We start from the raw sequence: 72,089 nt of genomic DNA, 5'->3' as shown, positions 1-72,089 counted from the left end.
CTTAATCAAAAGGCCTTTGAGCAACTGAATGAAATTTAATTGTGAATCACAATCTGACCATGCATTTCTAGATCCAGTAAAGTTATAGAGATTATTCCCTATTACATTCTGTAGGTTTTATAAGCAGATCACTTAAGATATACTGCATTAGTGCAGAGTTTCATTCTTTTTAATTTCTTTGCAAATCTTATAAGTTTTTCAMTGAACTGTGGGCAATAACAACATTTCTACCCGAATGCAGGAAGCCATCAACTGATTTGTACACTGAAAATTAAGATTTTTTTCTTTATCATGAGCTTATAGCCTAGATAGAGTAACTGCATATACCGTTGTATTTTTTGTGTAAATATGTAATAATAAAATTTTGTAAGCTTTTTGCATAAGATCATGTGACATTAGAATGCTCAATAAGTTAAATATATCAAGTTTGGATTTCCTTTCACATTTCTGGAGTGTTAGTTCAGATTTTCTTTGGTGTAAGTGCAAATTGGGTTCTCACTTTAAAATTTTCATGTTCAAAATTAATTTGTGACAGTTTCTGTGCTATAAGGATATGCAAATTATTTGTGTTTACATTAATGCATATGAATACCAAACTAGAAACCTGCAACACAAAGAGGAAAACAAGGTGGTCCTTGACACAAATTGTCTTTATGCAAGTCTGCCTTGCTCTTCCTCACCTGCATCTGAAGAAAAACCTCTTGCAAACCCTTTAACTCCCACTTCAACTTTAACCGAGAAGTTCTGAGAAGTATGTTTCTGCTAACACACTTTTTAAAGACAGTGCAAGCCAAAATGAATACAATTTACAGTAATAAATTATATTTCAGCATAGCAAACACCACTCTCTATCCTGTTTTCCACATGAGAGCAAGATGTGTTTTGTAGGGAGATGATCTCTACTCCACCGCTGGTCTGTGTCTGGTGTCCTTGAGACCTGGCTGTACATTGGATTTTCCATTCTTTCTGTACATGGAATCAATAGCACATGTGAAGAATCGAATGGCTAATTCCAATAGGTGATTTTTTTTAATGTTTCTCATTTGTCTACCCTGATTTTCAACTTCCCAGATATTGTTACTGCTGCCAATTTAAAACTTAAGCCTGAGAGGRTTGCTTTGGCACTCTGCAGAAACAAAATAAATGTTAGTTTCATGTGCTCAACAAATTCTCTGCATCTTTTGAGATAAAACTTAATTTTCAATCTTCCTGACATTTTATTCAGGACCCAGTAGCCTATTGAAGTTGCTGTTAATGCAAACCACAGTTTCATAACACTGTTTAGAAAAAGCCACATCCTGTTCACCTTCTGAGAGATCTTTGTTTTCCATCATCTGTCATCAGGAAGGTTACCCCCAGTGCCTGAGGATGGGAGTGACCAAATCCCCAYCACATATCTGCAGCCACTGCCTGTACTGCTCCCACCCACCCTCCCTTGAGCTGCTGCAGCACCAGGGTCACAAGCAAAAAACAGCAAGATGGGTTTTGCTCGAATGGGGAATGATGGCATCACAGCCAAAAGGCTTTGGAAGAGTGAAAGGGGAGAACAAGAACTTGTAATCTTGTTATACCCCTGTCCTCACTTTCCTCCCCGATCAAATTTAATTTGATAAAATAATGCATGCAATAACTGCCAAAGCGCAAGCCACACAGGGAATAACTGAGCAAATGCAAAATGATGGATTCAAAGCAGCACATAACAATTCTCARTGCAACATGCTTCCCTTTAAATCAACATGTGAGCCTTTACTCCTGGAGCAACCTCAATATACGCTGCTTGTCTCCTCGGCAGTGCCCTCTGGCAGGAACAGACTCTGTGTGCCGTGTCTTTGTCTAATTGCATTTTAGCACAGCACAGTGAGGAGAAAATAGAGAAAATGAACTAGTTAATTCCACAGTCAAAACCTGTCTGTGTTTGGAAAGCGGAGGAGAGYGAAATCCTTACTCCTTTGCTGCCCTGTCCTGTGTAGGACATCAAACACTGCCATGCTGGCAGCGCTAAGCGAGCGTTGAAGGACAGGTCTCAGCTGCTCACATTTGTGCACGTTCACAGGTAGTGGTTAATGGGACTGTACTTATTGCAGGGATATACTTGATTGGTTTCCCCACATGGGCTGCTTATTGATAGACATAAATTGTGGGGATGAAGGAAACTGTTACAGGGCACAGGTACTTTATGCTGACTAGTTAGAAATATTTCTTACAAGCTGAAGTTTTGCATGAATGCCCTTGGCCAATGCTCGACGAGGCTTTTGTATCTCTGCATTTAAATTGCTTTCCACACAAAAAGACAAACACATTCAAAAYCCATCTTACATCCCATGACATGATCCTGTGCCTTACCTCTCAATTACACTGTCAGCTTCAGTTTTTCTTTGTTTGAGCTTACAAAACCCTCTTGCAAGAGGATAAAACAGGTGGGAGAGCTAGCTGCCCCACTAAACTATGCTCCAGGAGGGGATTTAAGGAAAGGCACAATCTCTTTTAGGACATTGTTGATGCTGCTACTGTTCAGAGGAGGCAAAAGAAGCCTTAGGTAGGTGAAAATCTGCCTTGCCCAGGCAAAGTGCCTGGGCTCTGTATGAGAATAAAACTGTTTTCTGAGACAAGGTTTTGCAGTGRGTACTGTTTAACAAATATGCTTAAYGTTTTAGAAAAACATGGGCTGATGATATTTTCTATGGAGGTGATAAAAAATAACTTTTTCTTCATCTCAGAAAAAAGAACATGCAGGCAGATGACCCTGTACCCTGATTTCAAAAAGTGTCTACCACCCTTTTTTAATCAGTGAGAGCATTCCTGATAAACAAAGGCAGAACATAAAGCTCGCTTTATTTTTCAGTCTCCTATACASCAACCGTGCTAAATCAGAGCCAGAAAATGACAGTCACATCAGGAGTATCCTCACAAGAGTGAAGGAATGGGAAGGTATCCAGCTCAGCATTAATGCAACCCTGAGTCTCACAGCAATGCTCTGCTCTGCAGCAGAGCCTTGAAATCGTCCGAGGAGAAGAGGAAGGGGGAGTGAAGTCCAGAGGGGGAAAGATGGATGATCTTGTAGCTGACCCATTCTTTGTTCATCTCTCTGGTACCACATCCTTTGCCACACAAGTCATAAAATTTCCTACCAGTAGCTATTTTGACAGTGGCATAATAAAGCTCAGAAGGGAATGAAGAAACACTTCCAGAAGTGTCAAAATAATGTAGCATACTGTATTTGCACTAACATTATTATATAGTGGATTATCAGTAGTTATGCCAACACAACAGAAAAGTAACACTGAAGGGTTGKTTTTTTTCAGAGGATCAGACCTATTTTGCCTTTGCAAAGTACCTTCACATAATTTGAGAAAGACCCATTATTGTTAACCTAAGAAGGAATGATTTCCTTGGAAATGAGCATGATTGCTATGAAAATTTCTGGCAGGAAAACAGACAAGAAAAAATACAGTCTGGTATCAAAGTGGTTCTGGAAAGACATGATTGAAATCATGGGTCTAATTTATTTTGAACAATTTCTCATCTGGTAACATTTTTCCATACTATTTTAAAGGCTCTGATACTCTTACTCCATTCTAAAATTAACCTTCACCTTACATGAACTAAAGAAATTGCATAACTGCATCCGTATGCAACATTGCACAGTATTGTTAGCTGCTGGTACTAATGGTATTAATTTCAAATACATTTCAATTTTCTTCGAAAAGCAACATAATGGAAACTGAAATGATATCAAATGCAATAATAATAAAGAYGAAAAAGCATGTATATGTAAATGTAGTAGTCAGAAGCTTCCCTGATATTGGGAGYAGTTGTGTCAGACACTAGGATCACACTGCACCCTGCAATAGGCCATGTGCTGCTGCGTGATGCTGGGAGGAAACAGGAGAGGGATTAAAGGTGACATGAAATGAAGTGACCCGACCAAGGCATGCTCTTAGGCACCAGAGAGAGAAGCAGCAGATAAAACACAGGACCAGTGGGTAATTTAACCATGAATGGTGCTGCTTCTGCCTGTGTTCCATGCAGTCCTTCCTGTAAAGGGGACACAGAGAGGTGTGAGGGTTTGAGCCCCAGCACCACTATAGCCACCCCACTGCAGCTCCTCGTGTGAGACCCATTTTGCTCTCTCCAAGGGGAATCRGTGTCAAGCCTTGCTGGAGCCAGGGGGCAGTCGTGGGAGCAGCAATGGATATTTGCTCCAGTCCCAGGTGAGCACCAGGTACATTTGGTCAACAAAGTAAYAGCCAAGGAATTACACTTGCTGCAATGTCGAGAGAGCAGGACAGGCAGAGTGCTTGTTGTGTCAAGCAGAAGATTGCAAGACCTGTTTTTTCCTGGCCCTCAGTGATGGCAAAATATTTACAAACTGGCTATGCTGCCTTTGAAATGAATGGCATGTTTCAGGATTGAAGGGATCAGGGAAGCTCTGGGAACTTGAGCAAAGAGGAATTATGGAGCCTGGACACAATGGTGTTTGTGGTGGAAAGAAAACAACCTGGTGGCTTTGACCACTTCATCAGGATGTGGAAAAAYAAAGTCTAGAGATAAGCACAGAGGAGCCACTTTAAGGTATGACATTTTTAAAATTAATATACAATTCATCCTCTATGTTCCCCGATACCTGCCACAAGAAAATGATAGTTTCCTTGGATTATTTTTTTTGCTATTTTCTTTGGGGAGTTCAGGTTTTTTGGGAGGGGGAGAGATTTGTTGTTTTTTTTTAATTGGCACTTTTATCTGTTCACTTTTATACACATGGCAGGGAGCCTGAGGGGCAGACAGACRTCTTTCAGATCATCTGTCCTATAAACTCACTGGAAATTACTCGGTCCTCCTTTGCCCAATTATTTAATTTTCCAAATGTTGACACTAAAGGAAGACATGAAATTAGCTCCAGGGCAGGCTTCACCTTTTCAGTCCAAGAGCTCCAAAATGGATTTTTCAAGCCAAATACCCGAGTTTTATTACGAGAGATGCGCACCAGTTTGGGTTTGTCTGTGTGGCTGCTCGGTGCCCGGCTGCTCAGCAGTGGTTTCCAAGGGGAGAGCCAAATGGCACTAATTGCACGGCATTTATGGGTATGTGTGCGTGTCATGCAGACCTCTGTCTCCTCCTCAGACCATCACTCATGTCACACACAACACAGGCCCATCCAACAGCTGTGGAGTGACCTGGAGACGGAAAGCTCGCATCCCAAATCCAATCCCCAGAGCCAGATGGGCCCGKTCCCTAAATGACTTTATAAATTCTAATAACAGCTATAGACAATGTGGGCAGGTCCCACAGGCTTTCCTGCTGACCCCAGGGAACTGCCACAGTGATGCAATACCTCAGCTGGTCCTCTGGAAAACCCCATGGTACAASGTTTGCCTCCACCCTATCCAACTGCAGAGGATGTGCCTCTAGGTGCATGGCAGAACAGTGGCTGGATGGATGGCTCCCCATCCTCTGCTCCCGATGAGCAGGAGACCTTTCTGACAGATCTCTGAGGAAAGGAAAATGGCCCCATTTGCCCAGGCACMCCAGGAAAGTGGCTGCCAGCACCAGTGTGTGGCTGGTGCAGCCCTCAGTGGCAGGACACCAGTATTTCTGGCCCCCTGACATCCCACGGGAGCTGTATTCTTCTGCTCACTCACACCCAGCTCCTCACTGCTCAGCTCTAATAAAAGCAGTTGATGCTCCTCTGTTTGCTTCAGAAGTGTTTAAAACACAGCACCTAGTAAAAACCTGCATCCAGCTAAGCAGGGCATTTGAACCTTGACCCACGTTTCTTAAGGATTTAATCTCTTCTTGGTTCACYAACAATGCCTGCAGTTAACTTGACATGATGGTTTGTCTGCTGCATGTTTCCAAGCACAAACCAGTAGCTGAGCTTTTTTAAGACTAAAACTGAGGGAAGTCACAGTGAGAGCAGACAACTTGCTATTTTCTTACTGTTGTTTCCTAGAACTAGTCAGAAATAAAATTATTTTGAGGAAAGATTTCCTTTCAAAATCATCCTGATATGGTGCGTTTTAAAACATAATACATGATATACTTCCAGGGGTCTCAACACTTTTGCACTATGAAAAAAAATTAACTAAATTATATCATCCTCCTTGCACCAAAATTTTTTAAAGTGCTGCTGGGGAAAATTGTGGCGCAGTATAAATGTTGTCATTGCAAAATATATAAGAGATTGGTTACCACTGTGTCCTGCATGTAATTCATTAAACAGTTGCTGGCTGAAGAAGAGGTAAATAGAATTTCTTTTCTGGAAGGAAGGGAGGACACACATTGAAGAGTTGAGACTTTTGCCTGGGAAAGGTTTGCAGAAAGGTATGCACATTGACTTACACTTTTTAGTAAGGAAACACAAGATCTAGGATGTGATGGCAGAGGCATTTGGGGCCTTTTTCCTATTGCTGTGGTTGATGCTTTTCTGCAAAGCTTGTGAAGCAAAACCTGCACAGCAGTGTACTGTCACTGGCAATGAAGTAGCTCCACCATCTGGGTTTTTCTAGAATTGCCTTCCTTTATCTATTTCACTGGATTGTATATGGGTTTTTTGTTTTGTTTCACTTATTTTTGTYTGCTTGCTTTTAACAGGTAAGGCCACATATTGGAAATAAAAGTAACTATAAGATAAAAGTGTAAATCTGGATAAGTGAGAAAATCCACATGGTCCTTGTGGTACATCCAGCATGAAATTCTGTCTCTGAACTGTTTGCAAAAAGGAGTTTTAAAAATCTTTAGTTTAAAAGTGTCCAATCATGTTYTGTTACAGTTACTAAAATCTTTAAAAGTCACTATCTTAAGTGAAGTGGAAGAARGGATTTATTCCAAAAATATATTTCTGAGACGTATATTATTGTTTACTTCCATTAAGACCAAGAGAATTTATTCCTGAATTACAAGGCAGATCCAAGCAGAAAATTCCAAGACTTTGGTGATACAAYTAATAAAGTCAGTGCCCTCATAGCAAACACTTGTTTTTAATGTTAAGGACCTCAGCCTGAGCTCCTAACATCCTGGTTTCATGWAAAAATCCAGTATGTATGCATAAATGTCAAGCAGAAGGAAATTCAACCCAGCTGAAGTCAGTCTGGCAGCAGAAGAATATAAACAAACCCAAATCTTGCCCCCAGTGTGGCTTTTCCCATTCTCTCCCGCCTTAGTTGGGGCTCATATTCTTATATTATGCCCCCTAAGTCTTTATTTTTTTCACATTTTCCAATCAGGGACAACTGAGTGAAGAGATGAACTTTTCAGAGCTGTTTGAGAGTTCCCAAGGCTCCTGCTGGAACTGCTTTCCCAGGCCTCTTTGCCAGTGCTGCACTGCCTAAGGCCATGACAGAGAACTGAGCAAGGCAGCTCCAAGTGGCAATGCCAATCCCTCTGCCACCTCCCCTCAGTCCTGATATCTGCCTTTGCACTTTTTAGGGTTGAGCAGCTTTTCTCAGTCCCTCCTGCCCTTCAGTCAACATGGGCACTTCTTCACAGGGGACTGCTGTACAAAAGGTCACAAGCAGCCGCTGACAGAAGGGTGGAATGTGTATGAGCAGCCTCAGACCTCTGGGGGCTGTACAGGGAGAGAGGGAGAAAGATGTTGGTGCCCTGAATAGACTGTTTAATTTATTTTTTTTRCACAGAAGTTCTAGTTTTAAGTCCCACTGGACATAGAAAATGTTTATTCCTCCATCACACGTGGCTTTGAAAGAACTCAGCTAGTACCACAGAGAACTGATGTTTGCTTTTCCTTTTTATAAACTTACCAGCAGTGGCTAAAATCCCATGTAGTGCCCAAATCTGTTTTACAAGTGTTTTGCTGGGCTTAGCAGGAGATTTGGCATCAGAACGGTGATGAAAGAGGGCAATAGTCCTTGCTGATATCATGTCACAAACAAACTGTTTCAATCCTTTTCTTATATAGGAGATGTTGGAGAAGCATATGGGCCCTGACAGCTCTGTTATTTTTTTATTTCTGTTCCTCCCCCAGTTTTTTTCACGGGTCTGCTTTCTTCTTCTGTTGCTGTGGTTTTGGTACTCTTCAAGATGTGAAGAAAGCTCTCCCAACAGAAAATAAAATAAAAGTAATCCCTTCATTTATAGACATTGTACAAAAAGCAACAGTATTCTCAGTAAGACAACTCAGGAGTTTTCAGGACTACTAGACCTTTGTTTGCTGGTGAGGAGATGGATTTTTCACTGCAGACTGTAAGCAACTGTCTCATTGCCTGCAGTCATACAAACAAACCGTCACAGAGTCCGTGACCTCGGTGTTGCCGCAATGATCATCTCACCACTTTGATTARCTGAAGGACCAGTAAGTTGATGTCCTGAAATCAATGAAACTCAAGTCGATGAGAGAAAGMAGCAGTCCAATAGCAGAAACACCACTCATTCCTCTCAGACAGCAATGCCCTCAGYACTGCACCTGGTTTGGGTGGAGGAGAGCAGATCCCTGTCTTMATTCAACAGCCACACTTGCTCCACMGAGTGAGCAGGGCTTTTTGGCAGAACAGAAACATGGAGTCTAGGAAACACCTACTTTGTGTACCACTGTATTCTTCCCTAAGTGTTTTTTCTAGTCATAATTGTTCTCAGACTGGTCCTCACCCCAGGTTATATTTAGTCAGCATCCTCCAGAATCCTGGGTTATAATCAGCCCTGTATCCTGTCCCAGAGCATAGGCTGCAGAGGCTCACAGAACCCAAGTCCCAAAGCAGGGGCCAATCATCCCAGCCCACCCTTTCCTGAMCCCTGGCTATCAACCAAGCAGGTCATTGGGTACTTACCCTATCAGAGGTTGCATCCACATCACCTGTATTTAAAAGCCACCATCAGATCTATTCTTCAGACATCCATTTCACTGTGTTTTGTACCTGTCCTGGCCTCCACAACAGCCCAGAGTTAAGAGTTTCATGGTTTAAATATTTGTTGTGTGAAAAGTAGTCATTTTATTTTGTTCTAATTTTTCAGTCTATTGAAGCTTTAAAAACAGGATAGGAAAAAAAAAAAAAAACAAAAACCAACAAACCAGTTCTTAYCCCTGTTTCAAGTCAAAGAAGAGGAAGCAGCTTGATTTGAGACCAGGCTTCCAGAAGGACTCTTTAAACCTTCCAATTTAGTTTATTTAAGCCCAGTGAAATGAGCTATGTAAAAATAAATTAAAAAGTCTCAGCCTTTAAAGAACCAAAATTACCAGAAGCTTCTGCTACTAGAAAATTCCTCTATTACATATTTGGCAGCAAAGCGCCTGCATAGACAGATGACATGCCATTAGAGYCCATATAAGTAACCACTAGGGAAAGCACCTGCTGCAATACAGAAGATGTTGTTAGAAATGCAAAGATCTGATTGAAAAGCAATTTATATTCCAAGCAAATGCATAATAAGAGAAGACACACTACCCAGCGTAGAGCTTCCTGCAGAGGAAAGTGACACACAATAGAAAGTAGTTAATCCAGTGGAAATAATTAAACAAGATCAAGGAGAAAATATATTTTAGAATACACAGTGCTTAGCCAAAACATGGCYGCTTCAGCCTAATGAAAAGGGAGATTTTCCTCTTGGTAACTGAGTCTTGCAATCTAGAAAAATTCTTTAAATTAAAAATACAGAGATGGATACTGAGTCTAATTCAGCAATGAGATCATGCTATTTCACTGGCTGCACCTGCCCATTGTTGAGTTAAATAGGCAAGGACAAGGAAATTCTGATTTTGTTTCAGTCTAAATATTATTGCCTTCCTGTCCTAGATATCCCTGTGAAATGGAAACAGAGAGAGAAATGGAAATAAAGAGAGAAATGGAAACAGAGAGAGAAAAAGCTCTTGCATTCACTTTCTTATACCAGCAAAAACCCCATGAAATTGAAGTCAGCCTGTGTTTTCTGCCCTATTTCTTTGCTCCCCTGGATGTTAACAGAAACAGTTCTATTAAAATTGGCAGGAGACTGAGCCAGACCCTGGAGTTATACACAGAGAAGTGGAACAGTAATGAAGAAAAGAGTTTAAAATTGCCTTATTTGTGCTCCTCAACCTATAGCCAACAGAGGGCCAAACCCAAGCTGGAAAAGGACTGAAAAYCTATGGACTTTGATAAGGTGAGCATCTTCTTTCTCCCAGTAGGAGAGAAATAACTGACAGCTGAGTTTAGAGATAGACCTTAGGGAAAATAAACAACTGAACTGATTCTGGTAAGATTGTGGGACTTCATTGCAAGAAGTGTTGGTTACCAATGGCTTGTTCTTTTTCCTGCTCTGGAACAGTTTGCATCTGTGCTGTATGTCCAGAGCATACATAATGTGGTCACATTAACTCGTGATGAAACTATGTTTAATCTAAGGGGCAGCACTTGGTTGGGGTGGAGGCAGGAACAAACAGATGCAAATACTGAAGCAGAAACAGTTCATTGATAAATTCTGCACCTATGATCTATGGCTTGAAGAAATATCAAGRTAAAGCAAGGAAACTGAGAATTTAATGCACAAATATGTTCACTTTTTGTTCCCACAAATCTGCCTTTCACTTCTTTGTGTGTGTTTATATCATTTGGAARTGGAGTCTCATGGCCAGCATTTTACTTATCTTCTCCTGTCTCTGAGTCCCTGAAGGGTGAAATCACACAGCCTTGTCAGGGTGAAGCTCTGGGCAGACTGCAGATGCTGGCAAGGGGATATGTGATATCTCCGTGGTCTTGGGACCTACAGCTGCACTGTGCCCTGGGAAAGAATGCTGGCATTGGCATATCTCCCTTTGGAACGGGAAAGTCCCAGAGCCAGGGTGCTGGCTGAGTGCAGCAGAACCAAAGGATTTGTCTCATGCTCGGCCTCCTGGCACTGCTCTGCTCTTGTCTGCCAAGGATTCACCTGGGGTTTGGCTGTTTCCAAGGTCTTATGCACAGCTCATTACCSTAATTTTGGTGGTCACTGGTGAGATCCTGAAAATTAGCTCAGAACTGAGTTTCCAATGAATTACTGCAGGTTCTTTACCTCTGAGTGCTTTTGCAAACAGAAGCAAGAAATATGTTTCCAAAGTGGTATCAGCAAGAATCTGACTGCAATCTGCAAGTCAGATAGGAACACAAAGAGCATTTCATCTCCTTTGTGATTAWGAGTGAGCCTGACACATGGAAAACAACCAGACCACACAGACAAAGGAATACTGGAAATAATAACCTTTAAAGAAGCACATCTGAAAAAAATAACTCTTCCAATGTTTAAATTTGCCTAGTGAGTACAGATGCCAAATGCATTTCAGGAATAGCTTGGCAATGACTGAGTACAACATTTAATTAAGTGATTATATAATCAACCCTCTGTTTTATGAAGCAATAATTCAATTCCCAAGTGAGTAAGCGATGAGGCTGAAGGTCGGGCACTTTATCACAATGAAGGAATCTGATTACTGCTGAGGAAAACATAAGGACAATGATGTTATTGTTAAAATACTAGTTTAATTAATATAAAATTAATAACTCTTTTTAATAAGTCTTCATAGCAATGCATAGCCTGCCAGAAAAATAGCTTTCTCCATTTTCCATGTGGAAGTGRTGGTTATTTATGGCCACACAGAATGTGCGGGAAGTTAATGATGTCACRCAGTCAATTTATTGGAAATAAAATTACAAGAGTCATTTTATCAGGGAATTATATAGTTCTTCTCCCAGAGTATAAGTAGACAAGAGTCCACACTTACACAGTAAAAGAGAGATCAGACAAGGCAGCTACATTATTGGAAAGCTTTACACTGGATTATTAAGAACACTTCCACTAAACCAGGGGTCCTAGCCCCACTGAGCTGTGGATTCACATATATCCAATATATGATCAGGGACATCTGATCAGCAGTTGGTGAAAACACACATTTTAACAGTATGTATGAAGTTGTAGTATTTACATGGTACAGAAAGTAAGAAATGCCTTGTACAAACAGGATACCAGAAGAAGGCAGGGTATCAATTGCATTCATCTGTTCATGTTGGGTTTTGTTTACAGTTCTGTTAGATATTTTAGTACAAAAAATCAGCAAATTAGAGTAGGAATTAATGCAAATTACAGTTGGAATTAAAAATAGTTGAATTTTTGAAAAACATTCAGAATGTGGATGGAAATTACTATATATAAAGCATCAAAACCACAGGGAAAGAAAAAAGGAGAGAAGAGCAAAAGGAGCATGAATTTGGGAAATCAGCTGTATGTAGAGATAGGACAAGTTTAAAAGGGAAAGAGATGCAGTGACCAGGATGATTAACATATGCAATTGCAGTCTTCAGAGCTGAGTGAATAATGACTTTAGGAGGGTGTGAAACCTCTTTTTCTTGCTGTTATTGCATTTGCAGAGGGTCAGGAAGCCTGAGTGCAGACTCAGCATTTCTGAGAGGCTCCTCAGAAGATGTCCCACCTGCTATAAGATCTCTGCACATAAAGAAAGAAAACTAAAAATCAAAGGAGTCTGAGCATTGAGTTTAGCCCATTGCAGTGAATTCTACTKTCATTGTGGCACTAGGATATTATGGGCTGTATTACATGCTGGGTTCCCWGGATGGACAATTCAATGGACTGCATAGCATGTAATCACGGATTCGGTGCCTTGAAATAGAGATTATAGGGAAAGCTGCTGGGGAAAATAGCACTAATATAGACTGAGACTGGTTCCTAAAATGAGGAGGAAAACTATTAGGTTGCAATAATTTCATAGGAAAGTGTTCTTAAGTGAGGGAGAAGGAGTTTATGTTCCATGTCGAAGAATCCCTGCAGAACAGTTTCAGCTTATTAGTACTAAATTAACCACAGCAAATGAGTACCACTATTGTCAATGACCTGGCATTTTATAAGCACATTGGGGCTCAGCTTTAAACTATTTCACACACATAAAGCAAGATGGAAGATGAAAGGAAGGAAATCCACCCAGCAGTCGCAGCTTCAGAGATTGCTGCAGAAGGGTATTCTCAAGGGTGTGCACGTATGTACAGTGAGATGTGCTTTGCTTCTGGAGTTTGACCACTGGCACTGAAATATGAGGYTTAAGACGAGACAGCCCTTAATAGGGAAATCATTAGGGCTATGCACAAGTTGCWAAACAAGGGGGAATTTAATGCTGCTGAAAGCAAGGAGTCATGGAAGGCATGCAGAAGTGGGAAAGTAATAACAGGAACTGATGTGGGGGAATAACCTGGTGAATGGGACAGATCCTTTAGAATCATACAAACACAATTGTTAAATTTAGGACAATAAGATCCAGCTGTGTACCTAGCATCATTACCATTATCACCACTAAACCATGTCCTGTTTCAATGCTTCCTTCTGAGAAGAAAGTTATCCTGATATCTAATTTAAACCTCCTCTGCTGCAASTTGAGGCCATGTCCTCACCTCCTGTCACTTTATGTCACAGCATAACCCAGGATTTCTCTGTGTTGTGTCTCAGAGAGGCCCTACAGAGAGCTRATCTCTGCTGTGCATGCTGGGGCTACAGGACAATCCCATGGGCTGGTCAGCTGGACCTTTCTACAGGTCAGGGGCATCCCATCTCCCACCACTCCAGATTTTGAAGCCATGCTGCCACAAAATCACTGTCCTGCAAATTACAGCCTGTGGTGAGTACTCTATCAACTTCTTCCATGCAAGTTGAGCAAACCTGTTGGGTTACCAGTCAGGGTAAAGCCAGTGGGATCTTGTCCCTCCATGTCTGTRATGCCATACCTATGTACCCATCCTCAACAGAGAGGTTACTCAACAGCACGCTTCTTTGTCAGGAGAACAGCTGTCACAAACAGCCTAAAAAAATATGCTAGTTTATTTTCTACATGGTGCCTTGTTGCAGCATTCTCTGGCGAGGTTTTCTGGGTTGTGCCAATAATCACAGCACAATCTCCTTCATCTGARGCCCATTGGCAATGTTGATTAAACTCTGAGTTCAGTGAATCTGGGTCTGAAGTTTTGACATTCATAGGATTTCAGATGTCAAACTGGCAATCAAATAGCCAAAACAGAAATGGTAGAAGGCCACAGGTAATGACACAGTTGATGCTACAAACTGCTGCCTGTTCCCAAGATATATTAACAAGGCAAACATTAACCTACCAAGACAAATATTAACATACCATCCAGACTATCAATCAACAAGCAAAGCTGTTGATACACCAACCTCAGACACCAAAGGGCATCAGATACTTGTATGCTCTGCTTTGAATTTATTACACTTCAGCACTTTCCTTCTCAAAAGTTTTCCAAATGCTCTGAATTTTAACTTAGATTTTAAAATGCACTGAGCTTCCCAGATACGATGTCTAACAATGTTAACGACGGCTGGTTTCAGAAATCCCAGTAGAATTTGCATGCAATTAATGTTCTCCTCCTCTGAACAGAAACCTAGAGGTTTGCAAAACACACCATATGTTTGTCAGTTTGCCAATGAATCAAGATGTTTTTGCAGCCTTCTGAGTTTCAATAATTAATGGTAATGTCTAAAACCTAAATCACAGTCCAGGGGCACAGAACAGAACTTTTGCAATGTCCAGTGTTGTTCAGCATCACCAGAGTGAGACATTTCAGATGAGAAACTAAACATTTGTATTAACTCCCATTTTTCCCTTGCTACCCCATCTCCCACTCTATCACCATTKCTCCTTTCAAGATATCTGATTGGATTCCTTCAAAAGGCTTACTTACTATGAAGAACAATGCTGTTACTGCAGCCCAGGCTTTGGTCTCAAACATCTCAATGCTCAGTGCTCCAGTGTGATCTGCCTAGCTTTGACTTGATCTTGATGACTCAATGCTGTCCAATGGTTTTCAGGTCTGAAATATTTTATTTTCATCAAGTATGCTCTTGTTATTTGCTTTAGCACACTATTAGCAACCATTTAATACAGTGAAGCTAGGCAAACAAAGCAAATCAGTTACATTTTAAAACTGTTTTCACACACAAGAGGGTTGATTTTTATAAGCYATGTTTTTTCAATTATTATTTTTAAATATAACTGCTTAATAGGTTAAATGCTTTTTTCTTTCACTTTTGGGTACCTCTTCTGAGATATCCTCTGCTTCCACACTTGTGCATGAGCATTCCTGCATTGGCTGTGACTTCATGAGTAAGTTTCTTTTCATTGGGTGATGATYTTGGTTTTGCCAAGCTACTAAAACTCTTTTCCTTTATTCTTTCCCAGCTGATCAAACCCATTTCAGTTTTTTTCCCCAGCCAACTGGAAAAATTAGACAAATTTTTGGTTAAAAATGGCCAATAAAGAAGMAGGAAATTCCTTAGCTATCTATAAAATGCTGGACTGCTTCTCCTCTTTTTTGGCCTCCAGAACAGAAGTAATGCAGGAGGTATTCTAATAACAATTATAATGTCACCAGCATGTCTACTTCRAAACTATAAACATCACTTGAACTGSGTTATTCTTAAAYTTGGGTAGTATCATGCTTGTTTTAATATTATTCATAAAATGTCTAATTTGTGCAATTGATRAATTTAATTTATATCTAGTGTGCCATATACATTAGCAGTTCCCAGGATCAGCATATTTTTAATTAATCTGTTGATTTTTCTCRAGTGCCCCACAATAATGTTGGTGTAGTCCTGACAGGAGAGAAGATGTGCTTTAGGAGTTATTAGTTTTAATAATCCTTTCCAACTCTGCTCCTGCACAGAGCATGGAGTACATTAAAAATATGCAGAATAATTCCTTCAAGAATCAACAAATTGCTCCTGCCTGACAGAGATATGGGATACACCAGCGCCATTTGGAACACTTTCATCCTGCTAATTTCTGGGGTAAAACCACTCCCTAACAGCATGCAGCATGACATGCAGAACAATGTCAAATGGAACTGCCAGATCTTTTGGAAAACAGGATTCAAACCCTACCATAAGAACAGGGACACACACTGAGATCACAGGCATTTAATCATRTGATCTCTCTTCCCTTTTAAAGATGACACTGTCATCTGCAGCAWTAAACATTTCTGTCTGAAGCCATCYCTGCATATTTCTGGTTTTCCTATTAAMAGATGGCTTGCTTGCAGTACACCTWTTAATATAGCAGCAATAACTGGAGTCCCCAGTACAAAAAAAAAAGAGTGTTAATGCTAGGCATGGTTTGCACCAATACAGGTTATTTCAGTCTGAAGCTGACAGCAGAAATCCTGGTACAGATAATATATAAATCCTATTAAGCCTTAATGTGAGACAATATTGTTGACATACAACCCTGGCTGTGGCAAACACAAGGGTTTCCTTTAAAGATTCACTCTCTGTTTTTTAAAAGCCATATCTAGTTCACCCCCACATGATCCTTTTAAGCCAATTTTAGCACAAAAAGTTTAGGATTTTTTTTTTCACAGTTCACTTCCAAGTTTCATGAAAATAGTAATGAAAAATACCTCCCTTCCCTTAAGGATTTGGAAAAAAAAACCAAAGAAACAAAAAAAAAAAAAAAACCACTCCAACCAACAGTTACTTCAGAACTGAAAAGCTTTTGTCTTTCACAAAAATGAAACTCATGATCAACATCCCTGTCCAGTACTTAATTATTTTATCTGGAAATGTTGGTGCAGTGATTCCTTAGTACCACAGAATAAATATCCTGTAACCCCAGGYTTCCATTTCCCATTGGAAAACTCTCACTTGGTTGCCCCATTGAAAGATCACCTTCCTGCTCTTCTGCAATGCAGTGGGTCCACCAGAGAGGAGACCTTGCTGTCCATGGGATTCCAGCTGGGTAGGCTGCCAGGCCTGAAGAGAAGGGTAGGAGCATGAAGAATTGGCTTTTAAAACCCACAGGGAAGAGCTGGGTGGAAAAATTCTGACAAAAACCATTTTCCATTGAAAATTGCTTGTTCAGGAAAAGGAATGGTGATTTTCACTCACCCTGCAGGGGCTCCAGTGGAGCACCGTCTGCTTTCCCGTCAGATCACCCCCTCCCCTCCTCTCAGCTAAACTTAGCAGTCATCAAAATCCTGCAGGTTGAAAAATTTTCAGTTTCCCAGACGGGGACCATGAGTTTAAAAACACTTTTGGCTGCAGGTCATCAACCAGGATTCATGGAGTGCAGGCCTGGGTCCCACAGTAGGAAGCAGGGGAAGAGGTACCTTGTGGATATCAGAGCTTGAACTCCCCCACTGATGCTGCCTTCTGAAAGCCTTGAAGTGAGACATTTTTGATAGTTTTATAATTGCTTCCTTTAAGAAAATCCCTGCTGAGGGAATTTAATATGTTGTTTGAGGGTTGGGGTTTTTTTTGTCTGAATTTTCCAGAGAATGGACAGYCTATCTTTAGTCTGAATTCAAACAGGAAAATATTTTTCAAAGTAATTTCTTTTAAGATTTTAAACCTAGTTAAAGTTTATAATGTCAAYGCTATAATAACTCTAAATCACAACTTAAATTTTCCATGAGGGCAGGGAGAGAACAAATACAATTGAACATGAAGACAAGAAGTATAATGATTTCCCCTGTATGGAGAAATATTTGCTTGMCACCATCTGGACTTTTAGGTGATCCTTTTCTCAATCCTCTATGCATGAGAAACACCCAGGTTAAACGAGCAAGAAAACAATATCTACATCAGAATATCTGCCTACCACAACAACCCCTCGAAGCCCTGGCTGTCCATAACAGCTTCAAATGTATACTTAGATCTGACCCAAGCCTGTAGCTAGTTAGAAAAAAAAAAGTGAAAATAAGTGAAAAAATTTGGGAGTGAATTGCAGAAATAACCTGAACATATTTTGGTGGCTGGTTCACAAGATCCTTCCATCCACATAGCCTGAATTCTGCAAACACCCCTCAAAACTTTCCCTTTATATTCCTGTCGATGTTTGAGAGTTATCAGGGCTCAGTAGAACAACTTAGCTATTCAAACAGAAAACAGTGCAGTCTTGAGGGAGAACTGGCAGAATTAAGTATATAACCCTTACTGATTCTCACTGCATGATGAAGACACAAAAACGGGCAAAGACAGGCAGATTTTCACATTGTCACACTGAGAGGAATAGAAAACTTGCTCTCTGCATCTAAAAGACTCAAGGAAATGCCATGACCCTGAAAAATTCTCTTATACATGCTAAGAACAATATATTTGGCAATGACACACACAGGACTGGACCCAGAAACTGGGAAGTACCTCTGCTTSTGGTGCAATGAGAGCAGGCAATTGTGTCACTGTTGTGTGGTGCTGGCAATGGTCAGTAAAATGGCCATGCTGCTGCAGACATTCTCAGGAGAGAGAGGCCAAGCACTCTGCAGGGAAGGCAGTGAAGGAACCTGTCACAGATTCATCCATGGGAGCAGCCTGATGCTCCTAGGGCAATGAGAACAGCAGGTGAGGAGGAGGAGGCCCCCAGAGCATCCTCCAACGGCAATGACTGCTGCCATGGCAACAGCAGCTATGTGCTAGAGGAGGAGACAGGCACCAGCTGTGGCTGGGTGATTGTTTTTTTCCCTTATTTTCAGCAAAGCTGCTCAGCACTGTGTTGCTGGATTTGAAGGACAAAAGGGCAGATGCCCCTCTGCCAGCACTGCCACCCCAGCAGCTCTTCCCAGACTGCAGGTCCCTGTACACCACTCTGAGCACAGGGTGCTCCCAGTCCCCATTAAGCTCCCTTGCACTCTTTTCACTCAATTAACACAATTCCTCCTTGCTTTCTCTAGATGTGTGAGAAAAATAATCACTAAAGTGCCCCCACATTTGTAATCTGCAGATTTACAGGCACAGCATGCTCTCAGCTACACCAGCTCAGACCCTGTAGCTTCATCCCTACTCCAGATTTGGTTCCTTATAACCAAACCATTCTGCCCTGGAGATTCTTAGGTCAAGCTCTGCCCCTGGCATGGCACCTCTGATCCTAGCTGTGATCACCTAAGGAGTTCAGTGGGCAAGGCTAAGCCCACTCTGTCCATTCTTAAAGACACCTGCAGGAGGTGAATTATCCACAGATAAGGAGACTCATCCTCTGGAAATGCAAGGCCTCAGCATCAGATRGGATAAATTGCCCTCTGAGGGCAACAGAGAGACACTACTCAACCAAATTAAAGYGCAATCTTCAAAGCCTAATGTCTGATAAAGTGACTCTCATCTGCAGAGTAATGTTGCCTACAGACCTACCGAGTCTCATTCATCTCACACAATTTACTCCCATTTCTTGCTCCCTGCAGCTGAGTCAATGGCTCACATATTCAGGGCTGTGCTACAGCCTYTCGTCTGAAAGGGCACCCCATGCCAGACACAGCTAAATATGGCTCTGCCTCCTTGTTGCAAGATGCCAGCTTCAAAATACGAGTTTCTCCCAGACAGAAATTATCTGAGCTATGCCATTAGCAATCGTACCTATAGGGCACATTGTGAACTCCAGTTATGGCGTGATTGCCCAGAGAGTCCATTGAAACTCAAATAGCCCATTTCAGTACATTTACCAATTATCATGCAAGGATGAGTAAGAAACAATTTGCTGTTTAAAATCAGCAAATGAAATCAAGACAACTTTCATCTTTATGAGTTTCATTTGATTTTCCTGTACTCCAGATGAACTCCCACCCCCAAAGCAGAAATCATAAGTGATTAATATATATATATATTACTGAAAGCCACCAAGGGCACTAAATTAAATCTGCAGTGCTCTCCCTCACTCAACCACACACATAAATGGTCTGGAAGCCTGTGCAAGACTTCCTATTGGAGTGAGATTGCCAGCCAGCCTAAAAGCTATTAGTGCTGGTTAGAGAGTCGCAGAATGATTTAGCAGAATTTTAAATGATTGCTGCAGCAGCACGCTCCATGCTGGAGACTGGACACTGTTCTTGGAAATACATTTGGAAAAAGCTTTTGATTTTAAAGTTATCTGGCACATCTCTTCGTGTTTTGCATTCCTTTAAGGGTCCTACTCAGRCACAGGCACACTTTCTTTTCATGATTTACCATCAAACTTCCTGTTTTAAATACAATGTGTACTGCAAATGCTGTTTGTTTCAACTCTTCCTGCTGTCTCTCTATGCCAGTAGTTGCTGAGAATGTTTTCAGAAGGGTCACAGGTCTACTAACATACCAAAACCCATTCCAATAATGAGTGATGGTTGTACATCATGTAAATTGCATTGATTTGCAGCCTATGTCTAACAAAAGTGCACACTACTAAAATTCTGTTATACTCAAACAAGCAAACACTGAAGTCCTCCAGATGTCTCAGCACTAGCCTTTCTGATAAAAGGAAAGCTTATAAARTCACATAGATTTTTGTGTTCACATAGATAGTTTTTAAAGGATCACTCTCATCAGCCCTGTGGAAATTATAAATCCTGTCAGCATAGAAACTGGAGCTGCATTTGCATCTTGAAATTCCTAATTTTTTTCCCAGTGAAAACCAAGCAGTGTAAGARTTTGGGGGTCAGAGAGTGAGGATGTGAGAAAAGGGACAGATGGTCATCTTTCAGTTGTCTGCGCAGAATAAAAACCATCTTTAAATGGAATCAAACATTTGTAGTTTCCTGTCCAAAATGGCAGATTGAACTAAAGGGTTATGAAAGAGGAAGATTTTGTCTAATCAATGGGCACACAGTGGTTTTCCTGGGTGTTCCTCCATATCAGTTCTGCCAGACAGTAAGGTCTTATGAAACAAAATCTATAATGAGTAGTGGGGTGGTTACTCAGATGGAAATAGGTATTTTTCTGGTTATTCTGTCCAACATTTGCTTTTGCACCATTCCAACTCCTATCAGGAAATGTCACTGTCAAATGGTGAAGTCCATGTCATGGTCCTCTGCTGGTCCTTCTGGTGTCAGCCCATGYTCAGACTGCCTTCCACTCCTCCCTMCATTGGGACACCCACCTCTGCCYCATTTCTCTACTTTGTCTTTCAATGTTGACACTGTCCTTGCCTGCATGTGTTCCTTCATGGATGATCAAAGACTGGCTGAAAAAATTATATTGGTAGGTTTGTTATGGAAATAATGAGAAGATCAGTTTTTCAAATCTGGGTTGTTTTTTTTTTCCTAGCTTGATACACAGCCCACAGAACCTGGATTGGCAGATGGTTTCCTCACTTTCCAGCATGAAAAACTGTGAGACCTGGTTGCCGAAACAAATGAGCTGGGGGAGCATTTTCCTTGTGAAGTCCAGCCTCAGAGGGATGCTATGAGGTGTCACAACATCATTATGAAGTTCTTGGCAAAAGCCATATAAAAGACAGTGTAAGCTGGAGTCACTGATCATTGCAGTGAACTGTAAGACTTACAAGGGCTTTGGACCTGACCCTTAGAAAACACTGAGCATGGGAATATATTATTTCCTAATAAATCCCCAGTCTCTGAAAGRCATGGGGTGTTTTGTGGGAGGGAAAATTTGGAGAGTGCCATGATGAGCAGTGATGTTATCCAAAGCTTCCCTRTTGGAGGCATCATCTTTCACAGACAGCAAGGTTGTACCAGAGCTTCCCTACGCCAGCTCAGACACAAAGTGCAGTCCCCCTCCTCAGAGACTTTTTCAAGAGCAGAGAAGTCCACCACATCCCAAAATCAAATTTCTGCTATTTACTTCGAATGCACCAAAAGCTCTGGTACCCCATCAGTTGTCAGAATCATTCAAATTCAATCAAAAAATTCCATAAATCCATCATGTTTTTCATTTCCCATTTTGATTTCCAGTCTGGTTTGGGACTCATGTCTGGCATCTCTGCCCTGATCTAGGGGAGGGTCCAGCACTGCTGCACCCACAACAAACAGCAGGCCCACTGCCCCAGGGCTTTTCACAGTCCAAACTGTGTCTCAGGGCTGGCTTTGGCTAAGCTCCAACTTCACATTTTCTGCCTTGGCCAAGTAATTTCTTCATTCTCCTTGTTATTCTCTCCTCCTTTCCTTGATACCATGCCACAGGATTCTTTGTCTCAAGGCCAAAGGCAACTGCACAGACTCTTCTGATCCCTGAGAGAGGGAATGTAACAGCCATCCCAAGGATCTGTCTGACATTAGTCAGAAKAATTCCTTGCTAAAGCACACAAACATGGTTTTAAAGGAGTTGATGTGAATAGAGCTTCATATTTTTTAATCTCATGCAACAGTAAGAGTTTGTTTTTATTCCTGGGACTGTAGAGATATGCCAACTCTAGGGCCTGACCTAACAGTCAAAAAGAGGAAAAAAAAGTGCAGCAAATTTATTTTCAATATGTAAGGATCAAATCACCACAATTAAATTTAGTGACAGATGGAAACAGGGCATAAACAGGGCTACATTGTCTTAAAGGAGAGAAYGTATTATTCTCTTGTGTGCCTGCTATGGCCTAGCAAACTCTATATTTAACATTTTCTGGGTTACATTTCCTCAAAAGTCGAAACAGGTCCAGCAGGCAGATAGATGGATGAAAAAATGTTAAGAGAGGTCCATAACACATAGCACTTGGAGGGGAAAAAAAAAAAGAAATTACAAGAACAAACCACCTCCAAGCTCAGAAGAAGTACTGATTTCATGACTGGTTATAGAGAGACAAATTTCTGCATCTCTTTGCAATTGAGTATATATATATGTATATATACACAGAGACAGATGCCAGAGCACTATCAACTGCAAGGCTGAGGTTTAGTTATCAGATTATTTTTTATGGGCAATGCAGAAGAGCTGTCAACAAGACAGGTGTGTGTGAGGGTGTGAGAGAAAAAAGTGGCCCCACCAGTCCTGAATCTGAAACTCAGCCAATTATCWTGTATGACTGAGTCCTGAGAAAAGAAAGGGAGTGTTAACAGYCTGCATAGAAGAAGAATACCATAACCTTAGCTACTTTTSAGAAAAGGAGATTAGAATGTAGAATTGATAATGCAAGTAGCTGAAAATTATAAACATTACTAATACTGTAACTTTTGCAAACCTACCAATCATATACTGATTGTTAATTAAACAGCAGTCTCTTAACCAATGTATATTTGACACAAATGTATACACTAGTTGCTAAAGTAGATAAAAAAGACTTATCCCACAAAAAGTACTCTCTCTTTCTTTTTTTTTTTTTGTGTATCTTTGTATCTGTTATTATTTGTCGCTGTTTAGCCAACAGCAACATGGGGGAGGGTTGAAGAAAAGGCCAGGCATCTAATGCAAGAAGTATTTAGGCACTTTCCCATGAGCAAAACCTGAAATCTCCTTGATACCTCTCAGGCAATGCTGTTCACAAGAAACCATGTGCATACCAAAGAGAGCAAAAGGCTTCAGAGGGCATCAGAGAATGACACAGCCACAGTAACTGCTTTGCCTGAACTACTTTTGTCTCATGTATGCGTCCACATATTGGGGTGGTGGGATATAGGGCTGGGAAGGATATCTGAAAAACTGTTGCTGCTGCTAGTTTCTAGTTTCATTAGCTAAAACACATCTCCTCTGGAAAAAAAAAAAAAAAAAAAAAAAAAAAAAAAAAGGGAACAGAAATGTGTTTTGCTGACATTGTCATTCCCTGCTGCCCAGTAAATAAATCCAACATCTATTTGTCACCATGGAAACATCTTCCGTGGTTCAAACTATGCAAAGGAGAGGTATTTGAGAAACTCAGAAGTCTGAGGAAATGAGCAAGTATCTAACCTACAGCTTCATGTTGTGTCTCTTTGCACTTAGCTATTTTTTTGTTTTTCTCTCTAAGGTACAGACATACTTATTTTAGAAGAAAGCAGTATGTATCTTGGATACAAAGTTTAAACATTTGCTTAACATGCTGTCCCYACTGTGCTGTGATTCCTCCTCTTCCCTGCCAGGGAGAGATGTGTAAATAACTGCCTTATTTGTACATCTAAAAAGCACTTGCTACTCCAGGGACACTGCATTTGTTCTCCTTATGTTATGCATCAAAGTTAGAAAGACACTGCCATGAGCAAYACGAACAATGTATTGATTTACACCAACAGAGCTCGTCTTCTGCCCACATTGTGTAGGCAGTCAGCTGGAGATGTGACAAACATGTCCCCTTCCTCCTGGGGAACTCTGGTGCCACTGACAAGGGTCTGACCACCCTGCCTGCTCAGGTACAGATGCCACTGGGGTGGCACCATGCTGGCCCCCTAAGTCCCATGGAGACACACCTTGCATTTGCACAATGTGTGAGTTATGTAAATAAAACTGGATATTTCCTTTCACAATTCCCCTATCACCGCTGCTGCAAAATTAAGGTGCAAATAAACTATTCTCCTGGTGTCTTTTATGATAAGAATTCTGGTAAGCTGCAGACATTGGAAGAATATTAAGGTGCATATGAAAAGATATTCTTGTTTCTATGACTCTAAAGAGCTACAAACTTGGGAAGATGTATCCTCCTGATAATCCATACTATCTCCTGAGCAAAGGAAATGAGGAAAGAAAACATTTGCATTTATGAGTACATCTAGGCAAAGCAACTTATTTGCYAGCTATTCTAGACTTGTGCCATGGACAACCCAACATCATACCCAATGACCATGACCTTCACAAAATGTGCATGACATCTTGAACATTTAATTTGGAAGAATTTGTGTTCCCTGGTAAAGGAGACAGTGCAGCTCAGGACGATGGCAGTCAACCAGCAGGCTGACTGCAAGCAGCATTTGCATTTCTACCTACAGTCCAGCTCAGAAGGTAATGGACATGTGAGGTCTGAGCTGCCAAGGGAGCACARGTATGAACAGAAAGTGTGAAAACAGCTTTAAAATGAAAATTGCAAGAATTTTCATTTTGAGACCTAGAGGGGTCATCAGCTCAAATGCCTTTGCYTATTCTTCCCTATGGAAACAGTAGAGGTGTGTATATGCTGTGCATAGAAAACAACATCTTAACTGGATGATTTCAGATCCAAAATTGAGACTTTCTGTTGTATTTGGCTTATTTTGGTGAGAACCATTTTCCTTCARTGGACCAGCTCCTGGTATTCACCAGTGTCATAGAGAGGAAGACTGATTGCCGCAGAACTTCTTTTTAGTTTTGGTTTCTCTTCAGCCAAAGAAATGTCATGAACATTAAAAAGTGAATATGGACCTGTTTCATTCCTGCACCCTTCTTCTCAGCAGCACAGGGACAATATCTATTTTATTCAATTTTTAGAAATTTATTATTTCTCCTTGGGACTTCAAGAACTTCTCTTAAACCTCACACATGCACACATAAGACACCTTTCTCCCCTAGCAAAACTGTTTTTCCACAGGTTCCCTTGGCTTGTCCCTCAGCAGGGGAGTCCCTTGCCTGCCTGAGMTGCAGCCCAACCCACATGACTGCAAACAAAGCAGAGCAAAGCAGGCACAGGTTTTTGAGGGAGTTAGTATGTGGAGTTGGGGTTCATGCTCAGCTTTAGCATTTCTGTGGTTTTATCTTCCGGCATTTCTTTGGGTTTTTAAAGACTTTTTGTTTCACTCTCATCTCTCTGACATCATACACTTTCCATTAATTCATCTCTTTGTCTTCTTTCCACAGATAGATATCTCTAACCAGCTTTCATATCTATTGTGCTRCTCCTCCTCTCTTGCTTTAGCAGTGTAATTTCTCTACATGTCAAGTGACTTCTGCCTTTTCACCCAACTTATTTTTCCTAAACTTGAGACTCTGTTCATACCAGTGTACATCTGGGTAACTATCCATCATCTTTAGTTAAGTAGTCTTGATTTATTCACTGAGGAAATATTTTGTCTACACTGATCCCTCTAGTACCAAGCTTCAGCTATTGCTTTTCTTCTCATGCCCATTGACACAGCTATAGTATATGTCCAATACCAAGAATGGATGAAAGTTCTCCTTCAGAAACATTTTTCAACAAATATTTTCCAACATGCTTCCCTAATTTAGGAAATTTATTTATTTATAAATCCCATATAAGTAATGAGGTACCAGAGCATTGGCAATAGAAAAACATAGAAAAGACACAAAGGTACATAGGGTGGTATATTTTGCATTGCCTTCCACTTTGGGGGGCGGGGGAGGGGAAGTCTAACTTGTGAAAAAATCCCATTCCCTTCCATATATTGCAAATATAAAAATGGACTTTTTTTTTCCCTGTATGATTTCTTGCTGATCTGACCTGGAAAATCAAAGGTGGTACTGGTCAGATGYAGCTATGCTGGCTGAACTTTAGCAAAAAGTGCAGTTTTTGGTTTTGCTCTACTCAGTTTTGCAAAATAGTCTTGACCCCTCACATCCACGAACATTAAAATTCATTGAGTTCAACTATTTCTTTTATTAAAAATGGAAAAATGACACAATTTTAGCTTGTGATTAGGAAGTACTTGCTTATTTATAGACCCATTTGTTGCCTAAAAGCATTTCTTTTACATAATTGCTTCTTCAGACTGTTTGCTTATGTCGACCAGAAAACATATTTTGGAAGATTGGATCATTTGTATTTGTACAAATCTGAGCAATAATTCAGATAAAGCAAGGTCAGTGCAAATGAATACCATATCTAGCACAGAGATAAACCCATTAAATTGAAATCACTGAACATAAGACTCTGTTGATCATGTACTTAGAGTGGATAGCATCAAATGATGCTATTTACTAATTTATGTCAATGCCACAAASGTGGGATGAAATGCTCTTTAAAGTGGTGGTTAATACATATCGGAAGATCAAATAGGAACTGATTTCCAGTTGGCAGTCATTGCAAATAGCTAATACTTGATTTTTGAAATTTTAAAAAATCCAAAGCTCCAAGAGTGGTAAACAACCCAGAATGTCAGCCAAAGRTGCTGGGTTGATCTCGCTGGTTCTTTAGGAAACTGAAACAGAACAGTTTCATTTGTAGCATCTATTACTGGGTTTTCTAAACAATGTGATAGTTCTCTCCATAACAYTGGAATTTTAATTCCAGATGTATTCCTCAAGCCTGAAAACTTTACACAGGTGCTCAGGTTCATATATGAGAGTGAAGCCCAATGTTGAGAGATGTTTTGGTCACAGAGAGGCTGAGGGTTTTTTRCACTTGGTTCATCAAGAAGAGTTAAGTCATAATTTGTAAACAAAATTGAGTTTAAATAAATTTTTGTGATGCATTCTGCTTCAAGTATCCCCTAAAATGTATCACTTAAAGTTAACATTAGAAGAAAATGCTATTAAGAGGGCATGAGGTAAACTCATTTAGCTGCTCAAATTGTATAATGCAATGAATTAATATGGTAATGCATCTTCAGAGACCAGAAGTAGATAATAGAGGTGAGCAGAGGTTTTCTAGCTTGGCTTCAGAGAGGCAAAAGTAATTTATCATTCTGCTTCAGTTTTGGAGGGTAGCATTTCTCATTTGTTCTGACTCTCCCTCTGAAATTCTCTWGATTTCATTTTTTAAACATCCGGTTTCTGAGATTTTGCTTTCCTTTTATTTCAGACAGAGCTCCGGTTGAATTTAGCCATACACAGCTTCCCCTGGAGAGGCAGCAAACACCAGACACTTTCAGTTTCAACCTTGTGCTTACAGGTTTTGAGGGGCTCCAGCAACTTTGGATTTGCCTCTCTTGGACACRCAGCTGATTCCTCTAGCTCTCATATGCAAGGTATGGAAAGGATAAAATAACATGTGTTGTTTTTTTGGTCGATTGTCAGGGTCAGGGAGAGACTGCAGCTATGATTGRTGGTCTATGAGTAACCCTACTCCTTTTWTTTTATGGCCACAAAAATAAGTATYATGTCTTTATTACTTACATGCATTGTCTTATAGGAGCCTATTTTTAATTAATAGAAAACAAAGCCCTTTTGACCTTAGCCACAGGAAATATTGCCTCATTTATGCTAGCCATAAATTAAGCTAATACAGCCTGAGTGTCCAACATATTTCTCTCAGATAGCATTCACTCAAATATTAAACAGGGAGAGAAAAGAAAGGAAAGCCTAAACCATTGGCATCAAGATGGACTCTGCAACTGTTAAGGTTRTATCAGAGTGAGAGACTCTATTGTGCCATCACAGTTGCTGGAAGTAGAGAAAAGTAGCTGATACAATTGAAACAGAAAAAAATTTTAGCAATGCAAAATCTAGTTGCCCAGACAGGAATGTCATCTGATGCTCTGTGGAGACAAGCATYTTGAAAGGAATTCAGTGGAGAACAAAAACCTTTACAGTGAAGAATAAAAGATGCTGTACAAATATATAATAATTAACCATACTAATTTGGCTGTATAATTATGGTCTCTTTGTTTTTCCTTTTGCTGTTTTAACTTCAAGCAGTGCACAGCAGTAGCAATACAAAATATTTTATTTTGCCTTATGTGTATGTTCAACGCTGGCAAACAGTAGATATCTCCTCACAAATGAGCTGTCACAAATTACTCCTTGTTTGGTGGCAACATCCTTGGTCTACATCGCAGCTACAGGAAGCCTAATCAATTATGCTCCTAAAATGAAATAAGAGCTCTATGGTGCCAGGGGCATAGCTCGTAAAATTAATTACAAGGCAAGTTTACATATTGAAGTACCAGTTTATGGAGGGACTAATAACTTTTGATGAAGACTTTGACAGGATATTACTCACAAGGATTATGAAAACACAAAAATCATTTGCAACTGGCTACTCAGCCACTGGCTTGCACCTCACAGCTGCACGTCCCAGCTGTCACCCAAGATCTGCCCCTTTCCTTTGTCAAGTGCAGACAAAGATACCCAATGATATCACAATATCATTACCCATGTAGAGAGCAGACAAAGATACCCAATGATATCATTACCCATGTAGAGAGCAAAGATACCCAATGATATCATGATATCATTACCATGTAGAGAGCAGACAGCAGACCCCCTCAACTGTCCACACCCACCCAGGCAATGTCTCATCTCTCTGCCTGCCCATCCTACAATACTATGTTACATCCTGCAGATTATGGCAGTATGGGGCAAACAGAACATTTTTTTTTCTTTAAAGACTGGGAAATCACTGTGAGGAAAAAAAAAACCTGGGATATTATTAGTAGCTGCAGAGAGGGCAAGGCTACAGGGTGAGCCCTGAGGTCTCAGGGAATCCAGCCAGGGCAAGACTTCACAACTGCATTGACCTCGGGGCACTTCCAAGGACTGATAATGGGAAATAGGGTTATTCAGGCGTTGGTGTTTGCTCAACTGTGGAGCATAAAAATGTAAAAGGTGATTGGTGACAGATGGGAGATCTTTGGGGGAAAGAAGTAATTTTAGTGRTAAAAGCAAACAAAGCAAATCGTGGCATGGATTAATGTGGAGCCTTTCATGCAAAAATTGAAAACATGYTGCTAGTCAACCCAGCAAATGGGTGAGAAGGCAGGTAAATTCTAGTATGGCTATTACACCACTGGCTGAACTGAGGCACCAARAGGACAAGCACCCTGCCAATATACTAGAGCCTTAAACAATAATGCAGGAATGCCACCGCCAGCAGTGGGGTGCCAGCCACTGTTTTTCACCAGCCCGCTGAGTCACCTCTTGGTCTGGCAAAAGCTGTTTAATGAATTGCCTTTATGAAGCTTCAAGACATTGAGACCCACATAGGACACCGAATGATGAATAGCCTGCCTCAAAGATGCCATTCATAATCAAATTTTAAATGTAATTCAGCTGAATGGAATCATTGCTCTTCTGTGCATCATTTACAAGCCCTGACRCTGGTCTCTGAACTGGCACGGTACCTTCCCCTGAAAGACAAGCTGTGAGCTGTGAGCTATCCTGCACAGGRGCTCAGAAAAGAGCTGCACAAAGCCACACAGATCAACTCTTCACAGAGTGAAATGAGATGTGTGAAACAGGGATGTGAGTAGATGTGAGCATGTTTGTGTTTGAGCATCTTAACTTTCCTATGCATTGGCCAGTTTTCAAGTAGCCATGATGCCGAAGAAGCAATCTGAGAGAYGCTGCCATTTTCCAAATATTGAGTATAGGAAAAACAAGTTGTTGAGCAGGCAAGAAGGGGACCGTCTCCAGGACCTGTTTGAGAAAATAAACTAAACAAAGATCCAGGGACATCGGTCAGAAAAGTTTAAAAGGAAGTTTTACACCTTAAAGAAAATACTTTAGTTCCCAAGCATAAAGTACCAGTACATTCTTTAAATTATCATTATGGAGTTCCCTGTTACATAGACTGGACAAGAGATTTTTATTTAAATGGAGGTCTACTCAGAAGTGCAAAGAGGCCTTTGGGGAGGTTCGGGGGAGGAAAAATGTAATTTTTCAGGCTCCAAGTGTTCTTTTGTGTTTTATAAACAGCTGAGTGACAGCCCAGTGATTAATAAGTTACATAAATAATTATAAGCGACATGTAGCTGAATCTAGTCCACATTCCAGACATGGTACATTAAATAAAGAGAATTCTGCTCTTCCCCCAGAAGAAAATTTATCTGGCAACAGCAGATAAATCAGAAATGATCCTGTTAAAGTATATCCAGTTCTTTGGAGAGACAGCTCATCAAAACCAGAAGTTTTCACTGCACTCACTTTCTCAAGCAAATTGTTTCATTTACTTCAGTCCTACCTTCYACTCATTCAGTATGAAAAATTACTTTGTTCCTTTACTCATCCTCGCTAGCTGAGCCTATTATTTACCCAGAAATGCCCCGGTGAAGAGGAGTTTTGAGCCAGTACAGCCCCATGCATAGGAAGGTAAACGCTAGTTTGCAGTACCAGCACTGGAGCTCACAGSGAGGCCCACTGGATGTGTTTAATTGGTCATGTTTTACAGCACCATCAAGAAATTCAAGTTAAATTGGTCCCTCTCCCTTGGATTTGTTACTGAAAGAAACAAAACTGAAGACAGTGCCTGCCTGTTTTCTTTTGCACGGACACATTTATAGCACATAGGGATTGAGCAGTAACTTTTTAAGTTGTTACTGAGGCTTTTAGAGCATCTTTTCKGTCTTCCCCAGCAAACCATAAAAGGATGCAATAGAGAAGAGCAGTCTGGCCCAGGGCAGTGCCTTAAGGTTARAAAACACCCTTGTTGGAAACCCAGCTATGCCCCAAAGTCTCCTCATTGGGTGGGGGGTAAAGATGCAAACTACAGTTAGAACGTTGTGTGGTGGGAAAGATTCCTTTGCTGAGAAAACAATTGAGAGATATTTTGAAATGTGTCTAAGAATACCTAAAAGTACTAGCTAATGCTTAACACCTCTCTTGCCCCTGTCCCCACCCCCAACATTCTTTTTGWGTGAGTTATTCAGATGTGTGTATGGACTGTGATCCTCAGACATGTCTGTTCCTTTTTGCGAGAGCTTCATACCTTCCTTGTTCTTGTGGGGGAGTTACACAAGAACCTACTTTGCCAGCTTTGTCTTTTTGTCATATAATGCTGAATGGGTTTCTATATTTTAGTGTTTTAATGAGTTTGTGGAAATAATAAAAAATAAGAATTCTGGTAACAAACACTGTTCTTTCCATGAATTTCAGTAAAATGCTGATCATCTGGTATATCATCTTAGCAGGTAGTAGCCACATTTCCAAGAAATGTGATTACTTCAATAATGAAAGTGTATTTTTAATGACTTAGATTGTGAAATGAGGCMCCATTTCCTAGATTCACAGATTTAGGGCCAGAAGGGACTTGAAAGATCATCTGTTCCCAGTTCTCTTGTAAAAACACTATTTTTTTTCATCGCTGTTCCTGAAGCAAATGCATTCCTTCCTGTGAAGCTAAGCACAGCTTTTTCCAAAGTGGATTTAACTGTAGTTTAGTGACAGCACTTGAACTTTCTATATTTACATTAAATTGCATCTTCATTCCTTTTCTTGCACTTAGGATAATTTACCATTTTAAAGGCAGCTGCCTGACAGCAAGAGGAACACTAAGATTTGACTTCCAAAACCATACATGGACATTTATTTACGTTAAATTTCAGTAAAGCAATCCCAGAGCAGAAGTACCACATGGTTACTTTCCTGCTACTGCTCCTGGCTGGAGCAGCAGTGATGCTGGTAGCATCATTAGCAGAGACAGCCACCAGCTCTTTCCTGGACCATGGATMCCTTCAAAATGAATTCTTACTGGGATTAGCTCATTGTCTTTTCTGAGGATCAGCTCACATGTTCAGGGTCTCTTCTATTTTTTTAAGGTTTTCTCGTACAGGAAAGTTTCAGCCTAAAAACTSCTGCCTGGAATCCGAAGAAGCGGAGAATTTGCCAACACATGTTATCCTTGTGTTGCCTGCCCCTAGTCCTGGGTATAAGAGGGGGCTCTTATTCAGTCCTTGCTTTCCRAGCTGTGGCCATGGACAGGGAAACCCTGCTCACACCCATGARATCTTCTACATGAATTTTGTTTTCCTGACCTTTTTTTCTAACTAACCTTGATCTCTTTTTTTCCCAGTGTACATAAAGGCCTTCTGGAAGAGATGTCAGCTTTAATCTGCTGTTTATACTTCTGTAGTACACGCTAAGAACCTCTGTTTTATCTTGCAAACTTTGCCCTGACACAGCATCRGCTTAATTCCCTCATTGAGGTCCTAGCCAAGCAAAACTCACCTTGTTTTCATCTCTTGTTGTAATTCATTCAAAGCTCTTCCAAGTACATCCAAGATTTATTCTGTCATTTTAATCTGTTCTGGAGAAATAGATTATCCAAACAGATGCACACTTTATTTTTAGTTTCTGATTTGCAAGCTGCAGTAAAAGTGGAAAAAAATGCAATCTTCAGTAATAACTGAAATTTTCAGGGAAATTCTGATCCATCTCAGTGACTATATGAGAAATGCAATCAAACAAGGTAAGAGCTCAAAATATACTAGGGAGAGATGGGTGAGAGGGGAACATTTGCTTGTTTATTATGGCACAGAACTACTGTGCAGAACAACTGTCTGCCTTCTAAGGCTTCGAGTTCACTGCAAAAATAAAATCCCCCAGCAACCAGTGGAGATGCTTTATAACCACATCAAGTGTCCTCTGACTCCTTATGTGCTGTTTTTGTGGCTAGCTTAAAAATGAATCCAAGGATGAATTTCAAATGTTTCTTTTTTATCATACTCCACGTCACACTATTTTTCCATTAGAAATAACTTTCAGGAGAGARCCTCAAAAGATAACATGCTGAAGATCATGTGCAAATTATTATAACCACTTCAGTTGCATATTGCAATTTTCAAAGGTTATAACTGCACAGACAATGAATGGATCTCATCAAAATGAAAACCATAGAAATAAATCAACCATCAGTAATGAAAAAAAGAGAATGATATAATTTCTATTTGTCAAGATATAATGATGTCACCACCCATTTATCCTCYGCACTTTAAGGCTGAAACTGTTCAACAAATCTCTCCTGAGCCACATACATCTGTTGCTTTAATGGTCACTATAGAAAAGCTTTCTGATTAGTTAACACATCATTCATCAATTAGAACAGAAGGTAAAAGTTATTTCTCCCTACCCACAGTGCTTCATTAAAAAAAAAATCTTTAATGTAATGAATGACAGCYGAATTGAGAAATAAATAAGAAGAGAAATGGTGCCTGAGGAGGTCACTTTTTGAMGAATTCCAACTTTTCCTAGAGCAAAGGAAAATGAGGAAATATGGGAAGAGAGGTCTTAACAGCTGCACAAATACAAACTTTTCTGTGGCTCAGTGCAGTGGCTATTAGCACAATATAACACTATGCTATGTTACAAGCCWCTTCAAGAAAGAACTTACTAAATAATAAAAATACACTGGTACTTACACCAAAGTTTGCATTGAGCATTGTCCACACTCACAATWTATCCTTAAAACTCTTGCAAAGCTGAGTGAAGCATTTTAACCAATTCCAACAAGAAAGATGAGCAATTTGTGCAAGTTTTCACATGAATCATTAGCTGAGCAATTTTGTTCTTATACAGTACATACACTGATAGATGTTCCTCCAAATATATTAGCAAATAATTCCCTGGGTTGACAGGTAACATATTCACCTAAAGGTGAATGACAAGGATCTTGTTTTCAACAAATTATTCAAAGAGAGCAGCAGCAACTAAAGACACCCATCATGAACCTCCTGTCCCCCAAAATGCATACAGCCTTTTATCTCCATGCCTTAGCACTGCAGGTAGTGAAGGCTTTCCTTGAGGATGGGACTGTGACTGCCTTCAGGGAGAGAAGMAGATCTGAATCCAGATTCCCCATTTTAGATGTGTTCTAACCACTAGGCTACTGGGTAGTCACCATGAATCAAGCCCAAGGCTTTTTCTTACAAGGATCACAAAACAAACTGCTTCAGTTTTGTAAAGYTGTTCTTTTGGCATCTAAGGTTGAACATTTTGTATTAAATGAATCTCTTATATGAGGGCAGAGGTTGAAGGAGGATATTTATTTTGCAATTTAAAGTAATAACAGTAATAACCACCAATTCAATCCAAATTGAATTCTTCATTTGGTTTGTCCAGCAAACCAAAACATTAGGCTCCAGTCAGGTATTTGGAGCAGCTGCTACAATTACTAAGTTAGCTGCCCTACCTATTGCATCAACCAGGGTGGAGAGCTGCAGGCACAGTCGGGTGATRGGGTCCTTGGACTGGTTGCAGTGACAACATCCCACTCCAAGGCAGTAATTCACTGCAGAAGGATGGGAACACGGGCAATCCCTGCTGCTTCTCAGGTGGATCCCCCACWGCATCCTGAGCTGTTTGCATTGCTRCWGCTGCAGCTCCCCATTTACCRCAGCGGGCACTGCTGGGAGCCATGTGCACTGATGACACACAATGCATTTTCATTCWTGTCCTAAGTGCTGGTCTCAGCTAGACCAGCTTTGCAGAGCAACGGTTTCACCATCTTAGTGGCTTCTCACAGCTGTCCAATCTGCAAGTCAGTTTTTTCTCTCACRGTGCCACCGGTTACATCAGTGGTAAACCCTGAACTATTTTTTTTTCCCATTATAACTTCATCAGTACAACTATTTCAGATGAGAAGAGAGAAATCAAATTGAAGACTGACCCCACCACCTATTTAGGGGAAAAGACTGGGCTCTAAGCTGATGACTGCCAGGGTACAATCAGCCCAGAGGCAATCTCCTTTTCAGTAACACCAGTCACCATCTTTGGAAGCTGACACTCATCTGCAGCCAGGAAACACTTTCAGGCTTTTTCCAGCATGGCTGTGACTCTCAGCTCTATTATATCCTCTGCATTGGCTTTGCAGAGCTATAACAGCCTGCATAAAGTACTCACAAATCTGTGCACACTGGAGGTGGATTTTCCATCATGCCTTTGGGCTTACATTGGTGTAAATTGATGGGAAATTAGAAGCAGGACATCTATTTTGATTGCAATGCAGGAGGCAGCAGGCTTGAGTTTCAGTTATTTTGAGAAACAATCAATAGAATCAAACCAAGAGAGATTTTGGCCATATCTTTTGTTTATAGTCTCTTTTAGTTAGAAAGCAAAGTTTATGACCCAAGTACCAGTCATGCTGACTGTACACGTGTCAGCACTCAAAGCCCTGTAATTGATTTAGTTCAGGTTCAGTTTTGTCGCCCTTAAGACAAGCTTCCAGGGAAACACTGGGTAAAGGTTGCCTTTATCTTCCTGTGCAACCATATTTGTCTGGTAGATATGGGGTGGAGCAGGAGATAAGATAACCCAATTCATTATCCATCTCAGACTGTCACAGTGGAAAGGTATTTCTTCAACAGAAGGAGCACAACTGGATCCTTGCCTTCCTGCTCTGAGGAGGAGGAGTGGGAGTGATGGAGAGCAAGGAGTGGGACCAACAGAGAGGATTTTTCTGGCACCAWTTCCTGCATGGAGTGAGTAAGAGACAGATCTGTGCCCCCACAAACAGTATATCAGCAGAGATGAACAAAGCCATCAACCAGTCACCTCCCTGAGATTTGTGGTTTCAAGCAGTTGACAATGTCAGCCTATAACTGAAGAAGTTTGATGAATCAAACAAGATGCTATAAATCTTCACCTCCATTCCTCTGGAGTGAAACAATTTCTCAGGAACATTCATGGCCACAGGAGATGTTCTCAGGAACATTCACGGCCACCTCTCTCTTCTGAAACATGCAATGAAGCAAATCTTGCTCAGAATCATCTCAGGCTCTCTGGCTCTATGTAATGCATTAATTAATTCCACATTAGCAAGAGGATGGATTTCYTTCCAGTGTGGTCATATTCTTCCAWCCATAGTTTCTATTATTTTGAARGCTACTTAAAAAAATGTGTTTCCTATTGATCAGATGGAATCTTCATTATGCCTGTGGGTTATGTATGCAGAGTGGACTGAACACAAATACGATATTCTAATACTGATTGCTCTTGCTTTTCTCCCATTTGTTACCTATTGATTTTCARGGCTTTGGTACCACCACGTGTGCAGTTAGTGAACCCTCCCATGCCCCAGTGAAATTACACAGGTTAAACTGTTACAGGGTATTTGTGCCTGGGTGAGCATTTCTGCAATCTGTGAGTTTCAAGAGCCATGAGCACAAACTCGCCTGTACAAAATATGCTTTAAGAGCTGACATTAAAGTTAATATGAAAGTTCAGAGGTGCAAAATAATTTAAATGCACAGAAGAGGTAGCAATAATATTTCTAAACCGAGGCAGTGAATTATGTATATAAGAAATATTAAAAATGCAAAGCTGAGTCTATTTGCATTCGGAATGCCCCCTAGCTGTTACCAAAGAGGAGGAAATTGCTTTATGCTGAATTCAAGGRCATACTGCTTAGTGCTGTATTTAAGTCAGGAAGGAATATCACTCATTTTTATTCTACCACTTAACTTGGGCTTATGTAATCTGCCTGAAAGCCGAGTCAGTTGTCTTATTTTCTATCATGGAGACAGAATATATAATTCAATCATTAAACCTTTATATTCACATGGTTCTGAGACCCCTCAGAACCATATTGCTGCATGTAAATCATGGGCTGTCATCAGTCCAAGATGTTGGAAATATCCATGCTTTTGGGTAAATTACTTTTGGGTAATCATAGGGCAAAATTAAACTTATTCACCAWTTGGGGAATATGTAGTTGATGTGGAACAATCAAAAGATGTTTTTCTTGCAGAAAGTGCATGTTAGGTATCACTTCAGAGCATCAGGATSTAAAACCAGAAGTCTGSTTCATCTAACTGGGTTTAAACTTCRTCTGGGTGAAAATTTGWGAGTGAAATTTGYCTTTCTCGGCACCAAGCTTCAACAGCAGTGACTGTGGGCTGGGACATGACCAAGTGACATAAACRAGTGCATGAGGAAATGCCACCAAAAATGGCGAGGAGAGAAAGGTCTTAAGCCACAGGCACCAAACACACCGAGTTCTGGGATTGAAACCTCTGTACTACAATTACCAACAAGCATTTTTTTGTAGTCTTAATAGCAGGAGGCAATAATGTAGAAATAATTTTACAAACTAGTAGTTCCTGTCTGTCTCTGATCATACTGTGTCTTTTCCACTTCCATATTTTTCATTGTGAGCCATAAAAATCAATCAAATTTTCACAAAGCTTTTATTTAATGCCGGCTTCACTTCCAAATTATGTTATAGATGTGGCAGGAAAATATCAAAACAGCTGCTTCCACCTATGACTTCTTAAGGAGAATAAGCAGAGGACCAAAATGGAGTTTACATATCTRTCATCCATAAGCCTCTGCATGCTGACGCAGAGAAAACTACTTTTTGTGTTCAGAAAGTCAGCATTCCCAGATTTAAAATGTCTGATCAAATTAATCCCAGTTCACTGTGGTAAACAAAAGGAAATGGTAGCAAGGACAGACATATGCAAGAGTAAGATATGTTTAAGCAGACATGCATCTGTTTACTTCCATTTATATTATAGATCTACCATAATATTATCTTGTATTTTCAGCAGCCCTGATATTTAATGAAAAACTAAAATAAAAAACATTCAAAGTATATCACATATCCCWGGAGTCTTCCCATCCCAACAGCTGCACAATGCAGTATGAATACAAATTTTCCCARCTGCCACATCCTTACAATTAAAAGAAATGATCCTTTCCTCCTCAGCTCTCCCAAAACACTCTCTCAAAAAATAGCATAGAATAGGGCAATTCAAGCTCTATGTCACATCAGTGTTGCCTCTATTGCTAAGTAAGGATTTAGTCTTGGAGGTGGTATTAAAAAAAAATTTATACACTGCTACCAGGGTATTTTAGCTCACAGTGGCAGTAGGTTGTCAAAACTGACGTAACTAGATATCAGGAGAGCTGTCTAAAGTGTAATTCTGGAGTTCTCAGCGGATTGACTGTTTTTTCTGAATAGACCACGTCCCCCCTGATATCTCAGAACTCAAAAGTTATTGCATTATTTTTTGGTTACTTTTTTAAACAAAGGGACAAAAGATGGAAGAGGAATAACAGCTAAAGCCAGGAAGAAATATACTGGAGATTAATTTCAGATATGGGAATAAGAAAATTCCATTTAAAAAGACACTGCTGTGAGTCTGGGTGTACCTCACTAAGGGGCAAAGCAGAGCTGGAAAAGGGAGTATCTCCTTAATGAATATCAGAAACATGGKAGCAGGAGACAGACAAATCAGAGGTCATGTGTTGTGTCACTGGTGTCAAAAAGAAGCAAGAAAATAAATCAGACTTGCAAAAATAGACAGAGGCCATTCGAACAGGGATGGCTGGGAAGGAAGAGTTGAGCACAATGGTGCAGAGYGTCTGTAGAAAGAAATGAAGACTAGATTCACCAGTCTTTGGCAATTACTGTAACAGAAGATTTGTAGCAGAAATGGCCTTGGTCTCTGTTAGGGAGAAAAAGAGTGGTGAAGGAATGACACTGTACAGGGGCAGTGTGGGACAGCAGGAACCTCTGCTCCAGAAAAGTGGCACTACAGGACAGAGATCTGAAGTATGCTTTCTGCCAGACTTCACTGCTTGGTAAAATTGCAGGTAATATCTATGGAGAAACCCAGAGTAAGAATACTGGTAATGATTTGATCTGACATAYTTTGTTTAATATTAAAGGGCAAACTTATGCTGACTGTTAAATCGATATCAAATCAAGACAGGAATCTGCTTTATGATCATGGACAGTGAACTCCTTACTGCTGGAGTCATAAATGATGTCACATTTCAGCAGTCCTGTGGCTGCCAATATTCAGTTCAGAAGTTCCCATTTTAATTAAAAACTTCAATCTGAAAGGCAAAGTGTCACTTGCTGACAGTGAGAAGTCCTCCTTCATGCTTTTCATGTGCTCATGAGGCTCTGTGTGGAGCAGTAGACAGTTTACAACCTTCTCAGCACCATCCTGTCCCTCTGGCAAAGCCTGTCTGAAGACAAACCTTCCATTTAYACTGTAAAAGCAAGTTGGATGTGAGAGCCCAGAAGAGCACAGGTYCTGAACTGACCTTTAGGGACAAAGGAATGTCACTACTTGTGATCAGCACAAATACAAAGTATCCTGTGCACATCAAACACAATTTCTGTGGGACCAGGAAGTCRCCTCTCTTATGTCCCTCTGCTACCACTGAGCAATGCAGCACGTGCTTTAAATCAGCAGCRCTTAGTCTGGCTTCCCAATTAATTTTGCTTAGTGTGGGCTGGGCCCAGAATTCTCAAAAGACAGGTGCATTTCACTGTAAGTCTTTGAAGTGAATCTCATTCATGTAAGTCTTTGAATCAGATCCCAGAGGATTMATTTTATCAAGAATTTCATATCCTAGAATGACTGAAATCAACAGAGACCTTTGCCACTTTCTTATTTRTGTTGCCCCACTTGGTGAATACCTGCCAATGACTAGGAAGGCTGCACTGCAACATCATTTTTTATACTTTTCAAAGTGAAGTATATTTAGGCATGTGTCAAAGCTTTCTCAGGTCTTAAGGATTCAACATAAACCACAGGTGTTTTCTCAGGGATGAAAAGGTTTACGGACATGAGAGATGTTGAAGCAATACGTCCCATAAATCCAAAGACTGTCTGGAGGCCTGTGAACAGGAATGTCAGGAACTGACTCCCTCTTGCTGTACTCCAAAYCTGTGCTGTAGATCCATAAAGAACCAGAAACATCAGGTTCTCATCACCATGAGGCACATTCCCAGRTCAGGATTCCCTGAGTGGCCCATGACTGATGAYCAACTGCAGAGGAAATCAACTCACCCTGKTCAGTAAAACTTTTCCAGGACAGTGACAACTACAAGCTCTTATACTAGACCAGTCACCTTAGAAAAATAGAAAACTTGGGGACTTCATCAGACAGAAACAATGTCAARTCAGAAACTTTGCATGCTCTAGTCTAGTACAGTCCTCAAAGCAGCTGAATAGCAGTTTTTGTTGTAAAATACACAAGCATTTATCCACCAATGCAGCATGACTAGAGGGATTTGCTTAGCACTTTGTCTTCTTCAAACAGACAGAAAATACCCTCTGTGAAAAATTAATGTCTTCTTCTAAATTCTAAGGCTAGCTGTCTCCTTTGATTTTAAATTTGCCCCAGATACATCAAAATTGCTTTCACAAGTGCAGGCTGACATGACAATAATCTAAAAAAGACGGTTTCTAATTGGAGCAGGAARTATGTTACAGTCATGCCATTTTACAAGGGGAAAGTCATGTTTTCTCATTCACATGTTAATTCCCTATGAGAAATTATACTCTTACTTCTTGATCAGATTTTTGCCTATATGGTACAGATCTTGCAGTAAAAACTGGAAATATTCTGGGAGTGTCCACAAAAAGCATTTGTGAAAAAAATATGGTTTAACATATTACACATGCTCCATGGAAAACATTAAACATCTACAGGAAAACCTGTCTGATGTATAAATAACATCTTGTTTTACCTCTGCTTTTCAGTTCAGAAAAACTAATAAAAGTACATTTAGAAAGAAAGTACTTTCTACACGTCTCACAAGTCAAGGAATAGAGTTCATTACTTCAAAATTTAATAAAAAAAGTCTACCTTTTACTTCAGAGAGGTAATTTTTTTTTTCTCTAGGCAGACTTGTTCCACTTTGGCCTGAAGCAATTTGTACTAGATACTCTGATGAAGAACATTGAACAAAATAAGCTGACAACCCAATGCAGTGTGATCTTCCTTATCAGTAATATAAGAATATTACTTTTAATTGCTTTATTTGAAAATGGCAATAACAGCCTATTAACCTGGAAATTAACTCTGGACAACTGTGCCTGTGAGATAATATATGGATATGATTTCAATGAAATCTCTGTCTTTATGTGAGTAGCTTTTAGCTAATTTTGTTGGCTGCAAATGGGTCTCCCTATTTCATTTAAATGGAGACAGAGGTAAAAATAATGGAAAGTTTCACAATGAGAAACTTSTGACTTTTGTCTCTATGAAAAATCCTCTTCCTCACCATATAAAGGTTACTCTGTAAATTWTGATGTAACTTTTCTCCAGAAAGCTAACTTTGCTCTGCCCTTGCAGTGCTAGTTCCCTGGTTAGGCCAGGATCCAAGGACCATGAATGATGGGCAATGCCTCCATTGATTCAACCCAGTTCTTGCAGATCCTCCCTCTTTTCCAAGGTATTTGAGTGCATTCCATAGCAGCAGCCACCAGGTATGTATTGGTCTGGCAGTAGCAACAGTGCCAGCTTAGTCCTGACTTGGTGCTCTCTGGACCCTGACTTTTGAACATGGATGGAAATTGCTGTGAAGTACAGCACAATAACTTCAGCATTGCTTCTCCCTGCAACACTGGGAGAGTCCCCCAGATCTGAATTCCTTTATTTTCTCCCTAATTCCCATCTCTTCCAGCTTTTCTCATTCCCAGTGTAAGGTCAATTTTGACAGCTCACAGGAGTCATTATATATTTTCTCTAGGGTCTGCCCTACCTATAGGTGCTCTAAACAGTCCTTGGAGAATGTGTTGCTATGTGATGAATGCAGTGACAGTATAAAAAACAGTGACTTCAGCCCTGCTCTCCTGCTCCCTACTCTCCTGCTCCCTGCATCATAATCTTTGTGACAATTACACCAGCTAACACTCCAGAAAAGGAACTAATGTCCTATGATCTCCATTCAACAAAATTCTTAAGTACCTGCTTAAGATGTATGCCTTGTTGCCTCTGGAGTCAAAAAGATTAGTCATGTCCTTGCAGTTAAACACATGCAGGAGTATTTAATACCTTTTAATGGCTCTGTRTATTCATTTGTCTGTTAAATGGCTGCAGTTCTGGATGTTCCCACTGGAAACAGGATGAAACTCATTCATCAGATGCTTTCAGCCCACCAGACTCTGTTTAATGGCTGGAAGGGGGTGCATGAACAGAGATTTTGTATCATGCAGCAATAGGTAGCTATATTTATGTAGACTGMTAGAAAATAATCATATTTGTTTTTTCTCTGACAGAATGTTTTGAGCAACTATTATGAAAGGGACTTTAGGAGAACACAGCTTTACTTAACATGGTCTTTTCCTGCTCCCTCCGTGATATGCAACAGAGCACCGATGTGCCAACTCACACAAATTAGGAGCAGTYGAGATGGACTTTTACAATACATTTTATTTTCAGCTTCTGGATCTTCTACATTGTTTAGCTTAATAGATTAAACAATTTTCATGGGATGATCTGTTTTTCTGATTTTACTCTGAGATTTACTTAGTGAAAAACAAATAGTATGCTTACCTTTGAGGTAAATTAATACAATTTTCACAGAATCRTAGAATCATAGAATTATTTAGGTTGGAAAAGATCTTTAGGATCAAGTTCYGCCTTTAGCCTAGCACTGCTAATTTCACCACTAAACCATTTTAGGTAAATGATCTTCAGCTGTTATTATAGCTCACACTTAATTGCTGAACAGGACAGGAACCAAAACATTTGCTTCTATCGGAATAATTCYAGTCAGTAGCAGCTYCAAGTATTATTATTATTATTATTCCTTAGGTTACACCAAGTAGAAGACAACACTATTTCACATCAAGCTTGYCATTTCAACAAAGTGCTTGTCTAAACAACCTACTCTGTAGTGCAAGAGATGGCTTCAGCAGCACAGTCACTCAGTGGCTGTAAACCTGACTTAAAGAGCCACTTAAGGTGAGTTTATGACTGTTTTGCATTATTAAAGGAACATGGGCAGCTAAAGCACACCACCCGTCTGGCTCAGGATATTCTGCCATAAAGTGCCATATGGTCATTTACAGATGTGGATGCAAATTCTAGTGAGATTTTAAGCAATTATCTTTGAGTGAAATTCCAAGCAAGAGCTGTTTAGAATATTATTCTTTATTTTATAAGCAAAGTAGAGAAGAACACTGCATCACCTTGAAGAGGACTGGATTAGACGATGGCTTCATGGCACTGCTAGTGCAGTCCAGGCCACTGCACACTAGTTCAGGTCAAAATATTCACAAATGCATGAGCTGACACAATGATTTGAGTGGGAACCGTGTACTCTAAGGTTCCATTCAGAGGATGTCCRAGACACATGTACACATTTAAGAATTGCAAAATGTTTCTCCTTACATAATCTTTCTTTGTCRTCATACGTAAACAACCATCACTTAAGGACCTTTGCCCCCATCAACTAGGTGAGCTTCAAAGCAAGAACTTTGTTCTGACTCTACTTCCAGACACCTGACTTCAGAGTCAGACAAGTCTCCATTATTTATTTTGTCCATTATCAAATCATATTTGAATGCTTACAAAGAAGTGGTCAAAGAAGTGAAGGCTTTCCATACTGGATTTTTKTGCATTGTGCATCCATGGTTGAATTGCATTGAATTGAAGGCAATAGTAAAGGTCCTATCAGCTTCCATTAATGAAGGACTGGGACCCTAAGTCAGTCACTTTTTAGAAAATATATATCCCCTTAGTATGCTCCTTGCCCTCTCAGTCCCCCGGTATGAACTCAGAAGTACTTCCTCATATTTCTCATGTCTGGATATGACATCACTTAAGCCTGTGTAATAATATCCTGGAAGTGGCTGGTTAACAACTGCCACAGCACAAGCAAGTAGTTTTGATCAATCTTAAATCCTCATCCCTTGACACTTTAATCAAAATAATTTAAAATTCTATTAAGCACAATATGCAGAGCATTAACACTCTGAACCAGTGAGGAGTTGGAGTGCGGATGCCAAGTGATATATCTGAATAACAGCCTTGTTAGAAAGGCTATCATGTTTTGCTCCTTGCTGAATCATCAGGGACAATAGTGGTAATATCACTCTTTCATTGTTAATGTATGGCTCAAAGGATCTGACAGGGAGCTAAATGTTTGATTCCCTGGGAGAACTTGCTTTACTGAGGTGTACATAAAATTTTCCACCTTTTAAGACTTACATGGATTCTGGAGCTGCCCATCACCCAGGAGTAGGGGCAGGAACCAACCACCTTCTCAATATCATTCCTGACGCTGTGCATTCCCCAGTCTCTCCAGTCTAGCTGCTACCTTTGCATTTAATTCAGATCTGCTTCTCTGCCTTGAGGATTCTTTTTCTCATTGTTGATTTCTCCATTGTTTTTCTAAACACCACAAAGCTGTGTCCAGAATCCCAAAGAAGAGGGCCAAGAGGTTCATTCACCAATCACTGGGCAGCTGCCACTTCCAGCACAGTTACCATTCCAGAATTGGAACCACTTATTTGTCTTCCAAAACTTTGTGTTGATTAAATGAACCCACACTGACCAATTTGCATAGAGGTTTGGGGATACTAATGCAGATGTCCATCTGAATTATGACAAAGGAGGATAAATATTTTGGGTTGATTTTGTCTAGGCTTATATGGCAAAGCCCCTCATTGAGAAATGTACACAGAAAGAACAAATAAGCTCACAAGATCTCTTCCGTTGGACTAGAACTCTGTTTTTATTTGTGCAATGCCTTAAGCACACAGATGTGAGTAAAAATTGTATTTCAGCAAATATGTGCATATAAAACCTCACTTTTGTCTCCCTGTTTAAAATGCAATGGTGTGGATTTAGGTGGTCTCTCCAGGCTCTTTCAGTCCAATTTTTTGTAATGCTATGAAACCAGATACACATGACACCTACCCAAAARCACAAACATGTTTCTGTGTTATAAAAGGAAAAACACTTGGAGGTAGATTAGATTGTGAAGAGTGATAAAAAGGAATTTAAATTCAAGCAATGAAAGCAAAAGGAAAATTACAATAATTAACTAGTTGAGGTAGGAACTATAATCATTCCTGAATGCTGTTTATGTAATGCAATCCCTTGAAACAGACAGAATACTATTATTTTTACTATCAAATGTCAAACATGGGCAATGTAGTTATTACAGTCCCGTGTGTATAAATTTTTTTAAAAGCCAAAAAGAGTTAAGAAAAACTTTGAAACCTTTCCTCCAAAAATSTCACACAAGAAGCCAAATTATCTGCTACACTAGCTCAAGTGTTACAGCACAGCCTTGCCACCGGAGTATATAACAACAATCTCCTGTGAATTGTTTTACTTGCAAAGAGTAAGATCAGCAGTTGTGGTTATCAAAGTAAGAATCTGTGAACACAGGGAGCTTTTTAGCATAGTAAGTGAAATCATTACTAATTCCCCACTGCCAAAACACACCTCAGTGTGCGTGTCAGCACGGCCTCTCAGGCAGTTTTTTTCTTTCCCAGTAAGATCTGGTTAAAAGCTGCTTCACTAGGTTTTAAAGCCCACTGGAGGTGCTGCACATTAACTGAGAAGACTGATCAACCCATACAGTATTAAAAAGACATTTGTAGACTCATTTAATCAATAATGTACAGTATTAGTGTGCAATTTAGATTGTGAGAAGACAGCTGTAAGACTATGATACATCAGCTAATGAAAAAGCAGAGAGAGTGTGATTCAAATGAGTAGAGAGGCCGAGAGGCAGCTTCTGAGCTGGGAGTRGTGATGGTAGTGCACACTCCTGGGTCTCTGAGCCCATAACCCAGCTGAGGATCTCCCCCAGAGCAAAGGGCTGCGTGAGCTCTCTCRTGCAACATCCTTTCCATGGGCATAAGCAGCAAGATTTCTGAGCCACAAAGGGACCAGGTCTCTAAAATTAAAGTCAGACAAGGTTATAAAATGGCCCTGTAAAAGCTGGAAATGTTTCAGATGTAGCCTTGACAGCTACCCAGCATATTGATACATATGTATCAGCCTCTCTGATTTCAAGAATGTCCCAAGAAGGATTTGTGCAGGAAAACAAGCAAGAATAGGAAATTCTGCATGGATTTCACAAATTACCCTAAAGATACACAGCAAACCCACATGGTTTTGGTGCTATTCCTCAGATATAGTCATCAAGCCCTAAGGGCCTGGACTGTCATTTAAGATTTAGCCCTTTTTTACTGCTAGAAAATGCTCAGTTCCCATTATGTTGTTCTCGTTATGCAAATTCCCCACAGTGAGCAAAGCTGGCCTTATGCCCTCATTCCTAAACCAGTTTGATGTAACAAGGAAGTTGCCATGCAGGGATTGGGAAAGTGTAAAAGAGCAGCGGTTACCTGGGTCACCCTCCCAAATGCAGTGTGCCTTGGAATCAAAACCTGCTTTGTGCTGCCCAGGAGTTTTCTGCCAGGACTGGGACCAGTGAAAGAATCAGGATTGGATTCCTACAGCTGCYTCTCCTTCCCATTCTCTTTCCATCTTCTTTACATCTCAGATACAAACCTCACARCTTGTATTTGCAACCATACATAGATTTCCATAGACATTCCCTGCCCAAGTGCTTGCWCCATTAATGAGGCAGATACATTCCAGCCTGCAGAACATGCCAGGCTCTTGGCAGTGGCAATTGCTTCAGGGATGCACCATCTGCTGCTCTCTCGGTGTGACTGGGTACCTACTTTTCATGGTACATTTCTTTTTGCTGGCCCAATGGCTCCCAAATCCATGAGGTCCTCTTTGACAAAGCTGTGKAGAGTCTCCTGATGTCAATACTTATGCAAACACATATTTCCATGAGAATAGCCTTGCTCATCTTTATGTTCTCCTATGGAATTGTGATACTTTTCCTGGCTGAAGCTTTTGCTAGCAGAAGCTTTTCCTTCCTTTAGTAGGAAGGCACAGGAAAAAWACTGTTTTGTACCACCAATGCTGAAGAAAGCAGCTGTGGTTGAAGTATATGAACTGACAGGGGTGTTTAGAGAAATGAGAAGACTTTATATATTTCTTTAGTCTTCTCCTGCATAAATYATCACATCTCTCTTATGCCAAACATCACAACTCCATGTAGGGTACCTTAAGGGAAGGTGGTGCGGAGAGATGGTCAGCAATGGTAGACGTTATTTGCTTTGAGCTGCCCTGGATTTGCTACAGACAATGAAGATTTTTCCTGCATGAAGAAGCAGTGATTTGCACTGCTATTAATAGAAGTYAAAGTATACTAAAAAAAACCCCAAAGCAAACAACCACCCAAAAACCAAACAACCCCACATTCATAAAATTTCAAGTTTTCAGACATTTTCTGTAATCACTAATTCTTGATAACGTTCGCTGTCTTACTCTCCATAAAATCACTGCTGATACAAGTTTAGTTTTATGTAATACTCCATATGGTGGATTCATAAAAACCTTCTACTGGGAATACCACCATAAACTACTATTTTCTGCTATAAAAAATAACCATTAAAGTCCAGAAATGCACAAACAAGGTAATCTGCCATAAATTTTGAAATGGTAAAATACTACAAATGTAAATGTATTCAACTCCCATTGCAATGCATGTAATTTCCATAGCTTTATTAGAAATCCTGCAGTTGCAGTGGCTTGGTGGTAGGTGATAAATATAGTAGGAATGAGTCAGCATGCAAATCCCTTCTGTGGAAGACAATTTGCGAGATTTTATTGCCCAAAGCTGTTTATTATTTTGTAAGAATAGTAATGCAAGTTCATGTTCAAAACCTGCTGAGAGAAGAATTTGCAAATATCCTATTATGGAATGGGCAGAAAAAAGTACAAGACCTATGTAATAGCASCAGGCTAGAACATTTTCACATCTCCCATTTAGCTGATTCTTATTTTCTGATGTAGTTATTAGGATCCTTTTGAGATTATCACTATATCACACTAATAAAATGAGAGCACAGCTAAGGTTTGGGATTTCATTTCCGAGTTAATGCAACAGTCCTTAAAACCTGAGGTACACAGAACTAAAAAAGGCTTCTGGAAGCTTGGTAATATAAAAAAATTCAATTATTTTTGGAAGAAATATTTTGGGATTTTTAAAATATTTTTCTGTTTCTGTAAATAATAATGACAAGAGAAGATGTTTCTGATAATTCCWAAACCCTTTATATCCGTCCAACCCAAATATCTCTCTCTTTTGCATAATAGATTGCAATGAATAAATCCTATAAACATGATCTAATGATGTTGCCTAGGTATACTAGCAAAAGCAGAAAGCTATTTACTTTCAAGGCTGTCTCCATTATGCATGTCACACTGCAGAGACAGTTTTGATGCCAATGAATAAATAATGAATCAGATTCTGCAACTAAGCTAGGGCTGGCAGGAGAGGCAGAAGGACATTTCCCAGCCCTCGGTGCCCTGTGCCAGCAAAGGCTTTCTCTGGTGTGAGATCTGCTCGGGTTCTTCACGGTGCAATGCTGACCCAAGAGCATGGAGCCACCAGTCAGGCTGGCCCTGAAAAAACTGCTGCACATGGCCCTGCTGCATTACAGCACTCACAAGCACAGAAATCTTGGCTACTCAGGGCTTTCTGACCTCTGACACATCCAGGCAGAGCACATGTGTTCACTAACTTTTGTGCATTAAATACAGCAGTTAGTGTAGTCAGAAGGATTAGTTTTTTTAACCAGGACCACCAGTTCAGAACCATAACGTTGTCATTAGAAGTAAATGAGTTTTATCTATTCCCATGGAATACGAGAGAAGAAATATAGCAATTATGTCTAATTTCTTTTTACTTTTTCAACATTTTGATAGAAAAAAAGAAAGCAAAGTGCATAATTTGGCAAGGTCAGTTTGCATGGAATTATGTTGGGTGGTTTGTTTTTTTTTTCAAATCAAAACAAAATATTTTGGATCTGTTTAAAAGAGAAAGCCTCAGGGTGCCCTAATTTTGGCCTTCCAGTACCTGACAGGTGCCTACAACAAAAATGGACAGAGACTATTTAGAAGAGCACATAGTGACAGGACAAGGAGGAATGGATTCGAACTGAAAGAGAGATGGTTTACACCAAGTATKAAAAAAAATTATTTGCTGTGAGGGTGGTGAAGCAGTGGAGTAGGTTGCCCAGAGAAGCTGAGAATGTCCCATCCCTGGAAGTGCTCAAGGCCAGGTTGGATGGAACTCTCAGCAATCTGGTCCAGTGGAAGGAGATCCTGCCTATGGCAGGGGGTTTGGAATGAGATGATCTTTAAAGGCCCTTCCAACCCAGCCCATTCCATGATTCTATGAAATTAATGGGGCTTCAGATGACTGCTACAATGCTTGATCAGAATTGTCATTTGCATTTTCCATATTCTTTCGTCTCTCTGAAGGCTGGATACCTTCASTAAATTATCTTTCCTGAGTTACCTTTCCACCTACTGACAGGCATCAAAGGAGTCAGGTGCCCCCAGTATATAATGGTGGGTGAGGCCTCACTGATGAAAATCTACATTACAGCTCTGATGAAACCCTAAATAAGATTTGCAAGATGCCATTCAGTGGAGACAAAAAAATTGGTTTCAATCTGATTGAAAGCCAAAAGCAAAATGATGGGACGCATTTTGGGGCCATTTTAAATACTTTCTTCAGGTTGATTAGGGAGAAATAGTATTTTTTGTAAACTGGGTGCACAACAAACAAAATAAATTATTCACTTAGTTGAAATGAAGAATATAACCTAAGTCAGCTAGATAGTGATAAGATATAAGAAATTACTATTGGAATGAAGACACTGATTTGGAATTCATCCATACAGTAGTCATAGTTATAAAAAGGTAACTTGGACAACACTGCAAATGTCATTCCTATGGTGTATATAATTACCTGTTATTCACAAAAGTTTTTTTTTTTACTTAAGAACCAGTAAGAAATCACTTTTTAAGAACTTTCACTTTCTTTACTGTCTCAGAAGTATCATAACCATAAATCAAATCTAAATAATTATACTTGAGACTAAAAACACCAAGGACCACATCTGCAGAATGCATCCAAAATGAAAGGGGCAGGAAGCCCTCATTTTYTACAAGCAGCTAACATTTCCCTGTCTAAATAACCAACCTCATCACTGTAATTTCCTTACCCAGTTTAAAAGGAAGTCATATTTCCATATGCATGACAGAGAAAGTAGTTCATTTTCTATTAATAAGAATTACAGGTCCTGGAGCAAACACTGATCCCCCATTTAATTATATTATTATTTTTCTAAGGAGCATAGTTTCCCAATAGTAGACAGAGTTGCATGAAATTCTATTCTCCCTCATGTCTGTATGAACGCAGAATAACGCCATTGCTACCAAGAGGACAGAGAAATTGCAATAGAAGAAATCTACATAAAGAGTGGAAAGTCACTAAAATCATTGCCATTCAGTTTCTCATGTAAGTCCCAGGTCCCAAATTCAATAAAATTTTGCCCAATCTTGGTTCATTATGCATTTTTTTCACTTTTTTATCATAGCCTTGGTATAAATATTCACATAAAATACCTGTTCTCAGGTAGTAAAAGACACAGAGAGCTTCAGGCTAAAACAGCCCAAGGATTGCAATCTCTAATTCCATATTTTCTTCCAGATAGCCAAACCCAGAACAGCTATATGTAACTMATATCTCCTAGATGTTCAATTTCTGAATAAAGTTAGGGCATATTGGTGCTGRCACCCAAAACTGGCACTTACTGAGCAAGGTTTGAGCTAATTATCACCAACATTAAGAGAAGCTTAATAGAATAGCATAATTTCAGCTCCACCAGATACCAAACAACATGTTCTTAATAATATTTCTAGAGTCTTTTGAGGATGACTATGCTGCCTATGTGAAACATTTGAAAAATACAAGACCTGTGGCTAAATCTTCACCTGCATGAAACTCTGTCTTAGAAGAGCTGAGTAGGAGAGATAAGAAGGGACCCTTGAGTTAGTTTTCAACAATTTTTCCCCTCAGTGCCCTGGACTGTTTTGTGTTACACTGTTGGCAGAGATCACAGGGACTGCCAACATGCTGGAGCACCAGGAGACACATTATGCTTTAGTCCTGCCTCTACCCCTGAAAGCCACACTTCTTGTGCACCCCTTGTAACCAGTGTCCTGCCTCCCTGCAGGAAGGCAGGAAGCAGAGAGGTGCCATTGCTACCCTTCTGTCCCCTCAATGTCCTTCTGAACTGGAATCCAAGATCTGAATTCTTGAMAATTGCATCACAGGGTATGTGCACTTGCAGGAAGACTGAAAATGTACCTAAGTTTTTGACACACTCAACAAAAGAAGGCCCAAAAGCTATGCGCATCCACAAGGAAGCAGGATGGTTGAGGACAACTCTGTTGCACAGGTGTAGGTAAGGTCACCCAGAGGTCCCCTGCAGATGTGGGAGTGTCAAGACACTCMAAAGGGTATTTGGGCATTTTCCTTTTTGAGTCTGCTATCAGCCTGCTATCTATAAGTCTTGCATCTTTCCACTTCGAGAGACCAGTAGAAAGCAAGCAAAAATAGACATGAATCTGGCTTTTAAAAATTTCACCTCAGTTCTCTGAGCTGGGTTCCATGAGCCACAATGCTATGGCTTAGCAAACTAGCCTCTGAAATTGGCAGGTTTCCACCACCAGCTCGCATATGTGCAAGTGTTTTTTCAGGCTTGTTTAACAAAAGTTGTGATTTCTCATTGCTTTCCTCTTCCACAGGATCATAATTTAAGATCTGTCATTCAAGACTGCCTGATCTTGAGCTATGGCCATATATCACACAGAACATTAAAACTTGACCTTTATACACWGAATAATAAATACCTGTGAGTCACTTACAAGGTAGTAACTCACTCTCACAGTTCAGCAGAGAGTAAAGGATGAATCTCAAGATGAAAAACTCCAGTTGTTGCCAAATATGAGTGGGCTTACATTGGGAAGTCAATACAAAAGGTTAAGCGTATTTCGGAAGAATGATGATACATTAGCAAACAGAAATGAAGCTGAGCAGTCCCAAAACACTAAAAAATCCAGGCTGCTGTAATCTCCACCTGCATAATGTGAGGAATTACTGGGTTTGTGCTGGAAGCCAGGAGCATCTTCAGCCAGCTGGGTTGGTCTGACTTCAGTACAACAGGCAGCGTGTCAGCCAACACAGTGRTCTGCTTCTTCACTTCTACCATCTGATCCAGCAGCCTATGCAGTGAAGGTGTGCTTCGGTGCTTCGGTGAAATCAGGGTTTTTCAGGGCTTTTTGTCTCTCAAGCTCTGCTAACTGACTCCTGAGCCACCCCAGCTCTTCTGAGGTTGATGCATGGCTGGTGAGCAGTCTGGGGCAGTCACAGTCAGTCTCAATACCTGCAGATATAGCCCTCAGACCAAAAGAATGATGAGCCCTGCATTTTTCAGGGCTTCCATAAGGCATCAGTCTCTGTGTGGGCCAAGTCCAGGGCATAACCTTTACAACACAGTGCAAGAAGAAATATTATCATGAYTTAAGGGGCTGACATCAAATGCCCAGGTCTCTTGAAACTCTCCTCTGYCTCTTGATAGCTACAGTTAATATTTACATAGTGAGCTCTTGAATCAAAGAAGATGAAAGAAAGGAAACAAAGAAGCCTTGATGAGGCAATTTCAGCAACCAGGAACATCCAGTATAATATTTTGTGCATTCATCAGCACACAATTTCTATGTGACAATAATATCCTTTCCCTGGCACATTAAGGGGAACCAAGAAGCAAGAGGACACAGACATTGACTCTTTGCTCTCTGATGCATTTCCCATGTTGGAAGCAAGGCAGTGGCAACAATGGGAACATGTCTTTATGCCATCTGAGCAGACATTTTTCTGTGTTGCTCTTGTTCATGCCGTGCAAATATGAGCTGAGATCACCAGCTACTCTCTCATAATTTTGGCAGGAAAGTGGTAGAGGGGGAGTAACCACTGCTCGCTAGCAATGAATTATAGGTTTTTGTCTCATAATTTATGCTATCCTGAGAGGAAACTCAAGAAAAATTAATTTACACAGCCTGAAAAAAAGACTGCTAAGGAGCCCCTGTCATGGGTCATGTACTGATTTCATTTACACGGGTGTAAATCCTATATACCATGACCAAAATCAGAAGCATTATGAAAGGCTTATAAGTGAAAGAAGACTTTGATTCACAGTCCCTAAACACTGGCAGCAAACAAACTTGAAAGGCCAGGAGATTGTTATTACCWGTATGGGAGTAAGGAAAAGGGATARCACAAAGWGAACRSATGAAACCCTGAARTGAAATAAGGGGAACCATGYTCARTGAGAAGGATCAGTGATGTATTARWATAACCTTTAGRGGAAGGAGAAAAAAAACAYGTCTGTTTTGTTCCCTTCTTCATTAGCCAGGGAACCTAGGAGATATCTAGAGATATTTAGAGAATTTAGTGTCGACTAAGCCCCATGAGATGGGCCACAATGCCAGCCTTCCTGTTGACTCATAGCAAAACACTTTCTTTCTGCTCTCAAGGGCACTTGAGAACCTTGCTCAAAGATGCCACCTGGTTGCCTGTGCCACAGGTAGCACGCAGCAGGGACAGCATGCTGGCTCTTCYCATCTACRGTGACAGAGGTGTCAGGACAGAGACCACTGGAGGGATCCTGTCTYCTCTTGGGCTGTTAATCTGCATTGCCTTAGTGCAGAACAAGATGGGCTGAGTGCCCAGAAAGAAGTATTGCTTCACCCCCTACAGCTTCTTTTACACCTGCCAGCTAAAAAACGTACCTTTGCATCCTGAAGTCTTGAGCTGAATATTTCCTTCTGTCAGTGCCTTACCTCCATTTTGTCAACAGAGCAAGAGACTTTGGTCCAGGCAGACATCATTTTGAGAAGACAGCCCCTGGCATTACATGGTAGAGACATTTTAAAAACTAATGGAGAATTTTGCTTCATTAAGTAGCCCATAAAACTAGGAATAATTGAGCACCAGGAGGAAGACACCRTAATTAGTCAACATTATAAATGCCTGGTTTCACAACAGAGCACATAAAGGTTTTAATACAGCTCTACCTGCTGATCTGCTGGCAGATATCCCTGGATGTGAACTATTCTCACTTGAACAGGATCATCATTCCTTTCAACACCACAGTAGCAAAACTCTTTGAATTAGAAAGGGTTTATTCTGTGTCTCAGTGACAGGGCTGAACTTAAATTGCAGTGTAAGAAAGTYGTAGCAGAGCTGCTCTTGAACTCAATCAAGCTCCACATCCACTAAGGTGCCTCACAAGGTACAGAAACTTGTACAGAAAATTATACTTTTGATCTCCTGCCTTGAGATATGCCAAAAATTAAAAAAAAATGTATGCAGTGCAATTTGTTTCCCTTAGACTGAAAACTGAAATGCTGCAAAATAGCATCAACCCTCAAGTTAGACTATTATGCAGATATTTTTCAGCTTGGAAACTTTCAGTGGTCCTACAGACACCTCTGCTTGATTCTTTCAGCAGCAATGCTAAGGGAGGAACAGATATTTAATTAGGAATAATCTTGTTTTCCTTTTGGTGTCAGACAAATTACAAAGACTTTCCTTCACTCTACTGATAATTTCATCCCAAAAAAAAAGGATAAGTCCTAGTCTGCCCTACCAGAACAGATGTACATGTACATAGTTTCATCCAATATGACACAAAATAGCTTTTTTGAAACAACTAAAATATCTATTAATCTTTTATGGCACATGCTCAGTACTTAAATAGACAAAACAAAAAATCATTACTGTTCATAATTCATTCTCTGTATTTTCAAACTCTGTAATAGTCTTGCTGGGCTAGAATGACTCTTTTGTAAGCTGGAATTCTCTATCTGCTGGCACCCCTGCTTTCTTTAAAGCATCTAATGCAAAATAATAATGRCCTTATGAACACAAATAACATTTATGGCATCAGAGAAATAGTTRTAAAGCAGTTAAAAGAAAATACAGACATTTCTTTTCTAGGCATGTTAGTGCTTCCCTATCCTTCTCTTCATTCTGTAAATTAACATTTTTTTCAGATAAAAAAGACAAATTCATAAATTACTGCATTTGGCAGTAGAATGTAGCAATGGTGGCAAGGCACAGCTGGAGAGTTTGAAATGTGGCAGCTTTCTTCGAGGCCATCATTTTCCTGCTCCTCTGGGAATCKCTGCTAAATGTGGCTACTGCTAATGTAATGAATATGAATCCATGTAAATCTCTGATGTGGAGCTGGGATCTGTCCCCTTGTGGGTAAAAAGGGATTTTTTTTTCTATGCAGATTTTTTGAGTGCGTACGTATGCATAACTCTGACCTTACTTCAGCATCTCACCTGCTCTTAGGTATCCAGGTACTGTCGACCTTCTCATTTTTCATTCTGCAGAAAACTAACAATATGCACTCCCTCGCTTTTGAAGATCCCTGGCAGAATAATGCACCACCTGTTCAGTCCCCCTTCCCACCCCCCTCTTTACTAATTAAGCTCTGAAACTGTTTCCAAACAAAATTGGATTTCTTTTCTTCTGCTCCTCTCTCCTTCATTCCCCGACTGCACCTTTGTAAACATTTTTGATTGAGCGTGAAAGGCACAGAAACAGCCACAAATAAGGGGACCTGTCACTTTAGCCAAAGCCATTAGAGTTGCATGGGGAAAACTGGCTGGGCTCATATTGAGCAACTGTGGCATGCCCAGAGATGGAGAACAGCCGGGAGAACCCTTAACCATTGTCCAGCGGGGTCTCAGAAATTATAGGATGCCTAGGACAAAGCTTCTTGACCTCTCCTCTGCCCTGCAAAGGCTGCTGGCTGACTGATTCATTAAAAAAGTACAACATCTGAATAGCTGACAGAYATTTTCCAAAGAGGGGGTGGCTGAGCTAGGTGTGCATATTCTGAGTTTGTTTCCACCATGGAACAGGCAGTTGGAATTTTAATCTGTGTAACTTTCGTCTCTGTGGTCGTACAGTGCCTCACACAATGGGTCTTTGTGCGCTGCCAGAATACTGCTGCAGTACATACCATAAATAATAATTGTAATAACAGTTACAAAGCTAAGATTTTTTTTAATGGTCTCTAGAGCTGGAAGTCTTTTCTGGGCAATTGGCATTTTTGAAAATCAGGTCACCTAGTTAGGCTCCTTATTCTGAATGCAGAGTCTTATTTCACCATTCATTTTCTTTAAAACATAAGCCTCCAACTTGGCTCGTGTAGATAAATATTAAGTGAGGGGGAAGCGATGGAAACACTTGTCAAAATAAACCAAGAATAATTATTGGATTCCATTCACAAGTTTTTGGAGAGGAAAGATCAGGCCAGCCATCAAATAACAGCTTCAGCCAATATCTACAAGTAGAGGGACATTGTTCTGCTTGACAGTTCTTCACTGAAGTGATTAACAAGCCTGGCTGATGACCCTTTGGGCTCAGATGAACAGTTGGGGTATCACACATCAGCTGAACTATCAGCACACTTCCTATGTGCATGGCCTTGCAAATATAAAATTATGTGACTTGGCTTTACCCTCTTCAATGGGACTAATCAAAGTCATGTCGCCTTATATTTGCTGTCACTTAAACCATTCATACAGATACCACAAGCTCAGTTGTGGCATGGAAAGACAATATTGGCAACTATTTAAAGCAACAGATTGATTGCAGCTGGGATTCATACAAACAGAAGTTGAGCTAGTGAGACAGTCTGGGTGCCATCCACCTTCTCCTTAAAATGCAAGTCTTGAAGTCAGAGGAATTGCATTTGAAAAGTGCATATTTTTCTCCCTGGATCATGAAGGCAGCCACCTCAGAAAGACARCTAGACTGGAAGAAAACAGTGTTGTCTGGTATGAGTCCTGTCCTGTGTGCCTGAGCTCTTAGACAATTGCTCTGTCCTCTAACCTGAAATTTCCAGGTTATATTCCAAGGTTAATATACAGCAGTACAGCAGCATAAAAAAGTGTCATGGATGTCCTTTGCTTCAATCCAAAAAAATAAAAAGCACTTACTGCACCCAAACCCGTCCAAGGAGCCCCACCTCACTTTTTTTCTGGACAAGGCAGAATTTAACYACTTGACCAAAGGAGAGGCCGTGGAAAGGCAGTCTATTACAGTCATCTCCTCTAACATATTTCACAGGATATTTTATAGCCTAGCTCTGCTGCATTTCCAAACACACTAAATCACAGTTCTGCCACATCTTGCTTCAGAAACCAATGCAATCAATTTCAGCTAATTCTACATCCTACTTGTGAAGGAGGWGTACAGAGCTCATGTCATCATGTACAGCTGAACCACTACTGGAAAGCAGGGTTTTGGCAGGGATATTTTGAGTGATAATATGGTTTTAAATTTATGAAAAAGTGCAAACACAGTTTCAAGGAAGAATTTGGTTTCAATATTTGTGTACCTGCTTCTGTTTCCACTGAAATTAATAGCAACCTGCTACTAACTTCAGCAGAAGAAGGTCTGAGGTCTTTATTCCACAGAAACTCCAGYGGTAAAATCCAAGAAATTCATTTCAGCTATTATGTTTTGGAAGGCTGACAACAGCTGCATGAAGAACTGAACCTGAATCTCCCAGGGAGACACGTAACACTTAAATCACTAAGCTATTCCCTTTGATATCCATGCTGTATTATAAAATTAATCTTTTGTAGCAATTAATTAGAGTAGTTATGAGGAAAGTCATGCAGTCTGAGACTCACATTTATTGCTCAGTGTGGCCTTGTTTGTTTAGTCAGATTCCCTTAAGCCATTAATAGAGCTTTATGTTAATTTCCTTAATGCTTCTGATCAGCATGTTCAGAGTTACAACTCCACCAGGGCTTCACAGATTATCCCAACATATAGTACAAATAAACAATAGAAGCTCCTTCCCTCCTCGTGTCATTCTCCATGGATACCCTAATGAGATTACATCTATGCCAATCCAAAATGTTAGCAATAAGTAAATGAAACTCCTTGGGCTGTGACTGAGCTTTCTGACCCATTCAGTCCTGAAGAGGTTAAAAATAAAAAGCTGCCCAGGTTTGTTGCTGAAATTGTGMATAAGTAAAGAAAGCAAGTACATTCTTTAGCCAGATTTCTTCTTTCCAAAGGTATTTATCTGGAAATGCTTGAAAAGCTGGGTAATGCACAATCCCAATTTTCTTGAAAGGAAGTGAGATAAGAGTAAATCTTGAAAATGCCAGACATAAATGCCGAACTGGAACTTATTCAAATGCCTTTCATGTCTAATGCATAAAGCCTGGTTATTCCAWCAGTCGCTTTGAATCAACCCTAGGTGCTTAAACATGTGAAAAAATCCTAAGCTCGTGTAGGAGATTTTATGTCTGTAACTTAACAACTGGCCCAAATCTCTCACTGGTTTCAGATTTCAGCAGAGATATGGCAACAGCCAGGCACTTGTCTCAAAATGCCAGAGAATAATCACTACATTTGTTACACTTTCCCAAAGAAGTCAGCCAATGGAAAAATTACACACTAGTGTGCTAAAAATAACTTACTGCACCCCTTAAATGCATTCAAACAAACAAAAATCCCCAGTCCGAAATGAGTGGCTGCTTAACGCACTCGTTTATGTATGTTTTCTTCTTTAGACTAGAACAGCCTCCCACAGCTGCAGAACTGCAGTAATGACCCTCATGTCCTTCTTTTGCAACCATGCTAAAAACTGCTTTTTGCAACTGCTAAAAATGGCAGGAATGTTTCAAAAAGCCAGAAAGGCCTCGAAGCAGCATGTGAAAGGCAGTTTGAAGGCTATAAACCTCACACACATCAGGTGCTCCATCCCACAGGAGGCAGATTAGTCTAAAGCAGGCCAAGCTCTCTGAGCTACAGCACACACAGGATGATGGATCCAGCATGGACTAAGTGACCTGCTCACCAAAGGAGCCAGCCACTGGATCTGTGTCTCTCCYGGTCTCTGCAAAACCTTCAAGTCACCCACATCTGAAAAATCTCATTGTTTACTGACACGTTTGTCACGTATAGTTTCAACTTGGGCATGTCAGAATTACTTGTGAAAAGAGTTTTTATCCTGAAATATCTCTTTTTCACTGAGCACAGGACTAGCTCTTTTAACAATGTTCTGTCTTGCCCTTGATTAAAAAACCAATCATAAGTCTGTGTCTCCATTTACATGCTGCTTTCTCTTCCTATTTACAATGGTGAGTTGAATTTTTTTCATTAATGTAAAAATCTTTTTTTACAGCCTCATTTAATTTTTCTCCCTTTTTTTTTTCTCACAAGCCTGATCTTCCTATTTTAGATCGAACTGTATCCTCTGCCAATACCCATGCTTACTGTAGTTCAAAGGCACTGCCTTCCTATCAACTTTTAGAAATAGGCTGCACTAAAAAAAATAGCTGTGGGATGCAGAAGCTACTATTGAGTAGTGCATTGAACTCTGAGATCTTTGCTCTAGAGATGAACCTGAAGAAAAAAGAGGAGACATATATTCAGAAAGAAATGGATATGTGCGTGTCAGTGGTATATCAGTTTCTAATCAATATTAAACCTCTAACTGCCAAGATCAATAACAGCTGCAGGGTCATAGCTGTCGCATAGTTTCTCAAACATATCAGCTAATAATGATTTTTGCTTTGTGCTTTTTATGCCTAGCGGATGAGGAATCTCTACTTTCATCTTTAATATTTTCAATATTGAAATTCATATATGCTCTCATGATCACAGGACCTGAGTAAGCTCACCCCCTAGCTTAACAGACAATAAACACACCACAAAGATYCTACACTCTTTCCAAAATGTAGTTCTGGAATGCTGAGTTAATTTAGAGTCAGAGAATTTTCAGTACTGCAATGATCAACAGCTTTTGGGGCGTCTGCCAGCACCCAAAACAATACTTTAGCAGCTCAGCATGATATTTAAATAGGAATTTTTCTCTCTTACATTGCTTGCTGTACCTTAAAGAGTCACTGTCAAATTGTCACTGCCCAAAGATGCTTGGGAATATGACAACTGCATGTTCTAATAGTATTTTATTAAGTCACCTACCTAAGAATTCTTTTCACCTACGCTTTTTCATGAAGGGATGTTCACTCCCCCCATCTCATAGACAAGTGAAAAAGTTGCATTTTCTGGTGAAGTTGTAGCTTTATAATAGCTGCAAAGGCAAAGAAGTGAGTAGGGTCTAAGAAAAAGCACAATATAATTTATGAGATTAATAATTGTAGGGGGGAAATTGACACATTTTTGGGTACATATTTTTTCAAATATGAAATTTAACTGGATAAATCATACTTGTTAGATCGTCTGAGACAAAATGTGATTAGTTTCATTGGAAAAAAAGATGGATTACAAAGCTTTGAGTTTTTCAGCTGTAGAAACCTGGAAATCCACCCAGGAAATTCTAAGTGCTCTTTAGGTATAATATTAGTGCTCTGTTAATGTAATTATTAGYGTTCTGCTGCTTTCTAGTTGTAATATTTCTTGAAGTCTGGGTATGGGAATATGGAGTTGCAGTGCACCTTGAGGGAGACGTGCCAGAGGTTTCTGTAGTGCCCCTGAACCAGAAAAGGAAATTAATTTTATGTATTTCTTTCCTGTCTGTTCTCTAATTCCAGTAATAKTGTGGCTGTGAGAGCTGTGTCCATTCACTGTGTGCAGTCCACATTAGCACAGGAGCTTGTGAAAAAGCCCCATACAATAAGATCTCTTTGCCAAGTTATTACCATCAATGCCAAATGCTACACAGTGGAGAAGATAAGATTTTCTTTACTCTGCTGTGTGCTGCCATGAAGGAAGGGCACAGATTTTGTTGACATTAATCACACTAAAATTTGGATTTTAAAATGATCATTTTTCTTTAGAGAATAACACTTTATTATGCACAGTCCAGAACTCATATACACATGGTGGAGTTATGATGCTTGTTTCTATCACTTCAATTAACAAGTATATCACAGGAAAACAGACATGATCACCCCCAAAAGCAAGCAATTTTTTAAAAAAATGACGAGCTCAATTTTTAATGTGATCCCCTCTCCTGCTTTCTTATTTGTGAGTTTGTGTGAAAACCAAAGGTTAGAGGAATGTTTGTAATACATTGTTTTTGTTCAGTTTCACAAGTGTTTTGCTTTGCTGGCATTCAATGGTTTTACWAGAGAAAATAATGAAAGCACATAAAACCTGTAACCATCCCCAGTGGGACAGAAGTCAAACAAGAGAAAGCTGATGTCTTTGAGCTGACTGAGCCACAATAGACAGGTCTTAAACACAGTAAAGAATTCCACAGACTCATTAGGGACTGTCAAACCTACCTCACTAACACCAATTAACTGGGAGACATGGGGATCGTAGAGTTTGGATCAAAGCCTTTCTTGTCCCGATGAAAGATCACATCAGCTTTGAAAGAGAGCTAGAGATGTCTTTGGAAGAAAAAAAAAAAATCCCTCTTCCATTCAGTTTGTTTTTCAGYGAATTTTGAATTGCTTTGTCAAGAAGAACAAAATAACATCCCAGCTGRAGAGTGTGCCAGATGTTTCATTCAAAAACAACATGAAGTCAGGAAGGTGGTAGCCAACCTAGAGGGACTGTTTGATCCTTTCCCAAGATTACATTGCTTTTGAGAAAAAGTGTTATTAAATCATTATCTCTAATCAGTTCTCAATCTAAAAACAAGCAGCCTTAAAAAAAAAAACTCACAAACAAAGCCAACTGACTGTGCTCTCCAGCTTCATACAGGGATGTCATGGCATCAGCACGTAGTGCATGATACAGCAAATCACATCCAGGAATAGTGACCTCACTGTGCTGCAACTTACTAAAAAGGTTACAGTGGCTATCAACCAAATTGGCTTAATAGTGTTCCATAAAAAGTTATGTGAATAGTAAATTCAAATATATTCGATGCATTAGTGGATCGGAAAAAAGCTTACTGGAAAACAGTATCTGACACCATGTTCATTGTCTCTTTCATTTTAGAGAGCACAGAGATGAGCTGATAGCTCAGAGATTAATATACACAAGCACTTCATTGCTAGCAAGGAACAGACATTTTAGCAAACATAAAAGAAATGCAGTCAAACCTACTACAAACCATTTTGGGGACAGAAAGTACACAGTAAGTGACAGAGGGCATTTTGCCAGGGTGAGAATGCAACATAGACTCATCCTCTGCTTGTCACAGTTCCTCACATATGCCTGTGTTTTCACTCAGAACAGAATCAAGAGACATGAACTTCTTTGTTGTACAAGTGGATCAGCAGGCTCAAGCGAGTTCAGCATTTTTTGRGAAGGATTTTCAGGCAAGGTTTTATAGAACACTTAAAAATGCAAGATGTCAAGATTAAACTGTTGGAACTGAATGAAACTGAATGGATCCAAGCCTAGGCATTGACATAMGAAGGTTTTATAGCTTAGGAAAAAGTACCCAACAGCTGTAGTCTGCTAGAACAAATTCTGCTGTGCTGTACAAACTACAGTATGTTCAGAAATAAGTTCTGYCTCTGTCTGCTGACTCTGGGCAATATTTAGGCTTCCTGTAAAAATRTATTTACCACAAAAATGGGTTTATACCAAACCTAAAGAAAACAGTAGTCCAGGTTTTGGTGAAGTATGTATTGAATTCAGAGGTCTTTTTCTCAGTTTCTTCTCTTTGAGAGGAACAGGAGGACAGCATTCCCTCTCAGACTGTGAATTCACCTTTGTGCAGCAATCTTGCTTAGACAGACATCAGTATGTCAAAGGCACCTGCTGAATATTGCAGAACGGAAAGCACAAAATGGCCCAAAATACTAGRCCTAGATTTATGGCTCCTTTGAGCTGTGTGAGCATTAAATATCTGAATCATAAATGTGCAGAACAAAATCCTGATTTTCTATTTATTTTGAACCAAGCCTTCACATACTGTGAGCACTTGCTTATACAGTGTTTCTGCTTCTCATTTTTGCTTTGATTTAAAATTACAGCAGAAGCAAAAATATTATAGCCTTTTAAATACCAAAAAAGGTGTGAATTAGCTTATAACTAAAAAAATCCATGTAAAAAAAAATACTTGGAAATAATAATATAAATATTCTGCTGTAAATAAACCAGTTGACTGAGCAAAATAAATTTATAAATTTAGGGGACAAAAGCAGCAGAAAACAATGAGCATTCATTCTCTTCRGAAGCCAAAGTGGATAAATAGGTTTAGTCATCTCTGTCCCAAGAGAGTCACAAAGCATGCATTTTTTTCAATGTAAAGTGCAAAGAATTGCATTGCATTTTGAATTCCATTTTAAAACTAATTAAAGGTTTGATTGTGCTACTTTCTCTGTGYTGGAATGCACTTCAATACACACTCAGCTTAAGGCATGTGCTTAAGGGRAACTATTCAAGCACTTAACATCATTAGCTATAATTTTATGTGCTTTGCTGGATCTGGGCTTTAAAGTAGAGAGCRTAGTTCTCATCTTGCAAGTGAATGACAAAAAATTAATGTCATCTAGGCAATTAATGAAATGGATTTACTCCAGATGTAAGTTGCTATATCTCAGAGAAGCCTCTTTCTCCTTTAATACAAATTTCAGGTTATTTAASTCAGATATGCAGTGTTTTATTGAAGATTTCAGATTTTGTTCACAGAGGCACTAAATTAGCATCATAAAAATATATTTAGAGGCCAGCTTGACTAATGGGGATATTTAAAATCTGTTTTGATGTTCTTTCCTGCCCATGCTGTATTTTTGTTTGCTACTATATTTTAGGTTAATGTCATTTGCAATAACTGTTTACKAAGTATTTTGATTGCAAACAAAGATCAAAAAAAACAAGTGACAATTCTGATTCCAGGAATCAGGAAGGCTTCCTTTTCCCATATATCCCAATCATATGCATAAAAACTCTCTTAAATAAATATCTCATGCCCCCATGTGGTTAAATGGAAACACTGCTGAATAAATCCTTTGGTGTGGCTTTCCTCTTTCCATTTATTTGCACACAGCAGTGTGTGCCCAAAGAAAAATGACCAAACTGTGTTAGAGCCCAATTTAGATATTTTACTAATAATGAATGTCTAAAAATAAGCAAAATGTGGAAAATTCTGAGCTGTTTTAGGCRCTATCATGGCCTAACCTAGGATGGAGTTTACTAAAATCTGACTAAAAATGCCTCACCTGAAATTGCAGCATGTATTGGAGGGCACCAGCTACAACCCATTTGTTAATGTCTAGGTATCTTAGGTTTTTATCTATAGCTTTAYTAAAAATATGCCCTGAAAATACCAACTTATGATCTAAGTCAGTAGATTTAGTGCCAAGGAGTGTGAGGTTTTTCTCAAAGCAAATGTCCAGTCTTAGGAGTCCTGGCAAAACAGATACCAAGACAGATTTTTTATACAGTTCTTCACATCCCAGACTCAAGAAAAATGATTACTATGTTTCACATCCAGAACCTTTTTTTACAACAAAAGAAACAAAGAAGTCCCCACATGTAACTGATTCTATGACTCTAAAAGGGTAATTTTCTAGATTAGAATTAAAGGTAATTCAGTATTTGTAATGAAAATCCYTTTCCATCATTTGTATTCGTCTAAAATTGCAGTCCTGCAGACGTGTCTATTATGCACCCATTAGTCTGCATGAGGAGACAGGTTCAGTTCCTTTTGGCCACAGACATGCTTTTTGATCTACAATAAAATCCCTGAAAATTGTACTGAAAGATGTTAATAGAGACGCTGAGTTTTTCTAWATGTCAAGGTCAGTATTTCCATCAAAATCAAAAGCTTCTGGGTATCCCCTACCTCTCTGTTCAAGYACTTAACTCTCCTAAGCAGCTCCCCAGAACTATTGCCAAGTTTTTGATGCCTTGTCTCTCAGTACTCAGGGTACAATGGGTAGAGTGGCCAACTGTGCTGATTGTTAAATGCTTCTATTTATTTATGTGCACTAAGTAATTGGCACCAATACCTGTGGAGCAGAATACGGCTGTGATGCTACAGCAGACAAGCATATGACACTTAAATTACCTGCCTACTGTGCTCATCCCCTTTTGCTGTGATTACCTCCCTACCACACTCACAACTAATCAAATTAATGGTTATGTCCATCTGTTCTGAACCAAAACCCGTGGCATGATGTTAGGGTGRGATCAAGACCAAGACCTGTTTTTCCTCAGCCCTGGCATCCACCTGTGGTGTTCCACACTGACCTCCCCTCAGCCTCCTATTATGGTGACCAGCAAGAGGCTGGTGAGAGGAACTTTAATTGAGAAATTAATATACAGCAGGAGGGCRAGAAACAGAAAGGAAAATATGTGAAAGTAGGAGTCTTACAGCTGTTTATCATAGAGATGTGAAATTTGTAGTCATTATGCTCTCCTGCATCTAGACAAATAGTTGCTAAATTAAACAATCTTTAAAGAGATGGAGAGGCAGAAAAGAAGCTTCCTTCCTCTTTGTCCAGCCTTCAGCCTGTCAGCCTGCTACTAAAGAACAATTTAAACTTTTTTTTTCAGAAACAAATGCTGGAGTATAAGGGACTATATGATAGGACTAGGTGGCTGTTACCAATTTCTCCAGTGATGTACTGTCGTAAACAGACAAATAAGCAGCTCACTACYGTAAAAAATTACAGGGCTGTAAATCCACCAGGGGATTGTGGTGAAATCGTAAACTATAAGAGCAGAGCTCAAGTGGCCTTATACAGTCACCACAATGCAGCAATGGAATTATAACCCTATAACTCAAAATTTACTTAGTTCTTATGCTCAAGAGCAAGGAGCAAACCTTTGGATCAACATCTTGCACAGACTGTCCAGGTCTGTTCTTCTCCTGTGCTTTCTGCCTCTTACTCTTTTGCTGCCCTGGCACTGCACACAGCTCTCACTGCTCCTAGCACTACCCTTACAAGGMAGCAATTGCCACCAGAACTCCTTTGCTTTTGGGACTAAAACTCCTTGATGGTGTCTTTTAAGAAAATCAGTTCAGGGAACTGAGTAGCAAATTAACTGACTTGGTATTTAATAAGGATTTTGAGGAACATGTCCTATCAAAAGTTCCTGACGCCCAAACTAATACTTCAGGAATTAAAGAGTGACATTTCCATTGCCAGGCCATTCCAGAAATGCTGAACACTGATAACTCCTAGAAAGACCAATAARTATTTTTTACTCATAAAGTYCTCAGGCATATGGTRTAATTCTTGGTGTGTCCYACRCAGGGCCAGGAGTTGGATTTGGTGATCCTGATGGATCCCTTCTAACTCATCTCACATTGTATGATTCAATATTAAAGAGAGCACCCTTGTGCAACAGTTTTGAAGCATTCTCATTCAAAACAAAGTGAGTTTGATCTCAGTTGTTTCAGYATAGATGGGCCCCAAAGCAGCACAGCAATTAAACCTGTGTAATCCTGTGTTTTCCTCTAAATCCTTCTCTTTGAAAATGGCAGGTCCCATTCTGTATTCAGGTTCTAGATTTGCTTTCTCAGTGCTTTCTTTTTCTTAGTTATTTCTTCATGAGCTTTCCTCATTCAACTGCCTTAAGGTATCACAGATGAGCTGCAGAACAGGCAATGTACAGGTTCCAGTGCTTGTACYTTATTATTCCCAGTCTTCCCATTAGAAACCTTCTGATCCCATAGTCACACCATAGGGATCAGATCTTCACAAGAATCTTTCCTCTGCATTTCAGACAAACAGGGAAGCACAATTACAATAAAAATAAATTWAGAGGGAGGGAAAATAGGGGAGAAAATTGACTTTGTTTTTCACAAGACCATAWAAATTTCAGTGATTTCAGTGCTAAAGCAGCCAAGCTGTCCAGCAAYATCCTGTACCAAGCGTCAAAGAAAGCCACAAAAAATCTGCAATAATTGGACAACTGTCTGCACTGTCAATCTTGTCTCTTTTCTGTCAAGTTCATACCTCTCTTCCCAAGCCCTATTTCAACCAGCTGAGAAGCTCTTAACCCTCTTCCTGGGAGCTCACCCTGGCAGGAAGTTTGCTCAAATAAACTGGACCTGCTTCTTCTGCTTTGTCAGTAAAGTGCATGCAGTCTTTTCTCACTCCATGAAACATAGATGTTTTCCCTTATTTTTTTTCTCTCCTAAATTGCTGACATTTTTTCCTAAAGTGAAAAACAGTCCCTGCAACCCACAATTCAGCTAACATACAATTTAATCTTCAAACTCCTGTGTTTATGTACAAGGCACAGGGGAACTATTAAAAGAGCATAATATTTCTAAGAAAAAGAAACATTCTGCAAAAGGGGAGAACAAGGAAAGAAAGTATTTGTATCTATAACTAACACAGGTTCCAAACTGAAAAAYTGAAGAGAAAACATGGAATAATGAATCTATTAGGAGTCCCTTGGTCAATAGTTAACTTGAATAAAATCTAYTAATGATTTTTTAAAGTCCTGAAGGAGTTTTTAAGGCATAATTTAATGTTGCATTTTTTTCTCATGCACTTTCCATTGCTGCCTGTGGACTCTAGATTTAATCAGATTTCTTGTTCTTGTAAGACTTTATGAAGTCTTTCTTGATTTGCAGCCAACCAAAGCACTTTTAATAATGCATGGTAAAAGAGTTTAATTTTTAATAGACAAGAATGGGCAAGAGCTGCTACAAGCTATAGTAGATTGGTAAATATGGTATTACACTCTGCAGAGCAGTTAGTAAAAAAGAACTTATTTATATCCCAAATGTTATTGAAAATATGTTTACTTTATTGCTAACACAAATGTATAATTGAAGAACCTGTCTAATCTGGAATTATTGTTCACACCTTWTTTACCAAGAAGACAAAGTCATTTTCATCTCGTTACCATAATATCTCAAGACTCTCATTGTTTTCCTGTCTCTCATGCTGTCCTGCTGCTCCAAAAGCTCAAGGAAAAAAATAAAATGTGCAGTTACACATCTATAGTCTGGATTCAGGGAATCAATGGGGAAAGTATCTTCTAACACTGGTAACTGATTCATGGGGGTAAACCTTAAAATAACATTATTTGTACCTTGATATWCGTATGAATTTTTCCTTTGTTTACTACTACCCAGCTAACAGGAAAGCTCAGAGATAMCTGCAGGTGAAAATGTGGCTTAAAACTAAAGGTCTGATTCTGCAAAGTAGAGAGGGCTATTTCATAAATGCAATTTTTTTCATACCAAGCTACAGTACACAAAGAAGGGGACTTTCACAGTAAAGTTCTTCTATTCTTCTGCAAAACTCCAAAACCTGAGCTAATGCCTCATTAATAAAGATTAAACTTATCACTRTATCCACAGTAAATTTACAGATGTTGAGGCTTTAAACCTGTGATATTTCAGCAGAGCCATTCCTGCTTTAGCATTGGTTTTCTAATGAAATGAGACAAACCTGTTTGTCTGTGCATAAGTGTGTGTCTGTCAGTCACCCTTGCCAAATTCCAAGTCTAGAAGTCAAGTTCAGTTAAATTTAGCAGGGACAAGTCACTCTGAAATAACAGGCATAGCAAGAGAGGATAGAGACACTGCACACACAGAGGTCTTACAGTAAGGTTAATCCTTACTGGACCTCAGAGAATACACACTGTCATGTAATATTCAATCAATAAGTTATGGGAACGCAAGCTTCATTGGTTGCCCTGATCACTGAAATATTTATTATCAGTATGAGAAGGACACCTGGTTTACTTCTGTATAGAGTTTCAGGATACTGAATGAAGTGGAGGTGTATCCATCTGCTTGGAGTCATGTGTATTCCAGGCAAACAGACCTTGCATTGTGCACCAGAACTGAAACACAGTACAGCAAAACCAACACAACCAACTGCATGCCCCAGGAATGGGTGAAAAATGAATATAATTGCTTGCCAATGAAAAAATKACACATTTTAAAATCTTCTTATTTCAAAATGAGCCATAGGATAGGTCATATCCATCACATAATGGAAAAGTGAATATATTATGAATGATTTATCATTATGGAAATGCACAGATGCTTATTGGTGGCATGAGTCATATAACATGCAATTTTCACACAATATGTTGTTAATAATGAATAAGGATTTATCAGTATATTCTCATATTAAAAAAATAGCAGTATTAAAACTTGTTCTTTCACTGGAATCAAATAACTGTGCATGGAGTTGCTATGAAAYTGAGCTACTTTTGCCATTACTACTAATTATATTTTAATGTTAAAATTTTGAAGTAGATATTCATCAAATTGTCACAGATCAGATCCACCTCACTGTTACACACTAAGCCACACTGCTCCTACCTATGTGCCAAAATGTGCCTACCTACACCAAGTGAAGGGAAAACCAGAAGCAAACACTACCTTCTCCTAGTCTGTAGTATGCACTGGGAGGTACACGCTTTTTTTACAGCCCATGAGGCTTGTTTCACATGTAGATGGCACGGCTCATTCCCATTGAACTGGGGATTTTTCAAAACAGAAGTCCAGTTATGTTAAAATCCTCTRAATAACTTGGCTGATGAGTGATGTAATATAGCAACACAAAACAAGTGTAGGAACAGAGGCTAAGAACTCAAAAATTGTTTTCAACTATACCCAGAGTTGTTTCTCCTCCATGTACCTTAATCATGCCCTTTGTGGATCAAGCTGATGCAGTAAAAGAATAAACAGCCCACTYCTACACAAYGTGTCACCAACAAATGGATCTTTCYTCTGCAAATAAATAATTTTAATAGATCATGACAGGATGCCTCAGCTGCCTCAGTTGGAAGTCAGCTGGGCCAGCTTATGCTGCTACTGAAATCASGATCACACTGATGAAGAGCACTCATGTTATCCATTCTGGTACTTGAGCAGTAGGGTCTGACAAGCCCTTCCTTGGAAAAGATAATGAACAATCKCTGTAACTACTTGACTTGAAATTTCCAAGGAATTCCTGCTGCAGAGCTATCAAAGGCAAATTAATTCATTAGAAGGTACAAGGACACACAACTCCCTGACTGCCTGGCCTGCAAAGCACCTGAAAACTTCACTTTATGTTGATTAGGAAATCAATGCACATAGGAGACAAGCTGAATGTCAAGAAAGGCTGATTCGGCCTAGACAACAGCAATACATTTTCTTTTTCTTTACAGGGAAAGCAGAATTTGTATTTATGCCAAACAATGTAAGAGAGAGTTTTTGCATCTTGCCAATACAATTTTCTTTAGAAGGGAAATATCTTCACAAAGTTAATTGCAAAATCATTGATCAAGAGTGGTTCATAAACCAGCAGGTGAATGAAAGGAAGACCCAGTGGTAAATGACCACATTAGATAGATATTAGAGTATGAATTGTCTTTATTGTTACCATAAAGAAAAGGAACTTGGAAAATACATCCATTCCTGCAGATTGAAGCCCCCTGACATGAGGCTCCAGAGAGTCAGGACACCACACTCAGCCCTTGGTGAAAAGAGACAATTGCAGCCCTGGACCTGCCAGGGCACTAAGAGGACATGGGCTCCTTCTGAGGTTTTCTCCACTGAMATTTTATTCCCCTTGTTTTCCAAAGAATTTGTCTCCGATTTGCAAATATCAAAATTTTGGTATCCCCAAAATTCCATTTCCCTGCCAAGAGCATTATTTAAAAACAGAAGACAAATCACCTGCTCTGAGATGAGGGCTCATACCAAGGCACTCTGAGGACAAATGCATCACCATGCTTTCTTCCTTCCTGCATACATGGTTTCTGTATGCTCACACAAGCCTCTCTTCATGAATCACTTCTGGTACAGTATCTTTTCCCTCCCTATCTACCACATCCCACTCTAAAATAACTTGTAGAATAGTCTCAGAGAATGCAAGGGAAGCCATTGCCCCTTCACACTATACAGAGCTGCACTTATTCCCATCACATGAGCCAGAAAAGTGATCTTGCAGCCCAGAAAACCAACCATGAACTGGGCTGGCCAGAAGATGAGGGAGGTGACTCTGCCCTTCTRTTCCACTCTCATGAGATCCCAGCTGAATTACAGCATCCAGCTCTGGGCCCTCTGACATAATAAGAACTTGGTTCTCTTGCAGTGGGGCCAGAAGAGGGCAATGAAGATGATCAGAGGGCTGGAGAACTTTTCCTGTGAAGACAGGGTGAAAAACTTGGGGTTGTTCAGCCTGGAGAAAGGAAGGCTACGGGTAAACCTCATTGCACCTKCCAGTAGCCAAAGGGAGCCTATAAAAAAGCTGGAGAGAGACTTTTTGCAAGGTCCTATAGTGAAAGGACACGGGGGGAATAGTTTTAAACTTAAAGAGAGTGGATTTGGATTAGATATAAGGAAGAAATTCTTCACCATGAGGGTGGTGAGGCACTGGAACAGGTTGCCAASAAAAGTTGTGGATGTCCCATTCCTGGAAGTGGATGGCCAGCTTGGATGTGGCTCAGAGTAACATAGTGTAGTGGAAAGCATCCCTGACTATGGAATTAGACAATCTTTATGGTTCCTTCCAACTCAAAACCATTTTTGATTCCATGTCTTTGAACCCAACCTTTTCTGCTGTCAGCCTGGGCCAGAAGGACTGTACATCACAAATAAACAATGAGGGAAAAAATGCAAATGGTGTGTACAATAGCAAGGGAAAGTGACACACAAAAAAAAAAAAAAAAAAAAAAGCCCGTAGCTTGAAAACAGTACACTTGATTAAAATACATTCTTTTCTCACAGGACTTCCTAATTAGCTCACTAATACCATTCTCATCTATTTCAGCTATTAGATGGTCTCTCTGTCTCATAAAAAACGAGCAGAATCTTTGACACCCTCTCCACCTGGGGAAGTTCATCTAAGAGAAACCATTCCCTTTTCACTTCCAGTCTGTCAGTGGGATTTTCCTCTGAAGGCTGCTTATGGCTTTCAGGATCTTAGTTTCAGAAAATCTAAGGTAGAAATTATTCCATACATGCACCCATCAAAACAGCCAATTTAATTAAAAAATGAGGTTACTTACAAACCCTTCAGCTTCACTGTGCAGCAAAGACAGTAACATATTGTCAATAGATAAACACTCCATACTATCCATGCTGCCCACAGCACAAAACATGTTCTYTTGGGACAACACTGCCCAGTGCTGTGATGGAATGGGCATTTTATAACTCTGGTGYTGAATTGCAAAATAACATGTCTAGAGTCCAATTTTCAGTGTGAGCACTTAATGCGAGCAATCAGATTTCCTCCATATGGGGTTGATTTTAAGTACTAACTTAAATCAGTTCAAAAATTTAGGAATAACAAATGAAAGAACAACACAATATGTTTTTTTTTTTCTTATGTTAGCTTGGCTCACCAGCCAATCT

This window comes from Malurus melanocephalus, unplaced genomic scaffold, assembly GCF_030028575.1.
Source record: "Malurus melanocephalus ecotype Western Australia unplaced genomic scaffold, MMel_1.1 scaffold_53, whole genome shotgun sequence".
Lineage (NCBI taxonomy): Eukaryota > Metazoa > Chordata > Aves > Passeriformes > Maluridae > Malurus > Malurus melanocephalus.
Note: the sequence above shows the minus strand (reverse complement) of the source record.